General features: G+C 37.5%; 1 protein-coding gene and 1 non-coding gene across 3 annotated transcripts; one reads left to right on the forward strand and one right to left on the reverse strand.

The window, feature by feature from the left end:
* Positions 1-9,085: 9,085 nt before the first annotated feature.
* TLR4 (toll like receptor 4) lies at positions 9,086-25,479 on the reverse strand. Of its 2 annotated transcripts, XM_010358585.2 has the most exons (4): positions 25,087-25,479; positions 21,386-21,525; positions 20,967-21,133; positions 9,086-17,289 (listed from the first exon to the last, which is right to left on the reverse strand). In XM_010358585.2, the coding sequence occupies exons 3-4, from the start codon at positions 21,104-21,106 to the stop codon at positions 15,018-15,020; spliced, it is 2,412 nt and encodes an 803-aa protein (XP_010356887.2). In that variant the 5' UTR covers positions 21,107-21,133; positions 21,386-21,525; positions 25,087-25,479; the 3' UTR covers positions 9,086-15,017. The 2 variants fall into 2 exon arrangements, with proteins under 2 accessions (XP_010356887.2, XP_030775350.1); XM_030919490.1 differs by lacking the exon at positions 21,386-21,525 and having other exon boundaries at positions 25,087-25,469.
* LOC115894144 lies at positions 21,622-21,728 on the forward strand. Its single transcript, XR_004054179.1, has one exon. It is a non-coding gene; the product is annotated as a U6 spliceosomal RNA (small nuclear RNA).
* Positions 25,480-72,089: the final 46,610 nt, after the last annotated feature.

Genomic DNA, 72,089 nt, shown 5'->3' on the forward strand with positions numbered 1-72,089 from the left:
AATTTGGAAAACATATTTGGGGGACTAATCGAGCAAAATTTCCCCAGCCTAGCTAGAGACCTAGACATCCAAATACAAGAAGCACAAAGAACACCTGGGAAAATCATCACAAACAAATCGTTGCCTAGGCACATTGTTATCAGGTTATCCGAAGTTAACATGAAGGAAAGAATCTTAACTGCTGTGAGACAGAAGTACTAAGTAATCTATAAAGGAAAACCTGTCAGATTAACAGCAGATTTCTCAGCAGAAACCCTACGAGCTAGAAGGGTTTAGGACCCTACTTTCAGCCTCCTCAAACTAAGTAATTATCAGCCAATAATTTTGTAACCAGTGAAACTAAGCATCATATATGAAGGAAAGATAGTCATTTTCAGACAAACAAATGCTAAGAGAATTTGCCATTACCAAGCCAGCACTATAAGAACTGCTAAAAGGAGCTCTAAATCTTGAAACAAATTCTGGAAACACATCAAAACAGAACCTCCTTAAAGCATAAATCACACAGGACCTATAACACAAAAATACAAGCTAAAAAGCAAAAGCAAAAAAAAAAAAAAACAAAAACAAAAAACAAAAGTACACAGGCAACAAAGAGCATGATGAGTGCAGTGGTATCTCACATTTCAATACTAACATTTAATGTAAATGGCCTAAATGCTCCACTTAAAAGATACAGAACTGAAGAATGGATAAGAACTCATCACCTAACTATCTGCTGCCTTCAGGAGACTTACCTAACACATAAGGACTCACATAAACTTAAAGTAAAGGGGTGGAAAAAGGCATTTCATGCAAATGGACACCAAAATGGAGCAGGGGTAGCTATTCTTATATCAGGCAAAACAGATTTCAAAGCAACGATGGTTAAAAGAGACAAAGAGGCACATTATATTATGGTAAAAGGCCTTGTCCAACAGAAAAATATCACAATTCTAAACACATATGCACCTAACACTGGAGCTCCCAAATTTATAAAACAATTACTAATAGACCTAAGAAATGAGATACACAGCAACACAATAATAGTGGGGGACTTCAATACTTCACTGACAGCACTAAACAGGTACTCAAGACAGAAAATTAACAAAGAAATAATGGATTTAAACTATCCCTTGGAGGAAACAGACCTAACAGGTATATACAGAACATTTCATCCAACAACCACAGAATAGAGTGCATGGAACTTTCTCCAAGATAGACTATATGACAGGCCATAAAATGAACCTCAATAAATTTAAGAAAATTAAAATTATATCAAGCACTTTCTCAGACCACAGTGGGATAAAACTGGAATCAATTCTGATCCTTCAAAACCATGCAAATACAAGGAAATTAAATAACCTGCTCCTGAATGAGCATTGGGTCAAAAACAAAATCAAGATGGAAATTTAAAAATTCTTCAAATTGAATGACAGTAATGACACAACTTATCAAAACCTCTGGGATACAGCAAAGGCCGTACTAAGAAGAAAATTAATAGCCCTAAATGCCTACATCAAAAAGTCTGAAAGAGCACAAACAGACAACCGAGGTCACACCTCAAGGAACTAGAGAAACAAGAACAAACCAAATCCAACTCAACAGAAGAAAGGAAATAACCAAGATTAGAGCAGAACTAAATGAAACTGAAACCAACAACAACAACAAAAATACAAAAGATAAATGAAACAAAAAGCTGGTTCTTTGAAAAGATAAATAAAATTGATAGACCATTAGCAAAATTAACCAAGAAAAGAAGAGAGAAGATCCAAATAACCTCACTAAGAAATAAAACAGGAGATATTACAACTGACACTACTGAAATACAAAAGATAATTCAAGGCTACTATGAACACCTTTACACACATAAACTAGAAAACCTAGAGGAGATGGATAAATTCCTGGAAAAATACAACCCACCTAGCTTAAATCAGGAAGAATTCGATACCCTGATCAGACCAATAATAAGCAGCAGGATCGAAATGGTAATTTAAAAATTATCAACAAAAAAAAGTCCAGGACCAGGTTGATTCACAGCAGAATTCTACCAGACATTCAAAGAAGAATTGGTACCAATCCTTTCGACACTTTTCCACAAGACAGAGAAAGAAGGAACCCTCTCTAACTTGTTCTATGTAACGAGCATCACCCTAATAACAAAACCAGGAAAGGACACAACCAAAAAATAAGCTACAGACCAATATCCTTGATGAACATAGATGCTAAAATCCTTAAAAAAAAAAAAAAAGTAGCTAATGGAATCTAACAACATTTCAAAAAGATAATCCACCATGATCAAGTGGATTTCATACCAGGGGTGCAAGGATGGTTTAATACATAAGTCAATAAATGTGATACACCACATAAACAGAATTATAAAGAAAAACCACATGTCAATCTTAATAGATGCAGCAAAAGCATTAGACAAAATCCAGCATCCCTTTATGATTAAAAATCTCCACAAAATCAGCATACAAGGAACATACCTTAATGTAATAAAAGCCATCTATGATAAACTCACAGCCAACATAATACTGAATGAGGAAAAGTTGAAAGCATTCCCTCTGACAATTGGAACAAGACACGGATGCCCACTCTCACCACTCCTCTTCAACATAGTACTGGAAGTCCTAGCCAGAGCAATCAGACAAGAGAAAGAAATAAAGGGTATCCAAATAGGTAAAGAGGTAAATAGTCACTGTTTGCTGATGATATGACCATTTACTTTGAAAACCCTAAGGACTCCTCCAGAAAGCTCCTAGAAATGATAAAAAGAATTCAGCAAAGTTTCTGGATACAAGATTAATGTACACAAATCAGTAGCTTTTCCATATACCAACAGCAACCAAGCAAAGAATCAAATCAGAAACTCAACCCTTTTTACAATAGCTGCAAAAAAAAAAAAAAAAAAAACTTAGGAATATACCTAACCAAGGAGTCGAAAGACCTCTACAAAGAAAACTACAAAACACTGCTGAAAGAAATCATAGACGATACAAACAAATGGAAACACATACTATGCTCATGGATGGGTAGAACCAATATTGTGAAAATGGCCACACTGACAAAGGCAATGTACAAATTCAATGCAATCCCTATCAAAATATCACCACTATTCTTCACAGAATTAGAAAAAACAATTCTAAAATTTATATGGAACCAAAAAAGAGCTTGCATAGCCAAAGCAAGACTAAGCAAAAAGAACAAATCTGGAGGTATCACACTACCTGATTTCAAACTATACTATAAGGCCATAATCACCAAAACAGCATGGTACTCATGTAAAAACAGGTACATAGACCAATGGAACAGAACAGAGAACCCAAAAGTAAACCTAAATACTTAGAGTCAACTGATCTTTGACAAAGCAAGCAGAAACATAAAGTGGGGAAAGGACACCCTTTTCAACAAATGGCACTGGGATAATTGGTTAGCCACAGGTAGGAGAATGAAACTGGTTCCTCACCTCCTACCTTATACAAAATCAACTCAAGATGGATTAAAGACTTAAACCTAAGATCTGAAACTATAAAAATTCTAGAAGATCACATTGGAAAAAACTCTTCTAAATGAAGTAATCCAGGAATGGAAAACCAAATATCGTATGTTCTCACTGATATGTGGGAGCTAAGCTATGAGGAGGCAAAGGCATAAGAAGGACACAATGGACTTTGGAGAATTGGGGGGAAGAGTGGGAGGAGGGAGAGGGATAAAAGACTACAAATATGGTGCCGTGTGTAATGCTTGGGTGATGGGTACACCAAAATCTCACAAGTCACCATTAAAGAACTTACTCATGTAGTGAAATACCAATGCCTTATGGAAAAATAAAATAAAAAATAGGAGAAGAAGAAATTGCACAACTCTGTAATGCAATTTAACAATTTTGCAGTAACAAGATGATCACTTAACAACAGCTTCTTCAACCCTTATGTTGTAACATTCTAGGATGTTTGTCTATTTCTTGAAAGGGAGGGTAGGGTCACTCCAATTCTCGGAAAGCTCTTGAAGCTGAAGAACAAGTTGTATTATGTCAAGACTGAGTTATAACTTCCTAGTGTCACACAGCAAGTTTGTACCAACACCAGGATGAGGACCTGGGCCTTCTAAATGCAAGGCACCACAAACCAGTGGGCTGCATGCTAAGAAATTACCTAGGCTTCTGTCTGGCTGTATGCTCCCCATTTCATAATGAAAGCACACACACACGAAACAGTATTTTTGATGACTGTTAAATGCTTTGCACTGTTTTAAGCACTTTGTTTGTATATGCACTCATTTAATATATCATCCTTAACTGACAGATAAGCAAATTGAGACATAGTCCAGATAAATGTCTTTGCCAGGGTCAACTAATGCAAATTAACTATTAACTTCCATGTAATTCAGTATTTATACTATATTGTTTCTTTCCTCCACTCTGCTATAGATGGTCTTCTACTTACTACTTCCCAGATTTATCATTTACATTTTTGCTCTTCTTTTAGGTTAAGAATTTAAAGATCCATCTGCAGAGCTGTTCTTTTACAATTTCCAGCTCAAATGGGCCCTCCTCTGTAAAACCTTCTCTGATTGCTTCTAGGAAGAACAACCCTCTACCCCCCACCACCCTGCATGTTGGCATAACTCTGTGTGTGTGTGTGTGTGTGTGTGTGTGTGTGTGTGTGTGTGTGTGTTGACATGCCTCTCTTGCCAAAATGAATCTGAACTCCATAACTTTCAGGGCACTTCTTGGTCATTTACTTCTGCAGCTTTATGTGCCTTTTCAACCACAGAGTAGCCTCTTCATAAATATTAGATGGCCAGATGAGTAAAATAAAGAACACTCTCAAGGAGAAAAGAGAAAGTGAGAACTTTTTTTCCCTGAAACTAAACCACCAATAAAACTGAGAGGTAGATATTATCCCCATTTTAAGCTGAGACAAACAAGACGGGTACCATAAGACAGGATCAGAACACAGATCTGTCTGATTTCCAAAGCTTTTGTTCTCTCTAATACATGAGAAGAAAGACAGGCACATTAATGGTCACATGCAGAAGCAGTTAATGGAGTTCACAGATAAGAAAGGAAGAAAGTGAGAAAAGAGAAAATGAACATCAAAAAATAAGGAAGTTGGAATACTGACAGGTCAAAGCAGAGAGAAAGACAAGACTTACTAAGCAAGAACTAACTTAGTGCCCAATAAGAAAATGCAAAGGAAGGAAGATTGTGGTGACATTTAGAGAGCTTAGAATGGCAACAGAATTGGGCTTCAGATATTTGCAAGAGTTTCCTTCAAAACTGTGGCAAGAGCCAGAAAAAGTGAAGGGCAGAGGCAAGGGCCTGCAGCAGGCAAAGAGGAAGCATGATTTAGAGACAGATGCCACAGCTCAGGAAGGGAGCAGCTTGACCCTGCTGCTTGAAAAGGGGCACGCCTGGGAGTGCTGGCACTAAGGACACTGTTGGTTGCTATTTGCAGTGGCATATGGATGAAGGATGATAGCAGCCCTACAGTGATATAAGGGACCATCATGAATGGCATTTCAAGAGAGAAAACAGGAAGGGATGAGGAACCAGAGTTCTCTGTTTTTATCAATCCACAACTGTGAAATTTACGGAGAAAGTTTACTCTCAACTGACAAGAATTCGCATATGGTAAGAGGCACAAGGGGTCGAATGGTACCTCTGTGACTAACAGTGTAGGAGCCTGGGAGATATCACTTTAAATGTCAAGTATGGGAAAGAAGAAAGAATAATTGCAAGCATTAATCCACAAAAGTGCTTGAATTTAGAAAAACTGTATTCTTCTCCTTTAAGATAATTAAAACTGACCAAGAATACACATTGCTGAAGTAGAGGAGAGTCCTGTAAGAATGACATGTAGCTTAATTTAAAAGCTTTTGGAATATGTAGGCAAAATGGAGGATATTCTTGGGTTTATAACATGGGGCAAGAGAGAAACTCCTCCTTGGAGGAGTTTTCAATCTGTTATCATAATAACTCCTTGCATTTATATAGCACTTCCCTAAATTTCATTGGATCCTCTGTCTCATTTCATTCTCAAAGCCTGCACAGAAGACAGTGTAAAAATAAAGTTATCTCATCGATAAAGAAACAGAGACCAAAGAGCAAAGAGATCAAGAGATTTGTCTTTGTTCAACAGCTTGTTAGTGGTGGAGCCATTTCACTATCAATGTCTTGTTTCCACAGCCTTTCACCTGCAACTCAATGGGGTTGATAGCTTAATCCTTTTCAAAAATGAGGGAACATGGGAAATGTTAGAAATACATGGATACATTATGACTTGATAAATGAATCTCCCATTTTGATACAGCGTCATCAAGTTTAGAATGCTAAAACCACATGTTAAGGATACTGGAAAATCTGGATGACGGAGTCACACCTCTAATCATAGAATAGAATTCCTGGAATGGACATTTACTCCAATCCCTGCAATTTATAGGTAAGGAAACTGCCCTGGAGACATGAACATGCTAGAATGTCAGAGAGGGGAAACAGCCCTGGAGACGTGAACATGCTAGAATGTCAGAGAGCTGGCCTGACCCTCAGCAGCTGTTTCGTTCATTGTTTTCTGACTGCCAGTCTTTCTTGTGACACCTTCAAAATTTTTCCAAATCTGCATACTTTTTATATAATTCATTTCATCCCCTGTTTTTTCCCTAAGTTGGCCTACATTGTAAACTTAAATATATTTTAAAGAGATAAATGATTCTTAGCTCATAATTTATTATAAAGGTAACCATGAAAATAAACATATAACCATTAAAGTAACACACTCATCGGTCAACCACATAAAATCATCTTATTTACTAACATGTCACGCTTTTGAAAATGCTGATCTGACCTAAATGTCCCATTTTACAGATGAGAGACCTGAGTCCAGAGGTGGGCTTCCAGTGTCAGACCTGGATCCTAAACCACACTACCTCTGCTTCTGCTCACTTATCTGATCTCAGTTGTTAACATGACAGAAACTGGCAAAGGTATTCCCTGCCTTTAGTGGTGCCAGACTCTCAGGCTTGGACAAGGAACTAAAACCACAGCTAATTCAGCCAAAGATGATGTGTAGAGAGGACTCAGAAGGACCCAGCAATAACTCAGCTGAGCACAGCACTAGCTGGATATTCATCCCCTGCCGTTAATTTCAAAAGTCCTCGTTGCAAGCAGGAAAATTTTGACACCAGGTATTTCCCACTGCGGAGCAGTAGACTCCTCAGAAGACTCAGGGTCTCAGTTTAAAGACCAAAACTAGCGAATTTCAACCGTCAGTGATCACTTCCCCAGTTCCCCTCAAAGAAAAGGAAAAAGGAGTTTCTGGGAAGACTGGCAGTGGTCCAGCAAGTCTTTGCAAGGAAATCCTGTGTTTTTTAAGGAAAGTCATTTTTGGAATCTTAGTACTCACGGCAAGATGAATACTTAGCAAAAGTGAAGTTAAATTTTACTTTGATACATTTTGGACTGAAAACAAAAAATAACATCACACTGACAACAGATACCTCAGAGAATTTAGAGAAGAAGACCACAACATTTTCTGGTACACATTTATGTGGGGTATCAGCTACCCAGGAGGATAAACAAGGGAAACTGACAACATAATAGATAGAAACTAGGAGAACTAAAATGATTGCCTGGAAACAGCGTCTAAATGGATGTAGTGAGCTCACCATCAAATAGGCCAATCCTAGTATCCCAAAGAGTCTGATCTAGTGGGATTGAGAAGAATCAACTATACAGTGTAAAATAAAAAGACATTATCTGACCAATGAGATGCCTTTATTTTTTAACAAGAATGACTCCATATTCCATCCTTTTGACTTTGCCTTGCCTATTATGAATCTTAGCAATAAATCTCACAAACAAAACCAATAACCATATTAAATGTGGGTTGTTCTTCTCCATTTTCCATTATAACAGTAATTCCCAAAACTGTCTGTGCATGAAAATTACTGGGAGAATATTTTAAAATATAAATTCCTTAGGACTAGCCTCTGATATTGAACCAGAATTTCTAGCAATAAAGATCATAAAGGTAGATCATTAGTACGTAGATACACAGACACATAGTAGAATTAAAGTCCTTAAGTGATTCTTAAGCCAAGCATTTGTTTACAACTGAGAGTTTGGGACCTGGTCAACTTTGTCATCTTCATATATGATTTCCATTTTATTAGTTCTATTGAAATAAAATCAGCTGTAGACTGCCTGGAATTCTTTGTCAAAATGAAGCCTGAAAAGGAGGCTAGAAGAAGACAGAAAAAATGTAAGTGACAGAGCAAGTGATCTAGAGACACAAGATCTAAGAACTGATCTTGGAATAGAAAATACTTTTCTCCAGTTCCATCCATGCTCTCACTTACGGGTGGAAATTAAATAATTTGTAGATATGGACATGGAGAATGAAATAATAGACAATGAAGACTCAGAAAGGTGGAAAGGGATTAAGGGATGAGAAAGTACCTAATAGGTACAAAGTATACTGTTCAGATGATGGTTATGCTAACAGCTCAGACTAAAGCATCATGCAATATATTCATGTAACAACACTGCACTTTCACTGTCTAAATCTATAAAAATTAAAATAAATTTTCTCACCTTGAAGAGAGTCTTTGTTACCCATCTTTAAAAAAATGAAGTCAGAGTAGAAACAACATGAAGTTGTCTTTTTTTTTAATAGTTTTTTTTTTTACTCTATTTTTATATAGTGTCTCCCAGGGAATCCCATAAATAGAAAGAGTGCTTATTCCTTTCTGGGGAGGTGAAGACACCTTCCAGAAAGAGTCTGAAGGGAAAGACAAGGAGAGTCCCAGGAAGAAGAAGAGTCATGCACTAGCATCTCACGGCTGAGCCCTACGAAGACAGAGGGGCAAGGTCCTGGGGTGGCTGTGCATAAAGTCAAGCTGGGTTATTTCAGGTCAGTCCTGCCTTGCTTGGCCCACGGGAAATGGAGTGTTGTTAGTATGAGTCAAAAGCTCAAATTGGTAACTGGCTGGTTTTGATTTAATTACATAGTGAGATAGTTTCCTGGGAGCATACAACACAATCCTTTCTCCTAAACATGAGTTTAATTTTCAACAAAACACTTCTCTCATAAACATCACGTCGTTTCTAAACCCTTATTGCCATTCCCAGAACTGCTTGCAGCCTTTCAGAAACCCATTATTTTATAATTATAATCAAGACTATTAGGACAGGACAATTTGTGCCAAAAAGCACATTTACACTCAGAATTGTCACTTAGCACTGTCACAGGAGGGATCATCTTTATTTCTGTAGAAATCAAGGAGAGTTGCAGACTCTGCCTTTTAAACTTTTAATTTCTAGATGGCACGGGAGTTACTGACCTTGTCTAAATTATTCTCCATTCACTCCACTAACCACCCCTGGCAGAGTAGCCCAGGACATCACAGCAAGCAATTATGTTACGGAAAGAATGCAGCCCCAAGAACCAGGCCAACCCAAGTTCATATCCTGATTCTGCTCCTTCCGATTGAACAATTCAGTCCTTTCATCTCAGTTTCTTCATCTGTGGAACGGCAAAGCTACAAATACCTGCATCAGAAGGTCATTTTAACAATTAAATGAAGTAAGCTAAAATGGTACCAGGCATGCACTAAAGGCTTAGCAACTTAAAAAAAAAAATACAGAAGGTGTGGCAAATGTTATCGTGATTAATATAAGCTGTGTGACCTATGGCAAGTTACTCCTCCTCTCTGGGCATCTCTTTTCTCATTTCTAAAATGAGAAGAGTAGCCTTTAACTCACGAGGTAGCAGTAACAATCAGATGATCATGCATGGTGCTCAATATCGTTGGTTCCTTTTGATGAACCATTTACTCCACAGATTTTACTTTGAGTTGAAAAGTTCGGTGATCTCCATAGGGGCAGCCAGAGTGTGTGATCTTATTCCAACCATCTGGGGAAAGTCCTAAGCTTTTGGAACTTCCCCCATAACCTCTGTGTTTAATCACAAGTCTGTGATGCCCATCAGGAAGTCAGACCAACTATAGACATGATAGAGCAAGCCTAGTGTTGTTCAAAGAAAGGCCACCATCTAGTGGGCCTGATTTGTTCACTGTTAAAAAATCTTTAATCACATAGCTCTTTGATTTACTTTTCCTGGCTCTTACAGTTGTAATATAAATAAAAACAAGTAATAATAATAATACTTCTCTTTGTTTAATATCAGTCAAAATTATAATGGTGAGATAGGAAGTTTTATGCATTTTGTAAGAGTAGGGTGCTCTCGGCATAGAACAGTATTTAGAAGCCCTGCCTCTGCAGTGAAGTGGACTTAGAACCTAATCTCAGTGCTGCCACCAATGAGCAGGTGACAGTGGACACATGATAGAATGGCTCCCAGACACAAACTCCTCATTTGTAAATTGGAAATACTTTAGTATCTTTCGAATTCATTGATGTGACAAACTAAATGAGATAGCACAAATAAAGCCCCTGTGTAAAACAATCGATCAATTAAATGTGACTATTGTAACTATCAACATTATCATTTTAACCAAGTGAGGTCTACCGACAAGGTATTATTACCTCCATTTCGTGTATTAAGACCTGAGCCTCAAAGCACTTCAGTGACTTTCCCACAATCACACAAGTAAATGGAGAACTGGCTTAGACTTTGGTTTTCACTCTCCCAGGGAGTTCATTGTCACATACTGTGTGAGTTCATTTAAGCCTCTCCAGGAGCCTGCTGATACTTTCTGAAAAGTTTATAGAGTCCGGAAGAAGACTGGGGTCTGACAATCTCATGAGTCGAGACCGAATCAGAAAGAAATGCTTAATTTTACTTACAGTCTCTTCTGTGGTTCCACAGCCTGGAAAAGCAGCAATTACTTTAGTGCTGTTACTGAGAAGACCTCCCAGTGCTTCTCCTAGTGCCCTCTTTATAAAGTCTTAGAGGAGTACTCACCCATAAGGACAGTGTCCCTGTATTGAACATAATACATGATTTTCAATCCTTAGAGAAACGTTACAAAGTCATATTTCTATTCTCATTTTACATTTGAGCTAAGTAGACTCAGAGAAGTGGAGCCAAGGCACACAGTTGATAAGTAGTGAATCTGAGTTATGACTTTCTCCAAAAGCCACACTACCCAAAACACCAGAAAAGTGGAAAGCACTGTGTTAACGCTCATTCTCAGTGTCTTTCTCTTCTCTTTTTGTTCTATGTCCAGATTTTCTACTTATTATTGATTCGCCCTATTGTTCACGTATCCCTTGTTTGAAGCTCCTTCAAGTCCTTTATGGAAAGATAGGGTTATACACGAATCATTTGGTGTGTATAACATATATGCATAAGTATTGGCCTAATGATTCATGGCTTCAGTTGAGAAACCCTTGACTAGTGTCAACCACACAGAAAACTGCAGGAGTTTCACTTCCTGTTTTGCCAACTTTAAGCATGAAGCAATTGGGTGTGGAAGAAAGCAAGTGTCCTTGAGTGACCTGGAGGCCCAGGCTCAGATTTTGTCACTTTCCTACTCTGTGGCCTATTGACAAATTTACTTCATCGAACTTCAGCTTTCCCATCAACAAAATGGAAAAAGTAATTATTGATTTGCTACCTCACTCAGCTAATGAGATATTTAAATATGGTTATAGTTTTGTGAATACGTTTCAAGTTGTAAGAGATCACACAAATTTAAGGCATTATAATTGGCATTAATTTTTGCTTATTCTACCCTTCATCCCTCTTAAATCCAGAGGATTTAAAGAGCTACAAAAAGGCTGTCTGAGGCCTGACTTTACTCTTTCTTCTTCTTCTGTTCTATGCATATAATTTCTTTCCCTTCTTGTCCACCTCACCTGCCATTTCTAGAATTTCCATCTGGGAAAGGGAACTGACAGGAAGAAGGCCAATGTCGGCCTTGGATATTTCAGCCTTGAAATACTCCAAGTTGTATGTTGATCTTCCTTCTCAGAGCCTTGTACATTTGCTTGAATAAATACATTTATGCAGAATTCGTATTCAAATACAAATAGAACCACACTTACATGTAGCATGGATATACACAAAATCACACATTTTCAAGCATACTAAGAAATTGATGCATACATCTATAGACAAACAATCATGTATGTATGTTAGTTCCTCACTTATCCACAGTTTCACTTTCCCAGGTTTCGTGGTCAGTTATGGTCTGAAAATAGGTGAGTACACTACGGTAAGATATTTTGAGAGAGACAGCGAGAAAGAAACATATCACATTCACATAACTTTTATTACAATATATTATTGTAACTATTCAATTTTATTATTAGTTGTTGTTAATCTCTTACTGTGCCTAATTCAGAAAATGAACTTTATCTTAGATATTTATGTATAGGAAAACATATTGCATATATGAGGTTTGGTTCCATCTGGGGTCTCAGAGACCCACTTGGGGTCTAATAACATACCCACCAAGCATAAGAGATAAGAGGAGACTGCTGTACAAGCACAAGAGTAGAGAACCCATCTCAAACAGCCATAGACATCCACTTCAAATGGATGTATTCTTCAAGAAATACAATCACACTCTCTACTATACAGATATGATCATGCAGACACACACTTTCAAATACACACAGCCCTGATAGGGATACACAGGGAGATGTGCACAAAGGCACACATCTACTTTCACTAGTACATGAGACATAGAAACACACCCAGGGATGCTCAATCACTCTAGACCTGCTCAAACCAAACACACTCTGAAACACTCAGTAACAAACACTTCTGAGTGTGGTCATATTTCCAGTTTTGACAACTGAATTTTGTTGTTTTTGCTTTTTTATAGCTTCATTCACATATAATTGATATTATAAAACTGCGTATATTTAATGTATACAATTTGATGAGTTTAGACATAGTTTTACATACCTGTGAAACCATCACCACAATCAAGGTAATAAATATATCCATCACCTCCAAAAGCTTCTTTGTGTATATATATATATGGTAAGAACACTTAACATGAGATCTAACCTCTTAACAAAATGTTAAGTGCATAATACCGTATTGTTCATTATAGGAACTCTGCTATACAGCTGATCTTTAGGGCTAATTCATCTTGCATACTATAATTTTATACCAATTAGACAACTCCCTATTTCTTCATTTCTCCCTTCCTCCTTTTCCCTAGGAACCACTGTCCTATTCTCGCTTCTATGAGTTTGACTATTTTAGAACCTCATGTAAGTGAAATCAGGCAGTATTTGTCTTTCTGCTACTTGCTTATTTTACATAGCATAATGGCCTCCAGGTTTATTCATGTTGTCATAAATGGTAGGATTCCTCCTTTTTTAGGCTGAATAATATCCCATTGTATATGTATGCACGTTTTCTTTGTCCATTTATTTTTCAATGGAAATTTGGGTTGTTTCCATAACTTTGGAAACAGTGATTGTGAACAGTGCTGCAATGAACATGGGAGTGTAAATATTTTCTTGAAATTCTGATTTCAATTATTTTGGGTATATATATACAGAAGTGAGATTGCTGGATCATATAGTAGTTCTATTTTTAATTTTTGAGAAAACTCCATACTGTTTTTCACAATGGCTACACCATTTTCCACTCCCTCCAACAGTGTAGAAGGGTTCCAATTTCTCCATATCCTTGATGACACTTCATTTTTTTTTTATAGTAGCCACTCTACCTGGTATAAGGTGATATCTCATTGTGGTTTTTATTTTCATTTCCCTGATGACATCCTCATTGTCCTTTTCTTGAATGTTCTGTTTCTGGGGAGGCTGGATGAACATTATTTTCTGGGAACCTTCTTTATACGAATCCCATTAATTCCAGACATATTGTTTTCTCAATGATAACATCCACTCTTCCCAAAATGTAGTCAGGGAGCATTGCCCAACAGGAAATAGCAATGTATACTCCCTGCCTTGAATCCCTTCACAAGTAGTTCTCCTGGCAGTGAAGAGGGTACACAGGAGGGATCCCAGCCCTCTATGTCTCTCTGCAGAGATTCAGAGATCCATCAAACATCACTTGTTCTGAAAAAACAAAATAGACTTCTGCTGCAACTCATTTCATGAGGTCACCCCAGGTTTATCAGTCCATGTTTCTGGAATCAAGAAAAAGTGACCTCCTGAGGTCATTCCACTTCCTTCCTGCCTCTAGCCCAAATTGTCCATGATAAGAACAGGAAACAGAAAATTTCTTCCCCTGTTTAAAAAAGTGCCCCCTTTAAACAAATTATTTCAATGCTGCTTTCAGACAGTCATAACTTAGTAGGCAATAACTTTGCAACGACATCGAGTGACAAAGTGACAGAATGTACTTTACATACTTCCTTGAAAAATAGTGGTTAAATAAATGTGGATATTTGAAGCAGGTCTCGAACAACCTTATTTATGATATTGGCTTATAGGCAAGACATAAAAAAATGAAAACTTGATATATAAAAATAAAAATATATCAGGGGTGATTAGTGAAAAAATAGAACATGCTCGAGAATGACCAGGATGGTTGTGGGCATGTGTTAACCAGGTTTCCTTAGGAATTAGCCACTAGACCTTAACCTCTGTAAGGAAACTGACTTAAAATTGAAGGGGCATCTTGCCTCAGGAGCCCACTGAAGTCATCAAGTAGAATTTAAATTGTATTCAATCAAAAAGGAAAAAGTGAATACCCAGTTCAGTCAAAACTACCAAAATGGTTTTATGATGGCTATAATATAATACATAATATAATTTCCATTCAAAAGACTCAGGAGAAGAACAATGTCTCTTTCTGCTTTCTCTGTCTTTATTCAACGTGATGAGGTAAGAGTTGAAATGACTTTCTCTGTCATAGGTTCCTTGGCTGAGTTGGTTGAAATACCCACCTGGAAGGCTCTGTATTTTAATCTAGCATGTATTCCCTCTGCACTGGAAGCTCCTTGAGATTAGCAACCCTGCATATCTTGTGCACCATGGAATGACTCACCCTTAGCATAAGGCCTGGCATGTGGCAGCATTTAATACTTATTAACTGAATGAATGTTGGGCCCAGCTGGGCAAGAAATGCCTCAGGAGTTTTTTATTTTTCCTCTTCAGATAGTTGTGGCTTCTTGCTAATTGCATCTTGTACCCACTGTTCTTCTGGATTCCACGATCTGCCATCCAGCAGGGCTTTTCTGAGTCGTCTCCAGAAGATGTGCTGCCCCAGGACACTGTCCTCCCACTCCAGGTAAGTGTTCCTGCTGAGAAGGCGGTACAGCTCCACCTGCTGCCTGAGCAGGGTCTTCTCCACCTTCTGCAGGACAATGAAGATTATGCCTGCACGACTGCTCAGAAACTGCCAGGTCTGAGCAATCTCATATTCAAAGATACACCAGCGGCTCTGGATGAAGTGCTGGGACACCACAACAATCACCTTTCGGCTTTTATGGAAACCTTCATGGATGATGTTTGCAGCAATGGCCACACCGGGAATAAAGTCTCTGTAGTGAAGGCAGAGCTTAAAGGGAGGCACCCCTTCTTCTAAATTCTTTACTAGCTCATTCCTTACCCAGTCCTCATCCTGGCTTGAGTAGATAACAAAGGCATCATAGATGTTTTCACCTCTACCATACTTTATGCAGCCAGCAAGAAGCATCAGGTGAAAATAGAACTTATAGACCAGAACTGCTACAACAGATACCACAAGCACACTGAACACAGACACACCAATGATGGTCTTATTCATCTGACAGGTAATATTCAAACTCAGCACCGGCATGCCCTGTTTATCTGAAGGTGTTGCACATTCCATTCGTTCAACGTCCACCAAGAGCTGCCTCTGGTCCTTGATCCACTTCAGGAAACTCTGGTGTTCACAAGTACAAGCAAAGCCATTCTGAGTAAGATTTAAGTAAGCTAGACTACTTGGAAAATGCTGTAGTTCCTGGTTTTTGGAAGTCATTATGTGATTGAGACTGTAATCAAGAACCTGGAGGGAGCGCAGACACTTATAAGGAAACGTATCCAATGAAAAGAAGTTGTTGTGGCTCATATTTAGTACCCGAAGCTTGTTGAGTGTGTCAAATGCTGTTGGAGACAACTGCTCCAGTTGACACTGAGAGAGGTCCAGGAAGGTCAAGTTTTTCAGATCTGTGAAGATATCTGGAAGGAAGTTTTCCTGGAAAGAATTGCCAGCCATTTTCAAGATTTTGAGACTGAGCAAGCCATCGAAGATGCCATTGAAAGCAACTCTGGTGTGAGTATGAGAAATGTCAAGGTAAATGAGGTTTCTGAGTGATAGGAATACCGAAAACTCACTCATCTGTTTCAAATTGGAATGCTGGAAATCCAGATGTTCTAGTTGTTCTAAGCCCAAAAAGTTTGAACCCATGGTAATAACATCATTGAAGCTCAGATCTAAATACTTTAGGCTGGTTGTCCCAAAATCATTTTGAGAACAGCAACCTTTGAAACTCAAGCCATTTCTACTGAGATCTAGAAACTCAAGGCTTGGTAGATCAACTTCTGAAAAAGCATTCCCACCTTTGTTGGCAGTGAAAGTAAGCCTTTTGAGAGATTCGAGTTCCAATGTGGGAAACTGTTCAAATTTACAGTTAACTAATTCTAAATGTTGCCATCTGAAATTATGAGAAAAGTCTTCTACCCTTTTAATAGTCACACTCACCAGGGAAAATGAAGAAACATTTGCCAAACAATTAAATAAGTCAATAATATTATTGAGGTAGTAGTCTAAGTATGCTAATCGGAATTCTTCAATGGTCAAATTGCACAATCCCTCCAGAGCAGATTTGTCAAACTCTTCCAAGTTTCTTTCATTTCTAAATTCTCCCAGAACCAAACGATGGACTTCTAAACCAGCCAGACCTTGAATACAAGTTTTCATTACATTTAAACCATCAAAATTACTTCTCAAAGTCAGCTTATGAAGCCTAATTTCTTTAAATGCACCTGGTTGGATAAAGTTTATAGGGTTCAGGGACAGGTCTAAAGAGAGATTGGGTAGGGGCATTTGATGTAGAACCTGCAAGTCTTTGCAATAAATACTTTGAATCTTGTTACTGGAAAGGTCCAAGTGCTCTAGATTGGTCAGATTAGAAAAATACTCAGGTAATTTGAAAGACTGGATAAGATTGTGAGCCACATTAAGTTCTTTCAAAGTTTTGAGATGTCCAATGGGGAAGTTCTCTAGAGATGCTAGATTTGTCTCCACAGCCACCAGCTTCTGTAAACTTGATAGTCCAGAAAAGGCTCCCAGGGCTAAACTCTGGATGGGGTTTCCTGTCAATATTAAGGTGGAGAGGTGGCTTAGACTCTGATATGCCCCATCTTCAATTGTCTGGATTTCACACCTACAGGAATAAAAATACATTGATTATATAACATTTCTGCTGAATAAGAACCTAAAATAGAATATTAATCCTAGTCATCCAGTTCTTCATACGGAATGTGATGGGTAATATGATTGTGCATAGGCAAAGACATCAAGCAGGACAGATGATGATGGCATGAGCAAATAAGAAGCCCCACAGATTGAGTATTATCATACTGGCTGTAATGATAGGCTCTTTTTTGTCATGTTAGGCATACATGATAAGCAGAGGAGAAAATCCATAAGAAGGAAATCATTTAAACATGAATAATTGACATATATAAAGATTGTGCAGTTGATAAAGCATGTAATCGCCTTGGATCAAGTTTAGCCATTTTCTGTCACACAAAATTGTGATTATACATCTGATTGGTACAGATAATATGGATAGTTGTTAGTTGTTAGCCAAGATAAATGACTGGTAAATGTCAATTTGAGAGATATGAAAAATTACACATAAGTGTCACAGATACTCTTAATGTTTATGAAAAGTGCATACATGATAGCTCGATACTTGAAAGTTGTTGTTATCAGAGGTAAATGCTTGTAACCTGTGATAGGAGTGAGTTTTGTGAAAAACAGTGAAAATCATGTGCTATAAGAGTTCACATCCAGAGAACTGTTGTGAACCAAGAGAATCAAAGTAGGCTTCTCTGAGAACACTTAAGTTGAAAATTGAAAGATGAGTAGAAGTTAACGATAAAAGGAGGTGAAGTGAACAGCAAACACAAAAGCCCCAAGGTTGACAGCAAAAAATGACACACAGAGTAATCATGACAAATAGCTTCCATGGTTGGAGTACAGAGATGAAATTGGAGTGTACAATATGGAGTTGTGGAGAAAGAAGATTTCCAATTAGGCAGAGGTTTACCACTCGGAGGAAGGGTTTTGAATTTTATCCCAAGAGAAATGAAAGCCATCCTACATACAATGTTCAGAGACATGTTCTAGAGATAGGGCTTTGATGCAGCCAGCAAACAGCGAGCCATCATGATAAATGATAAATTCCTTTATCATTGCAGGTGCTTGTCAGTTACAACGTACAAATAAGTTCTTTCTTAATCCAGTATGAATTATATTTACAATATTCCCCACCCATTTTAGCTTCTTCAGGAGTTTCCTAGATAATAAAAGCATTGTGGTCCAATCTTTTGTTATTTATTGGTAACTAGATAAAGGATAGGCAGTATACTAGAAAGAACACTGGAAGAGTGGACAGAAGAGCTTGGGTTTGGTGTTTCTGCAGTTCTCTCCTACTGGGTGATCTTGAATACCTCTTTTCCTCTCTAGGTTTTAGTTACCACATTTATAAATCAAACAGCTGAACTTGATTATTTTTGAAGTTCTCTCTTTCAATTATATGATTTTTACAGCCCATCATTCTATCTCTGCATTGCTGTATACACCAGGCAAGAATTAAAGGGTCTTGCTGTATCTCTATATCATTACATTGGTGATAGTCACTTTAGAGAAGTAGAGTATTAAGACAAAGAGAACAATTAAGTTGGATTCTGGAGATGTGAACTTAAATCTTTGGTCTGTGGCTAACAAGCAATGATAATGTATATAAGTCACTTAAATTATTCAAGCTTCAGCTTCTTCATCTATAAAAAGAAACATACATATATATTATGGATTTCTATAGGGGGAAGAAGGCTGCCTGGTCTATCACAAAGCATTCTTGCAAGACTAGTTGAGTTACTGTATGTGAACACTGTATGAAAAGGCAAAGGATGTCTATTGTGCTATTATTTGTGCTTGCCCTAATTCAGAATCTCCTATGGGCTAGCCAGAAGGGAAGCTGGCCTCTCTATAAGCACAGATTTAAGGTTTCTGGGGCAAGTTTCTTGGGTATCGAGTGGATTGAAGATGAATTACATAATAGACATTGTTTGGTGAAAAACTACTTGTTTGGAAAAAAAAAAAAGCGGGGGGAGAGGTGGTCTACCTTAATAGAGTATGTGACAAAATTTTCACGCAGAAAACTGAAATTTAGAACATAATGGCATAGATTCAGCTGGTAGCCATTATCCTAAGCAAATAAACAAAGGAACAGAAGGCCAAATACCATGGGTTCTCACTTTATAAGTAGGAGCTAAACATGGGGTACACACGGACTTAAAGATGGCAAAAATAGACCCTGGGGATTACTAGAGAGGGGATAGAGAGAAAGCAGCAAGGGTTGAAAAACTAACTATTGGGTACTATGCTCAGTACCTGAGCGATGGTATCAATTGTACCCTACACCTCAGTATTACACAATATAACCATGTAAACCCCTGATTCAAAAATAAAAGTTGAAATTATTTAAAAAAACGAATGAAATTCTGTAATAATAATACTTTATGCTTACAAAATATACTTTATAAAAATTTAAATATATACAGCGTATTAATATTTATTATCACATTTAATCCAGCAAGATAAGTTGCATCATTTCCATTGATCAGACATGAAAACTAAGACTAAGGGAGATGAAGTAATATGCCTAAGGTTACATGGTTATAAATGCTGGGGGTAAACTTGGCTCCAGTCTTCTGACCCCAACAGGGCTCTATGCACTATACCACTGCCTTTGAATTGTTCCATTACCGCTTTGTTTTATCCTACCTCTATCCAAGTTAGGGCATAATAGGTCATATGCTCACTCTTCTACAGAAATGTCTGCTCTAAAAAGGATTTTCATATTGTGACCTTAGTCTTTATCAATAATTTCTACAACAAAAAATATGTAAAATGTTTTGAAATGTTTTACAAACCACTGCAGAGAACATTATCCATTATCTAGTCTGATTTGCAAATAAGGCCCCGATGATGAAAACCCTTTTAGAATTTGGTTCCCTTAAAATATCATGATGACAGTTTCACCTGCCACAACAAACGATATACTTCCCTGCATCAGAAAAGAAAATCTTAGCCACTATTCCCTGCCCACAGCAGATGTCTTCCTTTAATCTTGACATCTTTCTCCTTGGATTACTTGACTTTTCCTAATTCCCTATCCTCTGCCCTACTTTTAATATTCTAGACATTGTTTGAATCTTATGCAGTTCATGAAATCTTTCTTGACTACCCGCCACAGAGAAGTCCCTCTTCTGAAAAATACAATTTGGTACCTTTAGTTTAGACACAGTTTATCACCTACTACTATATATTGTTTATTTATATCAGCTTCAAGATCCAAAGAATCATAATTAAAATGTGTTGAATATATGCTATGTACCCAGGACCATACCCAGGACTTTAAGGTATTAACTCTTTCAAGAAGATATGCCTCCTTAACAACAGGGGCTGTGTGTTATATATCAATATATACCTGTCTTCTTGCAGAGTGTACAACATATAGCAAATAGTCAATAAATAGCCACTTATGAAAGAATTTAAGCTAATTTTCTCTCCTGTCTTAAAAGAAAACCTAAAAATTAGAATTTCCTTTAGAAGCTGTCTCAGCCAACTGTCTATTTCACAGATGAGAAAATTGAGACCTGAAGAATAGAGGTAGCATGGTCAAGGTTATACAGTTAATAAGACATCTGTTGTATGAATGAATAAGTGAGTGCAGATGAGACTCCACCAAGCAAGCTTTCCACTCCAATAATGAAATGATAGGACAATGAACATCTCACCTTGTGCAGTATGTAAAAGTGCGTTCATTACCTGGATAAATCCAGCACCTGCAGTTCTGGAAAACGGAAGAAGCTATAGCTGCCTAAATGCCTCAGGGGATTAAAGCTCAGGTCCAGGTTCTTGGTTGAGAAGGGGATGTTGTCGGGGATTTTGTAGAAATTCAGCTCCATGCATTGATAAGTAATGTTAGGAACCACCTGCAATGATTACACATGAAATGAAGGGTCTTGACTGCATGGTCTCCCAACTCCCCTCTCCTAGACAAGAGATGGTGCGGGGGCGGGGAGGCTCTTTTTGTGCAAGCACAAAATTCAGTCGACCTTTTATCATCCATCTGTCCTTTCTTCCATCCATCTATCCATCCATCCATTCGCTCAATTCATACTTATAAAATGTCTTAATCTAAATTAGAAAGTAAAGAGCAAATACTATGTGCTCAGCATTCTAACCTCTGTGATAAAATGGCAGCATTTAGCAAGAAGCAATGGAATCAGGGGGTGAAGGGCTGAGGCTCCGGAGTCTGAAAGCTCTGGGTTTTCTGAAAGCTCTGGGTTTCATGCCAGCAATTCCGTGTGGTTTAGGGCAAAGTCTTTTAAAATAAAACAAAACAAAACAAACAAAAGAAAAACTTCAGTGAGCCTCATTTTATCAGATGTAAAATGTAGGTATTAAAATATCCAATATCGTGCTTGCTGCAGTAGCACATATACTAAAATTGGAAGGATACAAAAAAGATTAGCATGGCCCCTGCACAAGGATCACACACAAATCCATGACACATTCCTTATTTTCATGATCTATGCAGCAAATCACCATGGCACACATTTACCTATGTAACAAACCTGAATGCTCTGCACATGTACCACTGAACTTAAAATAAAAGTTGGAAATACAAAAACTAAATAAAATATCCAGTATCATTCTAAATACCCCCCATCATCAGGGAGACTGTCTGGCAGTCAAGATGTCCAGAACTTCCTTAGTCATGGCCTGGATTTTGACAGCTGCATTATTTTTCTTGGCTCATTGACCCTTGTTGTAGAAATAGGGGGAAATCTTTAGAGTGCATGGATTCCCATGGTGGAACCTAGTAAATAAGGTCAAGTGCTTTATGCTGTCTTCGTTCTTACGCTGCTTTCTAGCCTACTTTCCCACATTTTTTGTAAGCCTAATTCTCTAACGTTCCCATCTAATTTCTGAACGTTCTCATTTTCTCTGACAAAATTCCTTGCAGAAGCCAGCTAATTGTAGTTTTCTGTTGTTTGAAACCAATAGAATCTGTTTGAAGGATTAAATGAGATAAGGTGTTTGAAGAGCTTATTTAAAAGCCCACTGCAGTATAAGTGATCAATAGATGTTAACATTAATTATTATTATCTATTATTAATCCCTTACCATATGCCAGCATAGCTCTTGTTTGTTGTATACTTTCACTTAATCTTTAAATAAGCATTTTAAAGATGAGGAAAATGGAAAATCATAGAGATGAAGTAATATGCGCAAATTCAGAGTTCAAACACGCAGATCTTCATTTGTATTCTGCTTAAATGTTACAAGCCATGGAGCCTCAAAGACAGTACTGCCTAATAGAAACAGAGCCAGGCACTCTTTCTTTGCCCTCTTTTATTCCCTTTCACAGGATGCACCACCATCTAACATTATGTTGTCTATGTGATTGTTCCCATCGGATTGTTCATCTCCTGTACTCCATTGCAAGTTTCAATGGGTTTGCCCACTGCTTTGTCTCCAGCACTCAGAATGGTGTCTGGCAAATGGTTGATGCTCAATAAATATTTGCTGAATCAATAACTGATTGAATAACTGATTAAATGAAGGTTTACTTAAGTCCACATTGTAGACATTTTCTGTCAAGCGCTGTGGGCATTACAAAGAAAAATACGATGTGGCTCCAGACTTCAATGGACTCACAGTCTAGAGAAAGAGTTTAGATAGGAGCAAAGCTAATACTGTCTCAAGGGGCCATAAAATAGGCTTAGAAAATTTGTCCTGTGGTTCAGAGAAAGCAGAGATCAAGTCCGTATTCAAGAAAGGCTTCCCAGAAAAGGAAGATTTTAAAGTGGGTCTCGGAAGATGAGTAAGGTTTAGATACGTGGAAAGGGGAAGAAAAAACATGTCGTAAGGAGAGGACAACATGAGCATGGAAAGAGTGGAAAACAAACTTAGATTAGCTGGTGAGTGGTAGGAGTAGTGAAACCTAAGTAAGAGGGCAAGCCAGATCAGGAGGGCCTCAGACTTTGTCCTGCAGCAATTATTTCAATCATTTATCACATATAAATTTAGCGGCTACTGTGTGCTGGCCACTGGAAATATAGTGGTCCTTACCAATTCCATTACAAAGGAAGAGAGAGAAAATAAACAAACAAAAATATAAAATGTTGTGCTCCGGAAAAAAAAATTAAGCAATAAAAGGAAATTTGAGGCAAATAAGTGACGCTGGAGAGCTCTACATGGGGCAATCAAGGAAGACTGCCCTGAGGAGGGGACATTTAAGCAGAAATCTGAATGGAGTGATTAAACCATGAAAATGACCAGGGCTGCACTGACCAATATGGTAGTCACTTGCCATACACAGTTATTAAACATAAGAAACGTGAATAGTCTAAATTGAGATGCATGGTAAATGTAAAATATATACTAAATTCCAGATTTAGTACCAAACAAGGAATGTAAAATATCAGTAATAGGTAAATATATATTAAAAATTTAAACATTATTTTAAATATGCTAAGTTAAATAAAAATATTAAATTCACTTGTTTCTTTTTTTAATGAGGCTACTAAAAACTTTAAAAGTACATATGTGGTTCACATAATATTGCCATTGGATAGCACTGATCTAGCATTCTAGGTAGAAGAAATAGCCAGTGCAAAGGCCCTGTGGTAGAAACCTGTCCTAATGGCAATGGAGAGTTATCAAAAGTTTTTAAGGAGATAATTTGTTAGATCAAAGCTTAAGGAAAAATAATAACAACAAATGCAAATACATAACAAACAAGAACGTGTAGAATGAATTAAAGGAAGAAGACTGGAATCAGGAAAGCAGTCACTGTGTAAGAGTCAATGCCAGGGGAAATGAGGGCCTGCCGTACAGTGGCAAGAAGGGGATGGGCAGGTATGGACAGGCTTCAGGGACTTACAGGAAATCGTACATGGGGAAAAGAAGAAGTCAAGGTTGGCTGTGGTTTTATCTCACAGTGAGCCTAATTAGAAAATCTAGCTCCACTAACCTAACAGCAGAGGGATACAGAGAAGAAGATAAGGAGGAGGACTACGGGCAGGGAATTGAGGGAAGGGATGGCTTTGAGATAATGAATTACTCTTTGCTAAATATTACTTGATTTTCTCCCATATCTTCAACTTCAGGACTGCAGCTGGCTTTGCCTCTCTTGAGTTTCTGACCCTACCTCACTGTAAATCATTTTCTTTTTCTAAAGCAACTCTGAAGTCTGTGCAGGGGAAAAACAAAAGAGATCCATCATGAATAAGATTACCAACCAGTTGATTGGTATTTCACCAAGAAACAAACTGTTGCAATAGCTTATATTACACATATTTCCCTCTTGCTTTTTTCTTCTCTCTCTCCTTTCCTTTTTCATTCTCTTATTTTTTTCATCCTCTGGACAAAACTATATGACTGCATACAGAAGTCTGACACCCACTTAGAAAGTTCTTTCTGTAGAGACACACACAAAAAAGCCATCTTCTTCCTGAGATTGAAAGGAGCAGGGTAACTGCTTGAAGCTGAGTGTAAAGACCACCGGTGGAAAGAAATGACACTGAAGCAATCTGTTTATTCTCTGGTGAAGAAGGTATTATAATCCTCTTATAGATGCGAAAACTAGTCTCAGACAGGTTTGATAATTTTTTCACACAGCCACAAGGTAGCAGAGCAGGGACCTTACGCAGATCTATGTAATCTAATGCCCCTGTTGGCACTCAAAATCTCCAAATGGAACAAACCCCCATTGGCTGCCTTTAGTGCCCTTTAACAATGAATTATTTGATCTCTGTGGCTTCTTGAGTCTTTAAGGTAATTTAACTCTTTTTTGCAAAAATAAACCGGGGCACACAGTGAGGAGTTCTGGGCAGAAGTGAGGGAGAGTTCAGAGGCGCTGACTCCAGCCACATACCTCCACGCAGGGCTCCCAGCTTTCTGGTCTCACGCAGGAGAGGAAGGCCATGGCTGGGATCAGGGTCCCAGCCAGGCGCAAGGCAGATGTCATCCTGGCATCATCCTCACTGCTTCTGTGAGCGACAGTGGCCCTGTAAACGCGTGGCTCGCTATCACCGTTTCACCGGGCAGTTTCTGAGGCACTGGTGTCTTCTCTTCCTCAAGCCGGTGCCCCACAGCAATTGGTATATTCAAAGCAGTTCTGGGCTAAAGGGTGAGAGGAAGTGAAAGTTGCAACCTTAGCATTCTGGACTTCTGTTTGTCTAATAGTTATCTCTTTTGTCACAGGAGAGGAAGTTAGAAGGAGAAGAAGAAAACGCCTGCAGACCAGTGGCTAAAGAAACAGCAAGAGGAAGCTAGTTGGCTTTTATCCCAGGAAGTCATCTGACCTCTGTCTGGGCTTGGCAAATTTAGGAAAACCATCAGATGCTGTTAAAATAGCCCTTGTAACTCTCTAGAATGATGGTGATTTTCCAATTTTGTTTCAGCTGTGGAAACACTATTTGTATTAGTTTGCTGGGGCTGCCATAATGAATTACCACAGACTGGGTGGCTTAAACCACAGAGATTTATTTTCTCACAATTCTAGAGGCTTCCAGTCTGAACTCAAGATGTCAACAACTGTGTCTAAATTCTAATCTCCCTTTCTTATAAGGACACCAGTTATATTGGATGAGGGCCCACCATAATGACCTCATTCTATCTACATACCTCTTTCAAGGTTCTCTCTCCATATACGGTCATAATCTGAGGTAGGGGGTTTAGGACCTCGATATATAAGCTTTTGCAAGGATGCAATTTGGTCCACCTCTTCTTGTGAAGAAACTCACATACAAAACTGAAAATAAAGCTCCAGTGAAACACAGTTTGAAAAGTACAAGAAGATTGGTAAAAATCTGGGACTTCAGAATTGAATATACTGAAGTTCAGATCTCAGCTGGGTGACTCATGGCCTCAAGGCATTGGTCAAGTCATGTAAACTACTAAGTTTTACTTTCTTTCTTTTTTTTCCCCCATTTTCCTTATTATGGTAAAATCACGTAACATAACATGACATGACATAACATAACATAACATGTATTACCTTGACCATTTGTATGCGTACAATTCTGTGGCATTAATTACGTTCATATTTTTGTACAATCAACACTATTCATTAAGCAATAACTCCCCATTTCTCCTTTCCCTAGCCCCTGGAAACTATGCACTGCTTTTTGTCTCTATAATTTTGACTACTCTAGGTATCTCTTAGAAGTGGAATCATACAGTATGTGTCTTTTTGTAACTGGTTTATTTCACTTTGCATAATGTCTTCAAGGTTCATTTCCGTGTAGTATAGATCAAAGCATCCTTCTTTTTAAAGCTGAACAATATTCCATTCTATGTACATACCACATTTTGCTTATCCATTTGTCTGTTCATGGACACTTGCATTGTTGCCACACATTAGCTATTATGAATAATGCTGCCATGAACATGGTTGTACATGAACATGGTTTAACATGGTTAAAATATCTCTTAAAGTCCCTGCTTTCAGTTCTTCTGAATATGTACTCAGAAGTTAGATTGCTGGATCATATGGTAAATCTATTTTTAATTTTTTGCACAACCACTATACGATTCTCCACAGCATCTGTACCATTTTACATTCCCACAAATGGTGTACAAGTGTTCTCATTTTTTCACATCTTCACCAACACTTATTATTACTTTCTGATCTGTAAAATGTGGTAATCATTTTTAATCACAGCAGAAGCTCGCATTTATAAAATGTATTAAAATGAAGATATGCGATGGTAGTCAAATTATACAAACCTACCAACCTTTAGTTTTCTGATCTTTAAAATGGAGATAATCACATGTGTCTTGAATTACTGAATGAAACTAACTTACATAAAATGCCTAGTCTAGAGCATCGTCATTACATTCCATAAATGAGAGCTATGATGAGGACTGAAAATGTGGATAGAAAGAGGATGATAATATGTATCTCAAAGGATTGTCATGGGATTAAATGAGCTGGCATTTGTAAAGCTTTTAGGACAGTGTCTGGAAAGTAGCAAGTGCAATGTAAGTTTCTGTTCAATAAGAACATGATTTAAAATGGAAATATTATGGGTACTTTTGTCCTAGATAGTTCTACTGTAACATCCTCCAAGCACTTGCAATCCAACATGTCAAAAACCAAGCTGTGAGGGACCCTTCTGTGGTGGACTCAGCACAAACTCTTGTAGACTCCATCAACATACCAGTAGAGGTAAGATAAAAACAACCTCCATGTCAAAGCTTTGCTCTAAGGATTGAGACTATTTATGTAAAGATTTTAGAGCAGTGCCTGACACAGAATAAAGTTTATTTCCCTGGAAAGTTAATGGTGTTTCACTTTGACATAGTCATTCAAGGTGGAAATCTCTTTAACTTTATTTCCCTTACTTCCTCATTTCTCATGCTAGACATGTATTAACTCAGTTTTCTTCTTTTCTGTGTTCTTGATGTTCTGGCATCTGGGAAGAGACTGCACCTACCAGGGCTAGTTAGTTCTTAAAAAATAGCAAAATATTTGCCCTGGAGCATGCCTTTCTTATGTACGCTAACCAATCTAGAGCCCTTACTCTGAACCACCTCCTCTACCTGGCTCTTACATCCAAGTAGACACCATTATTCAGCCCTAACCATCAAGGTCCAGGTACCAGACAACTAGAGACAGACCCTATACCCCAGAGCCCACTGAGGTTGTTCAAACTAGCCAGTCCTACCCCTGCTTACCCTGCCTTGCCTTGCCTTTTCTGCAGTAACAACAATAAAAGCTTGTGCCTATAATTTCCTCTTGCTCCCTCTGCCTCCTGGCGGTCTCTGGTGCTACTCATGTGGCCCTGCATGGTATGGCATGCCCCCACTTCTTAGGAACTGTAAACAACAAACTATATTTCCAGTGGCATCATCTTCTGATCTGTTATTTTCACCATAGCTGAATAATGAAACCTACGTTTTAAAAAATGTTCCGACATGTTCTAGAAATTGTAAAACAATTCCAAAATGTCAGTCGCCATTTCTACTAGCATTACTATTGAACGTATCCCACAGCCAGGACTAGCGCAATATACTGTTAAGAAGCCTCCCCAAGTCTAGATTCACCTCTTTCAATGTATCAGCTCTTCCAATTGATTTCCCATCCTGCAGTTAAAAACATCTTTCTAAAATAGAAATACGATTACCTCATGTCATGCTAATAATTATTTCAGGCTGGGTATGGCCTAGATAAAATTTCCTGACCTACCCCATCACATATACATGTACAGAAACACTCCACTCCCATTCTTAAATGGGAAACAAATATGTGTGTCATTTCAAGGCATACATAACTAGACCCCATTACTAGGACACAGTGCTTAAGTGAATAGAGTAATACAAGTGTGTAATAGACAAATGCTCTTTCTTCCCATCATTTGGAGAGGAAACTGTTTGATAGTCAAGATTAGGAACTAAGGAAAAGGGCCCAGAGAAGTCCTTACAACTATGTTTTCTGAGATGTTAATACATGTATTTTATAGAAGTCTTCCTGGAAATTTTTCCTATGTGTGACTGGAGAATCCCTGGTAGTGACTTGTAAAGAGGTTTCCTTTTCATGGGAAATGAATGGGATTAACACCTAATCATTTACCGACCTTAATCAAAGATATCTAGGTTCTGTGTTGCTCCTCCAGAAGGCAGACTATGTGTCAAATACAAATTAGAAACTGTAAGCCTCTTGGTTATCAGATCTTACTTGCTTATGCTGATGGACTTACCGATGCAGTATTATAATGAGGTAAGACCGTGGTGTTTAGTTACCATTATGGGCCTATTTTTCTTTTTTTTACTTTTATTTTCCATTCAGAAGTACATGTGGAGGATGAGCAGGTTTGTTACATAGGTAAACATGTGTCATGGGGATTTGTTGTACGTAATTAATCACATCTTAAGCACAGTGGTAGAGTTTTGGCCAGAGGCACAAGAAGCCACTTGATCACCTACATCCTTCATGCAGAGCCAGTTCAACTCACAACCCATAATCAGTCAGTCAACGGAGGAATCTCATGTTTGCCAGGGACCTAGAAGAAGTGTTTGCTATTATTTGGCAGGTAATGCATATGATGTAAGAAATATGCACAAAACTGACAACTGTTAGACTAAGCTACTTGCTGTATAAACTTCCAAATTTTATTGTGACTTAACACAATAAAAGTTTTCCTTGCTCATGAAACACTCAATGAGGATATTTCTGATTGGAGTACCCCAGGTACGATTCCTGGTTCTAGGTTTCTTTTACTTCATTATACTTTCATATTCAACATGCAGCCTCCAAGTTTACTATAGAATGTGAAGAGAGTAGGGGATATCAGGTATTTAACTACCTCTGCTCAGAAGTGACATGCATTGTCTCTGCTCTCATTGCATTTGACCAAAACTAGACCCAACACAATATCAAGTTGCAAGGGATCTCTATCTTCTAAGCTTCAAGGCTCTTCCCCCTACCCAAAACTTACAGACACACAGACACACACGCACACACACTTAATGGTGAGTACCACTTCACAGCACCAATCCTATACTGTGGAAGAGGAACACAAAATTTTGTTGGTCAGCAGGCTGTATTTATGCCACAACCTTAGCATCTTATAACGTCCATTGCATAGTGATTAAAAAAAAAAGAAACAAGGGTGAGCAATTACAGTATAGCCTAGCTCAGAGAAGAAAGGTCCCATTAACTTGACATATCTAAAAACCAAACCTCATTCCATCCAACCATCTCAAGTTTTTAAGTTTCACATTTTTTCATGTCAACACCTCTCAAATCAGAATGTTTCTCATATAATTGACAATATAGTACAATTATAATTGGCAGAGATTGTTTTTCTTTCTTAGTAGCAAATAAAGTAACGGTACACCTTAAAATCAGTGGTAGCTTATATACAACAAAAATTTGTTACTTGGAAGAAAAAAAAAAGCTCTGTTCAGGTAAGTAAAAGAAACAAATAGTTAAACAGAGAAAAACAGATTTATTTTCTAAGGACTCCTTAGAACATGTATTAGACTAATGTTTATTTTGCATCTATGAAAGGAGATAGAGTACTCAATATTTCCCAGCTTTTTGACCCATTCAACCCTCTTTTATCTTTGGACACCCATTACCAGTCCAGAATCCATTAATGTGCCATGGCCCAATGCTCTTGTGGTATATAGTATAGAAAATGGTGCTTTTAAGCAAAGGCATAAAGGGTATTCTCTTGGCTCCAGGTGACTTAATTCCTGTCTCTATGGTGAGGTCTTCACATTAAGTACTGCCCTGTGAATCTCATTATTTTCCTCCCAAATGCCCTGTACATTTCAGTATGTTCTTCACAAGTACAAGAGGTGAGTGAGTGCACCCTCACAGGTAATCAGCCTACATAGTGCCATCTCCTCCCCAGACCAAAATGTCTATGACCTTTCCTGTGTTATTTTTAAAATTACTTTGAATTTCTCATCTCTTTATTATCTGCCTCTACCAGTAGAATATAAACTCCATGAGCATGGAGGCCTTGTATGATGCTCACAGTTATTAAATGCATGGGTAGATACATAGTAAGTAGTTGATGAATACATCCCCAAACAATATATCTAAATTTATTTTTAACATATAGTGAGTATCTTAGAGTATATGTCACCTCTGCATACTGAGTAATGTGACTATCTTACTAGAGGCTAATGATTATTCTGGGGCTTCTCTTACGCTTTTGTACATTCCTATATTCCTTGGGGATTCATGTACCCTAGTTCAAGCAAGAGAGAGAAGGACAGAGTTATAGCAAGTGGATTTGAAAGGAAGTTCTTTTGCAGTAAACACTATGTTTTTTCCTGAGGTAGAAAAATCCTCTTTGTCTATTTAGTCATGAATAAATACGCAAAGGACAGTTCATTGCAGGCAAGAGGGTTTTCCGTCTTTGTTCTGACTCCCAGTTTAGCCAGGGAATCCAAGTTTATTCCATTCATTCACACCCTGGAAGAGCATGGTGTCATATAGAAAAGGTGTATTGGCTCATTCTCACACTGCAATGAAGAAATACCCAAGACTTGGTAGTTTATTTAAAAACAAAACAAAACAACAGCAAAAAAAGAGGTTTAATTGACTTACTATTCCACAAGGCTGGGGAGACCTCAGGAAACTTACAATAATGGTGGAAGGGGAAGCAGACATGTCCTTCTTCACGTGGTAGCAGGAAGGAGAAGTTCAAGCAGAGGAAATGCCTGGCACTTATAAAACCATCAGATCTCATGAGAATTCACTCACAATAATGAGAACAGCAGCATGGGGGTAACTGCCCCCATGATTCAATTACCTCCCACCAGGTGCCTCCCATGATATACATGGGATTATGGCAACTACAATTCAAGATGAGATTTGGGTGGGGACACAGCCAAATCAAATCTGAAGACTATACTTTAAAACATTTAATTATCCTTTTTACTTTCTGGCATCATCATTTTTTGTGGGTGTGATTAATTTGTAACATCATTGAGTTTCCTTAAACTATACAACAAAAATAACACTATGGCCTAATTAACAATATTATCTGAGGGGTAAGTGAGATCTTGTATGTGGATGTACTTGTAAATGTTACAACTTTACCCAAATGTTGACCATAATTCATTCATTTATTTATACACCAAATATGTACGGATGGTTAACATTTTGCCAGGCACTGTTCTGGGCAGGAAGACTACAACAATGAACAAAGCAGTCCCTCTTGCTCAAGTTGAATGCATATTCTAATTAGTAGAGAGATGATAATAATTATAAATAAGTGCATTATATACTAGGTCAGAAGATGTTAGGATCTATAGACAAAAATTTAAGAGAGTGAGGGGAATGAAGAATGGTGTGCGGCATGGAAGTTTTATTTATTTATTTATTTTCTCTTTATTTATCCCTTTATTTCTGTGGGTTCATAGTAGGTGTACATACTTATGGGGCATATGAGATGTTTGATACAGGCATTCAGTGTGAAATAAACACATGATGAAGAATGGGGTATCTATCCCCTCAAGTCCTATCTCTGAGTTACAAACAATCTAGTTACACTCAAATTATTTCAACATGTACAATTAAGCTATTACTGACTTTAACCATTGTGCTATCAAATACGGGACAATCAGTGTAGGTCTTGTTGAGAAAGTGGTATTTTGAGCCAATTCTGGAAGGAGTCCCTAGCTATGCAGATACTTTGGAGAAAAACACCCCAGTTAGAATAGTAGTTCTCAACTGGAAATGATTTTTCCCCAGGGGACATGTTGCAATCTCTTGAAACAGTTGTGTTTGTCATAACTTACGGGTTGGAGGTGTTGCTGCTGGTTCCACTGAGTAGAGGCCAGGGATGCTGCTAAGCATCTCACCATGTGCTAGATCCAGGACAGTCCCCCAGCCTAAAATATCAATAGTGCCAAGGTTGAGAAGCCCTGAGTCAGAAGGATAAGCCAGTGCAAAGATCCAGAGACAGCGAAGTGCTAGAACCAACCAGTGTAGAGAGGCACAGGTTGCCAGGTAGATTACTTAGGGCATTGTAGAACATTGTTAAGACTTTGCATCTTATTAATACATGCCCAACTTCCCCAAGTAGGCATTTGTTACTTTTTCTTCTGTCCTCCCAAAGCAACTGTCTCTCATGTTCAAGAGGGCTTATCTTCCTTTCCCACTAGGCTTTTAGCCCCCTTGTGACAGAAGCCAAATCTAGTGCATCTCTGTGCACCCTATGCCTATCATAGTGCTCAATAATACCTAGGAGAAGTTTGATGCGTGTTAGTTGTATGAGTAATTGTGAAAATCACTCCTGGTAATAGTATCAGTTGACTTGGGTCTTATTTTATATAAAGGCTAATAAGATCCAAGTGAGGACAGATTGAATCTGTTACATTCAGAGTTGTAGCCCTAGTGTTTATTTGTCATCAGTACACGATAAGTGCTTAATTAACACTAAATGGAAGCAGGAATGAGTAGATTACATATAATCAGACATTTTTTTAATGACTGGTCAATCACATTTCTCCTCTTTTTAACAACTTCCACTGAGAAAAAGAAGGAAAAATGTAAAAGGAATTTATTCTGTCTTTTACTAGAAAACAACCTGTGACAAAATATTTTGAGCTGGTATCTGATGCAATCCTAAGCTAGACTTGCAAGTCACCTTACAATACATCACTGTGGACAGCACATGCTTGCATAACCCAGGGGTGTATGACATGTGTTTTTGGAAAGAATGGGGTAAAGACATGAGTTACTTACATTATTTGTCAAGTAACTTGTTTATTCCACAATTACTCTTCTTTTCTTCTACCTTCCACTCTGAGAAGTCTATGAATTTGGAAGTAATCAGACTGGGAAATGATGGACAAATATGCAAATTGGGCAAATACACATGAAGCACAGAAAAGTATCTAGTGTGTGATTTCCTTGAGGTTCAAAAGATATATTCCAATCTATACATAGTCCAAAGAATGGTGCAGGATTCAGAGCACCATCCCTAATGAAATTAACTTTTTTTTTTCATTGATCCTCGGGATGTCCTCAGCTTTATCCTTAGCTTTTGTGAGAGACCTAATATGAGCTATTTCTTCTGCTACAGAATTGTGTTCCTCTCCGACTCTGCTCCTTACTTGCTGTCTCCCACCCTGACAGACTTTTGGTCCTTAGCTCTTCTTTTCCTTCTAAAGAACAAGCGTTCTATTAGCTACAAACTTCAAAATGAATTGTTAGTTATTCCCTGCTTGGCTTGGTGTTGTTAATGGGTAGAAAGACAGAGAATCTACAAATTCTAAGGAGTAGAGGGTGATGTTAAGAGGCTGCTTTGGGGAGTTTGCAGTGAGCCAAGATTGCACCACTGCACTCCAGCCTGGGTGACTTCGTCTCAAAAAAAAAAAAAAAAAAAAAAAAGAGGCCACCTTGATAGAATAACTACCAGGTGAGTAGAAAAATTAAAGTAAACTAAAAGGTGAGGTGCTTACTGAAGGTAAAACGCTTCCACTAAATTTTTGGTATTTTATGCTGTATAAGTACCTGTCTCCTCTCTTTCTTTGAGTCAACATTTAAATTAAAAAAAGAAAAAGAAAAAACCCTCTTAGTGCCTTGGTATTAGGTTGAAGCTCTAGTGAGAAGGAAGATACAGAGATAAAGATAGAAAATAAAAGGTTAGATGTGACATTATGGGAAGGAATTGCATTCAGGGTAACATAAAAATATGTTGAGAGTACTAAACATAAATATGCTTCAATTTTGACTCTGCCCTTTTGATTTATGCCAAAGCAACCATATCTTTTTCCTTTAGCTCCTCTAGATCTCAGCACAGGGAACTGCTCAGACTAAATGTCCATTGAATGCTTCAATAAACTAATAATCTCAATGACATGGCATGGAGCAATATCTGAAATTCATGGACTCTGCATTAGATTGGAAATCCTGGCTTCCAGTACTTGCTCCATCACTTCCTGGCTGTGTGACTTCAAACAAATCACTTAACTTTATAAGCTTTATACTTGTTGCAAGGAGAAAATGAGATAATATAGGCTAAGATTATGGTAATTTTAAGATGTGTTTAGTCTATGTTAATGCTTAATATAGACTTCTCATTACTAATGTAAAAGTAACATCCACTGTATCTTTCTGATTACAAACTGTTTATTCTAGGTTGGTTTCTTAACATCCTACATCGTTTCGTCAGTCGGAGGTTTCCATGACAAGAAAACACAAAGCAAACAGCTGATACAACTCCTGCTCCTTTGTATGCTGGAGTTTACTTTCAACACAACATAAATACACTTTCCAACTGAAGGAAACAGCCCTGTTTCCTTTGCTAAATAAATACATATCACCTTAAGCAGGACTCCTGATATAGAGTACGGAAGGAGGTGGTGTGGAAAGAGGTGGTGACCTAGGGCAGCAATCCCCAAACTTTTGGGCATCAGGGACCAGTTTCATGGAAGACAAATTTTTTTCCGTGATGGTTTCAGGATGAAATGTTCCACCTCAGATCATCAGACATTAGATTCTCATAAGGAGTCCAACACCTAGATCCCTCACATGTGCAGTTCACAATGGGGCTCATGCTTCTATGAGAATCTAATGTCACTGCTGATTTGACAGGAGGTGTAGCTCAGGCAGTAATGCTCTCTTGCCCACCACTCACCTCCTGCTGTGTGGCTTGGTTACTGACAGGCCACAGACTGGTACCAGCCTGCGGTCTGGGTGTTGGGGACCTCTGATCAAGGGTGTTTGGAGAAAACAAAACACAAAACTTGTCCTCCATGACTTCAGGCTGACCTCAAAGTCAATATCCTCTACAGAGTCTTCTCTGGTTCCTTCTAAAAAGCATCACCTACTCCCAGTCTCACACACTCACACATACCAATTAAAAGTTATCTTGCTTTTTTTTAGAAATATAGTCCTGGGTCTTATGCATTCTTTTCTGTATTGAAGGGCATTTTATTACAGCTCATATTCCCCCCAAATCCGGAATTTCCTCAGGATATGAACTTTGCCTTGAACATATATGTAATCTATATAGCATGTCACCTTGTAGTAAAAATAGACTAAAGGAAGAAAGAACGAAAGGAAGGAAAGAACAAAGAATGGAAGGAAAGAAGAGAAAGAGAGAAAGGAAAGGAGAAAGAGACTGAAATGAATGAACGAACTTGATAGCAGGATACATTTTGAAAAGTAAATATTGGGAAACTATATATAACACAACTTCCCCAAACAAAATAAAATGATTTGACCCTATAATAAAGTACAATGGGAAGCGCAAGCATGATGCAACTAGAAGAAAAATACATCCTCATTCTCCAGGAGCTTACATGACCACTCTCCCCACTTCCTTCTTCTGAGGTGATCTGTACGCCACTATCATGGCCTCACAGTGAAGCCCATAGGCCCAGCTGCCTTGGAACTTCTCAACCGTCATTTGCGCCATTTCCACCAATCACAAGCATTTGCTTCTACCTCTGTCCCAGCCCAACTGAGGAATGCATGCCAGGGGACTAGCCATTCTAAAATCTCCCTTCTGTTCTTGAAAAGTGGTTTCCACAGAGGTAGTTTATTCGTATCCAAATCCCTCACCTTTAAATGTGCTGAAGAGTGAGTTTGAAATTAGACTCAGAGCCATATGGCAAAGCTGAGGGCAACATATGGTTGCAGAATGCTCAATGCTGATCTATAGAATCTTTAAGTGCGCCTTCCATCTCTCTTTACACAGGAGGCAATGGTAAGATTGGAACACTGTATTTTGAACTGCCCTTTCATGTGGGAAAATGAAATTCATAATTCAGCATTCCTGATCAACTTATTTTAGGTTTTTTGGTCATGGTGGGTGTGGGGTGAAGAATATCTATACTCCTACTTATGATCAATGGGATGTAAACTGTTAGGAGATTCAGTCTGTAAACCGGAAGTATAATGTGTCCAATAAAAATGCGAGTTTAGGTCAGCTGTACTAAGTCTCACCTACAGATTTCAGTCATGCTCCTGTGAACTGCAGGTGGGGACAAATCTGTCCCATGCAAACAGGGAGCATACTGTGCTGCAAGTAATACAATGGGATGATAAGGAGAGAGACAGATTCTGTGGTCAAAACATGAAAATTGAATTTATTAACAAGCTGAAAAGTCTGAAGAGAAGGGCATTATAAAAGAAAAGTGGTAAATCATGTATAAGAAATCAAAGAGAAAGAAAACACATGCACAGGAAAGTAGATAATTGGGAACATATCTCTGAAAATGCTAGTCCACAGCATGTCCTGCCCACCTCACTCCACTATCAATATCACCATTACTGCAAAGACAAAGAATATTACCACTATTTAGTCAGAGGCCAGAAAACTTGGCTGGGCCAATTGGTATGGGTTTGACCATGTTCTACCATTATATGGAATCAAATTGCCGAGAAGGGAAGCTCTTCTTGCCGTGAGGCTAAAGAAATCACTTTTTAAAAAATTGTGAAAACTAAAACTTGGATATACACATGCACTTTTTCATATAGCTAAATCCCGCAAAGCTGGGATTCAAACTTAGTTTTAAAAAAAATCCAGTTTTATCATTACACTGTACCATCAGACAAATCAACAAACAATTAAGCAATGGGGAAACCTTTAGTGGAGAAAGTCATCACAAAATACCCTGGGAAAGAAGGACACACACGGAAAGAAAAGGGTCTAAGACATCTGAAATACAGCGAATCTGTGTGATTCTTATCATTTTAACTATTGCCATCACTGAGGTCCAGTGAGTATATAAGTCAGGGAGTCACTTTGATAATGATACAACACTAAACTGTCACTGATGTCCTAAACAGCTATTGAAATTTACAACTCACTAAAGTGTACAATTCAGTGGTGTTAATTATATTCATTCATATGTTCAACTACAACCACAGCCACCTTTAAAGCATTTTCATCACCACAAACAGATACCCCTAACCCTTTAACTCTCACTCACTTCCACTGTGATAATGGAAGGATTTCATTATCCCAGCCCCAAGGAAACATTAATCTACTTTCTCTATATATAAATTTGCCTATTCTGTATATTTTATATAGATAGAATTATATAATGTGTGGCATTTTCTGACTGGCTTCTTCATGTGGCATAATGATTTTAAGGTTCATCTGTGTTATATTAACAGTATGCATAAGTTACTTCATCCTTTTTTATAACTGAATAATATTTCGCTATATGCATATACTAGAGTTTATCCTTTCACTAATTGATGAATATTTGATTTCTTTTCACTTTTGGCTATTATGAACAATACTGATACAACATTTGTGAATAAGTTTTTGTGTGGGCATGTTTTCATTTCTCTGGGATATACACCTAGGAGTGGAACTGCAGAGTAATATTGTAACTCTGTTTAACCATTTGAGAAACTTTTAGACTGTCTTCCAAAGTGACTGCCCTATTTTACACTACTACTAGCAATGTATCAAGATTCCAACTTCTGCAACCTCACCAACGCTTGCTATTGTCTGTTTATATCTATTGTACTGGATATAAAGTGGTATATCATTGTTTTGATTTTCATTTTCCTCATGACTAATGATGCCAGGCATCTTTGCAAGATTTTATTGGCCTTTTGTATATTTTCTTTGGAGAAATGTCCATTCAATTTCACTGTCCATTTTCTAATTATTTGTTGTTTTATTATCAAGTTAGAAGTATTCGATATATATTCTGGATACTCATTTCTTATGATATACATGATTTGTGAATATTTTATCCCATTCTGTGTTGTCTTCACTTTTTTGATTGTGTCCTTTGAAAAAAATGCTTTTAACTTTTGATTTCCAAATTACCTGTTGTTTCTCTTGTTGTTCTTGATATAATGCTTTTGGAATTATATCTAAGAATCCATCACTAAATCTGAGGCAACAAGGATTTATCACTATGTTTTCTTATAAAAGTTTTCTAGCCATAGCTCCTACATTTAGATCTTTGATTCATTTTGAGTTCATTTTTGTATATACTGTGATGTAAGAAATCATTTGTTTGCATGTGACTATCCAGTTTCCCAGCATCATTTGTTAAAAGACTATTGCTTTCACACTGAATGATATTGGCACCCTGGGTGAAAATCAGTTGACCATAGATTTATCTCTGAACTCTCAATTTTGTAATGTTTATCTACTTGTCTACCCTTATGCCGGTACCACACTGTCTTGATTATTGTTGCTTTGCAGTAAGTTTTGAATTCTAGAAATGTAAGCTATTCAAATATATTCTTCTCTTTCAGATTGTTTTGGGTCTCCTAAGTCTCTTGAAATTCCATGTGAATTTTAGAATTAGTTTGTTAATTTCTACAAAGAAGCCAGCTAGAATTTTGATAGGTATTGCATTGAACCTGTGGATTGATTTGGGAAATCTTATGGTTTTAACAATTTTAGGTCTTACAATCTGTGAACATAAGGTATTTTCTATTCATTCAGGTGTTCTTTAATTTCTTTCAGTGATATTTTACAGTTTTCAGAGTACAAGTTTTGTACTTATACTTTTAAGATGTACATTTATTGATATATACTTATATTTTATTAAATTTATTATTTTTATAAAATTATAAATTGTTTTCTTAATTTCATTTTCAGACTGTTCATTTTAAGTATATAGAAATGCAATTGATTTTTATGTATAATCATAAATTTTGCAACTCTGCTGACTCATTTACTAGTTTTAGTGCATTCCTTAGGATTTTCTATATATGAGACGGTATCAATTATAAATAGATATATCTTGACTTCATTTTTTTTTAACCTGGATGTTTTTATTTCTTTTTATTTCCTAATTATTCTGGCTGGAACTGCCAGTACAATGTTGGGCAGAAGTTGCAAGAACAGACATCTTTGTGCTGTTCTTGCTTATAGGGGAAAAATACTCTGTCTTTCATTATTCAATACGTTGTTGGATGTGAGTTTCTTATAGATGACCTTTGTCAGCCAAGATAATAAAGGAGAACAAGTATGTAACTACTGTTTTTGTTATACTAACCTTCTCTTGTAATATTTCTAGTTCTCGTCACTTGTATCTGTGCTTTAGAGTTCTCATCTGGAGTCCTACACCACATTTCCTTAGCCCCATACCACTTTCCTCCCATCTTCTTCCTTCATGCTCTTATTGTCACATATATTAAATTTCTGCATATTATAGGCCCAAATGCGTTATATGCATGTTATTTTATAAAATTCCTTAAATCACTTGATAAAAAAAGAAAAAAGTTATGCATTTTTACTAGTTTTTATATTTACATAATTACCTTTTGGTGCTTTTACGTGAACTCAAATTACTGTCTGCAGCCACTTTTCAGTAGAAGAACATCCTTTACTTACTTTCTTTCTTGTAAGTTAGCTCTGCTAATAACAAATAAATTCTTTTAGTTTTTGTTTACTGGAAATGTCTGTATTTCCCTTTCATTTCTGAAAGATGGCTCTGTTGAATATAGGGTTCCTTTTTAAAGTATTTAATTTGGGCATTTTAATTTTTTAAGTCTTATTTTTAATTGACAGTAATTGTTAAATATTTGTGGGGTATGATATGATGTTTCAATACATGTATACCTTATGACATGATCAAATCAGGTTAATGAACATATCCATTACTTCAAATTTTTATTGTTTTTTGTGGTAAGAACATTTAAAATCCTCTCTTTCAGCCATTTTGAAATATGCCATACATTAGCTATAGTCATCATGCTGTGCAATAGATCACCAGAACATATTTCTCTTGTTTAACTGAAATTTTGTATCCTTTGACCTTTTTTTGTCTACTCCCACTCAGCCTCTAGTACCCACTATTCTACTCTCTAATTCTATAAATTTGGCTTTTTTAGATCCTGCCTATAAGTGAGATTGTACAGTATTTGTTGCTCTTTGTCTTATTGCACTTAGCATAATGTCCTCTAGGTTCATCAATGTTGCAGGCCATGACATAATTTTCTTCATTTTTTAGGCTACATGGTATTCCATTATTTTTATAGATCACATTTTCTTAATCCCTTTGTAAACGGACACTTGAGTTGTTCCCAAATCTTGGCGATTGCAAACAATGAATGCAGACATCTCTTTAGTACAATTTCATCTCCTTTGGATATATACCCAGAAATGGGGCTGCTCCATCATACAGTAATTGTCTTTTCAGTTTTCTAAGAATCCTTCATACAGTTTTCTAAAATGGCTATACTAATTTACAATACCACCAACAGTGTACAAATGTTCCCTTTTCTCTGCATAGGATTCTTGATTAACAGGTCTTTTCCTTTGAGCACTTTAAATAGTTGTTCCACTGTCTTCTGGCCTCCATTGTTTCTGATGAGAGGTACACTGTTAATCTTATGTGTGAGGGGTGGGGGGCGATCCATTGTAAATGACAAATCATCTTTTTCTTGCTCCTTTCAAACTATTTTTCTTATCTTTAGCTTACAACATTTTTACTATAATGTGTCTATTTCTGGATCTCTGCATTTATCGTACTTGAAATTTATTGAGTTTCCTAAATGTGTAGTTTTGGGGTCTTTTTCCCAAAAAAATTGGGAAATTTTGAGTCATTTTTAAAAAATATTTTTTGTCTGATCCTTTCCTTTTCTCCTTCCCTTTATGTGCTCCTGTTGTGTACATGTTGGTAGGCTTAATGGTATCCTACATATGTATAAAACTCTTTCATTTCTCTTCAATTCTTTTTCTCTCTGTTCTTTGGAAGAAATCTTTCCTATTGATCTCTCTTCAAGTTTCTTAACTGTTTTTTCTATCTATTAAAAGTTACCCTCATGCCCCTCTAGTGAATATTCTATTTCAGTTAAACCTTTCAACTCCAGAATTTGTATTTGGTTCATTTTAATAATTTATCTTTATATTGGTATTATTTATTTAATATCAACTTTACATCTTTAATCATAGTTTCCTTTAGTTCTTTGAACATATTTATAATGGCCACTTTGAACACTTTATTTTATCTAACATCTACTCTCCTAGGCAGCTTCAGTTGCTTTTTCTTTTTACAGTGTATGGGCCATACTTTTTTTTCTTCTTCTTCTTCTTTTTTTGCACTGTTCATTGTTTTTTGTTGAAAACAGAATATTTCAGATAATATATTGTAGCAACTCTAGTTCTGTCACCTTTCTCATTGAAACTGATTGTGATTTGCTTGTATATTTCTTTTGTAACTGGTTGCTTTTTTTTTTTTTTTTTAGTAAAATCTATTCATTTACTCCCACCTACACTGTTAAGCCTCTGATGTTGTTTCTTAGTGGGTACAGTCTTAGGTGTGCCAGCATTCATTCGAGAAAGATAGTGGCGCTAGCACGGCTCTCTTTGCCTGTCTCTCTCCTGACCACACCCAGCTGTAAAACTCCACTAATTGCTGGCCGCCTGTTCTATTGTTTTCAACAATGCCCTGGGGCATAAATTCCTATATAGGCTAATCCAATAAAGTTCAGCCTCCTTTAAAGGAATAGTGCTAAAGTCATTGTTAAAGATCCCTTCTGACCACAGAAAGGTCCTTCTCAGCTGTTTCTTTCTCAATTTATCTCCGGAAAACTAGCTGACCTACAGTTTAGCCAGTATTTCCAATATATCTTCTACTATCCTCTCAATTACATTTTATCACAATGTCTACTGTCTTTGACAGAGATCTTGATTCTTTTGCAAATCAAGTCACAGATTAGGAACAGTCTGTTTGGGGAAGAGATTAAGAACTATGTGTTTTAAGGCCTTTTCCCCCACCTAGGTAAAATTTCTAAACCAGCTCTGGACAGTGAATGGTATGGTATACTTCACTATGAGTGACACCCCCCACTTTAGAAACTGAGTGCTCAGTGGATGAGGATAGCCTCAGGTCTTCTAGGCTTGCATCTCGCAGAATGAAACCACTCACTGACTTAACAAATGGGATATGGGTGATTGGAATTTTAATACTTAGTGATGAATGTCCAAGGTAGAGCCCTTATTCTATTTAGTGGGGACTGAGCAGAAAAAAAAGGAACATCCACTTTGGCCTTCACTTGCCCAGAACTTAGCCTCAGAAACAGGTAGGTGGAAGCAATATGAGAAATGATGACATCTTGCCCTAGGTAGCTCCTCAGCTGGGAGTTGTGGAGTAATAGAGGTCCATGTTCTGGAGAGCATCAGCCTAGAGTCCAGTTTCTGTCTCACTGAGCTGGGAGTGGGGAGTAAGTGAGTCTGGGTTCAGATACTATAGACAACCACTATTTCCACCAAGTCTTAGTACATTTTCTTAAATCAACGTTTCATCATTTGCCCTTTGAACCATTTTCACAGACTTTGAATGGCTGTGTGTTTGTGTGTGTATTACTAATTTTCACTGGTTTCTGAGAGGAACATGTCCACGGAGCTCCTCATGCTGCCGTATCAAAAGTGGAACTCAAACATAGGAGCTCAAACGTGGAACTTTTTGCACAAAACTTAATATCCAAAGAGTAGGGACAGTAATCACAACATAAGTGATGGGAAAGAGAAAGCAATAAAGAGGAGATAAATGGGATATAGAAAAGAAAAGAACAGCAGCAGCAAGAAAGACACTTGATGGAGGAAGAAAGGAGAGAAAGAAGATAGAAAAAAAGATGGAAGTGCAAAACAGTCATAATTGACCCAAATTAAGTCAAAGGAAACTTGATGTTTGGTCAGTGTGGAGCCACTGACATTTGTTGATACCCTCACACTGGCCTTTCATCAAATTGTGACTTACCTTCCAACATCACCCAACTATTTCATTGTTCATGTGTTGAGTTTCCCAAAGGTCATCTTGAGTTCTTGCAAAAAAAAAAAAAAAAAAAAAATATATATATATATACACACACACACACACACACACACACACAGGCTTTTCCCCTTTTTCCTCAATATATAAAAATCCTCCATATCCTTGAAGGATTAGCTGAAATGCTACCACCTCCAGAAATCATCCTTTTGTTTACTCAGAGCTGCTTTGATTGTTGCTCTATTTTCTAATTTTTCCTAATAATTTACCTCTATGTCAATTGTAAATTTATCTTTTCTTTCTCCCCTCCAGAGTGTTTTGGCTCCTGTTTATTCCTACATCTGATTGTCTGAGATACCCTCAAAGATCCTTTCACTGTATTTCTGTTTTTTTATGTTAGCCAAAGAATACTTACATTCAATAATCCTATTTTGTGGAGATATATAAATGTTAAAAACAACTGCAGAGGGAGATTTGCACAATGACATGCTCATATTCTTCCTTCCATCATATGAATGAGTAAGATTGATGAATGAATTGAATAAACGAATGTCAGAAATAATGAAATGTGCATATTATCATATTGGGAAACTAAGAAAAACAACTCAATAATCTTGAAGGAGAATGGAGTAAAGATAGGACAAAATTATTTCTATGGGCTTCAGAAAAAGAGAGGAGAGGAGGGAGGAGATAAGGGACTGATGGTGCTGGTTCCCTGATGCCCAGAGAATGGGTGCCTAGGTCTGCTAGAAATAGAACTTCTAGAAGGCAAATAGGTCTAGAAGGCTATGGTTACAAGGCCAATTTTGCTGGCTATATTCAGAGGCTTCAGAAACAAAGGGAGCGGCCAGGCGCGGTGGCTCAAGCCTATAATCCCAGCACTTTGGGAGGCCGAGACAGGCGGATCACGAGGTCAGGAGATCGAGACCATCCTGGCGAACACGGTGAAACCCCGTCTCTACTAAAAAATACAAAAAAAACTAGCTGGGCAAGGTGGTGGGCGCCTGTAGTCCCAGCTACTCAGGAGGCTGAGGTAGGAGAATGGTGTGAACCCGGGAGGCGGAGCTTGCAGTGAGCTGAGATCCAGCCACTGCACTCCAGCCTGGGCGACAGAGCAAGACTCCGTCTCAAAAAAGAAAAAAAGAAACAAAGGGAGCACATAGCTCTTCTTAAAATTGTAGCTATTTATGCCTGAGATGAAATTGAACTCTGTTTTGGCAAGAGGTGTTCTAATGTATACAAAGCAAAGAACAGCGCAGTGACTCTTGGTGGCAAATCGTACAAAACCAGAGTAATCTGTTTAAAGGTAACTCATGCCCATGGAAACAGTGGCAGGATTCGTGCCAAATTCTTAAGCAACTTTCCTGCTAAGGCCATTGGATGGAGAATTCATGTGATACTGTACCCCTCAAGGATTTTAACTAATAACAAGTAAATAAATAAAAGTAGATGTGTAAAACAATACAAAAAAAAAAAAAGACATAACAGGAAAACGATTCTATTTTTCATGTCTCTGTCACTAACATTTGCTATGTGATCTTGAGTGCAAAACAGCATCTACATCCCCACTTCAATGACTTCACCTGTAAAGGAAGGAGCTACACTAAATTTTAATTTTTTCCTCCTCAGAGTTTCTGGCATGCTATGTAAAGAAGAATGTGATAAAACAATATCAAAGGGGTAACAAATCCCCAGAAAATTTGAAAATTAGGTACAAGACTTTTTTTTTTTTAATTAAAGGAAAAAATATGAAGAGAAAATAGCTATAGCTATAAGGTGCTACACTCCATTTCGGCTTCCTAAAGGACATTCCCCTTCTCCCCTGTCAATTACATAACCAACTCGAGCAAAGAGCGTATAACTTAGAAATGTTTATTTTTAACAAAGAGAGAAGCCTGGACATAACGTCACAGCTTGGAAAATCTTTTCTCTCCAGAGTTTTCCGCCTGGATAATTGGATCAGCCTCATCTAACAAATGCTGCTAGCTTCTAAGTCTATGGAGAAATCTGGTTTAAAATTGCCACTCAGAACTGTGAGGGACCTTAACATCTCAATTAAATGGTTGACATAAGAACAAGATAAAAAGAAAATGAGAAAGTAGACTGAATCATTCTAAGAGAAAGGGAATTTCTTCATTGCACAAAACATAATCTTCATTTAGGCAGAGATTGTCAGAAGTTATCAGCTCCAAATGCAAACACATAAAAGTTCAATAACAAATAATTCAACAACAATAGGCATCACATTTCTACATGGAGGATTGAAAATTCAATGTCTAACTATACAAAGGAAACTGGAGCACTTTGGACTTCTCCCAGATCTCAGAATGCGTCTCTCCTGGGTTTACAGTAAGGAATCTCCCAAATTAAGTCTGACTTCTAAACAATAATTTGCCAAAAGCAATATCTGTCAAATGCCAATAAAATTTCAGAATCCCACTGACATCAAGAAGGGAAGATACCTTATAAGAATATTCAAGGGATATGGATTCATCGAATCCAAATTCTAACCTTAGAAAACATTTTCACCTAGAGTTTCTTCTCTGTTCAAAAGTCACATGACATCACCTACTGAAGGAAGAATGTATTTCTAAGGAGAAAGGGAGGAAGTTACAATGTTCTCCTGAGTATAATTCCTCCCCAAACTAGTGAGGAAAGATTCTATAATCCTTGGTCAAATGGTTAAATGTGGGAGAAATAAATAGTGAGGACTAGACAGCAATTCATATAGCATTCATATAGAAGTGCAATGTCATATTCCACTTGAGCGAAGGTATCACGGCAGAATGGAAATGGAACAGGTTTTAGAAATAGACAGATTTGAGTTTGAATTGCTGCTTCAGATTTTGCCAGCTGTATAACTTTGTCCCACCACTCTATTTCCATGTATAGAATTGGGATGAAAGTGCTGTCTTCATGAGGTTGTCCCAAGGATGACATAAAATATATTAAGAAAATATCCAGTATAGAGCCTGGTATGCACTAGGTGTGTGCTAGATATGCAAAATATTATTATCCTTATTTTTCTTTTCCTCAAATTACAACTTAGAGTTGTCTATAACCCTATTTTTATTTGTTGAGCACTAGTGGTGGGGTTAGAGCAAATAATGATGCTAAACCATGACTAAAATTATATGATCCACCCCACCATACCCTGTTTGGCATTCCCTTTAGCTTGGATGTGTACTTGGCTAGTGGCACTGAGGTTAGAAGAAAGGGCCCTAGCTCCAGTGTCAGGAGATTTGAGTGGGCACATCACTAGATCTTTCAGGAACTTTATTACCCCATCTTTAAATAGAGACTTATAATCTAATATCTGTACTCTACTATCTGATTTTTAAAAGGACTTTACTAATTTGGATTTGCATCCTGAACTACCCACCTATCCTACAGGAAATTCCCATTACATCCCTTAAGTTCATACGGTAACTTGCAATTGATAAAAATGCCCATTTATTGACTCATAGTAAGCTCCACCAACCAACTCATATTGAGGAAGTTCTTTCACATTCATTGACTCATAATAAGCCCTGCCAACCATTCATTCTCACTTTCTGTCTTTTTGTCCTCAATTGTGGTCTGAGAATCAGACTTCTATTGTACTCACATGTACATTTTTTATTTTCTATTTTAGCTCTCAGCTTACCTTACACAGCTCAGTTACTTTAGAAAGAGATCACCTTCCCTTTTCCTTTCACACTGTTTTATTTATTAAATTAACTAACTGCCCCTCTCCCATGCCAACAGATAGATGCATGGAGAAACAGACTAAGTAAGAAAATGAACCCTGGGACAGAGAACTCAGATAAATAAAATATATATATATATACACACACACACAGAAGCAAAGACAAAAACCACATGATTATCTCAATATATGCAAAAAAGGCCTTTGACAAAATTCAACAGCCTTTCATGCTAGAAAATCTCAATATATTTGGTATTGATGGAACGTATCTAAAAATAATAAGAGCTATTTATGACAAACCCACAGTCAATATCATGCTGAATGGGCAAACACTGGAAGCATTCCCTTTGAAAACTGGCACAAGACAGGGATGCCCTCTCTCACCACTCCTATTCAACATAGTGTTGGAAGTTCTGGCCAGGGCACTCAGGCAAGAGAAAGAAATAAAGGATATTCAATTAGGAAAAGATGAAGTCAAATTGTCCCTGTTTGCAGATGACATGACTGTATATTTAGAAAATCCCATCGTCTCAGTCCAAAGTCTCCTTAAGTTGATAAGCAACTTAAGCGAAGTCTCAGGATACAAAATCAATGTGCAAAAATCACAAGCATTCTTATACACCAATAACAGACAAACAGAGAGCCAAATCATGAGTGAACTCCCATTCACAATTGCATCAAAGAGAATAAAATACCTAGGAATCCAACTTACAAGGGATGTGAAGGACCTCTTCAAGGAGAACTACAAACTACTGCTCAAGGAAGTAAAAGAGGACACAAACAAATGGTAGAACGTTCCATGCTCATGGATAGGAAGAATCAATATCATGAAAATGGCCATACTGCCCAAGGTAATTTATAGATTCAATGCCATTCCCATTAAGCTACCAATGACCTTCTTCACCGAATTGGAAAACACTACTTTAAAGTTCATATGGAAGCAAAAAACAGCCCTCATTGTCAAGACAATCCTAAGCCAAAAGAACAAAGCTGGAGGCATCACACTACCTGACTTCAAACTATACTGCAAGGCTACAGTAACCAAAACAGCATGGTACTGGTACCAAAACAGAGATATAGACCAATGGAACAGAACAGAGCCCTCAGAAAAAATACCACACATCTACAACCGTCTGATCTTTTATTTTTTTTTTTTCCAAAGACGGAGTCTCGCTCTGTTCCCCAGGCTGGACTGCAGTGGCCCAGTCTCAGCTCACTGCAAGCTCTACCTCCCGGGTTTATGCCATTCTCCTGCCCCAGTCTCCTGAGTAGCTGGGACTACAGGCACCCACCACCTTGTCCAACTACTTTTTCTTTTTTCTTTTCTTTTTTTTTTTTTTTTTTGTATTTTTTAGTAGATATGGGGTTTCACCGTGTTAGCCAGGATGGTCTCAATCTCCTGACCTAGTGATCTGCCCGTCTTGGCCTCCCAAAGTGCTGGAATTATAGGCTTGAGCCACTGAGCCCGGCCAAACCATCTGATCTTTGACAAACTGGACAAAAACAATAAATGGGGAAAGGATAACCTATTTAATAAATGGTGCTGGGAAAACTGGCTAGTCATAAGTAGAAAGCTGAAACTGGATCCCTTCCTTACACCTTATACAAAAATTAATTCAAGATGGATTAGAGACTTAAATGTTAGACCTAAAACCATAAAAACCCTAGAAGAAAACCTAGGTAATACCATTCAGGACATAGGCATGGGCAAGGACTTCATGTCTAAAACACCAAAAGCAATGGCAACAAAAGCCAAAATAGACAAATGGGATCTAATTAAACTAAAGAGCTTCTGCACAGCAAAAGAAAGTACAATCAGAGTGAACAGGCAACCTACAGAATGGGAGAAAATTTTTCCAATCTACTCATCTGACAAAGGGCTAATATCCAGAACCTACAAAGAACTCAAATTTGAAAGAAAAAAACAAACAACCCCATCAAAAAGTGGGCAATGGATATGAACAGACACATCTCAAAAGAAGACATTCATACAGCCAACAGACATACCAAAAAAGGCTTATCATCGCTCGCCATCAGAGAAATGCAAATCAAAAACACGATGAGATACCATCTCACACCAGTTAGAACGGTGATCATTAAAAAGTCAGGAAACAACAGGTGCTGGAGAGGATGTGGAGAAATAGGAACACTTTTACACTGTTGGTGGGACTGTAAACTAGTTCAACCATTGTGGAAGACAGTGTGATGATTCCTCAAGGATCTAGAACTGGAAATACCACTTGACCCAGCCATCCCATTACTGGGTATATACCCAAAGGATTATAAATCATGCTACTATAAAGACACATGTACATGTACGTTTATTGCAGCACTATCCACAATAGCAGACTTGGAACCAACCCAAATGTCCATCAGTGACAGACTGGATTAAGAAAATGTGGCACATATACACCATGGAATACTATGCAGCCATAAAAAAGGATGAGTTCATGTCCTTTGTAGGGACATGGATGCAGCTGGAAACCATCATTCTCAGCAAACTATTGCAAGAACAGAAAACGAAACACCACATGTTCTCACTCATAGGTAGGGACTGAACAATGAGAACACTTGGACAACAGGAAGGGGAACATCACACACCGGGGCCTGTTGTGGGGTGGGGGGAGGGGGGACGGATAGTATTAGGAGAGATGCCTAATGTAAATGATGAGTTAATGATTGCAGCACACCAACATGGCACATGTATACATATGTAACAAACTGCAGGTTGTGCACATGTACCCTAGAACTTAAAGTATAATTTAAAAAAAAAAGAACCGGCCGGGCGCGGTGGCTCAAGCCTGTAATCCCAGCACTTTGGGAGGCCGAGACGGGCGGATCACGAGGTCAGGAGATCGAGACCATCCTGGCTAACATGGTGAAACCCGTCTCTACTAAAAAAATACAAAAAAAACTAGCTGGGCGAGGTGGTGGGCGCCTGTAGTCCCAGCTACTCGGGAGGCTGAGGCAGGAGAATGGCGTAAACTCGGGAGGCGGAGCTTGCAGTGAGCTGAGATCCGGCCACTGCACTCCAGCCCGGGTGACAGAGCGAGACTCCATCTCAAAAAAAAAAAAAAGAAAAAAAACTTTATTTTGTAGAATACTAGCTCAAAAGTAAAACAGAAAGCCCAAAGTATATGACCAACCCTCAAGTGTTTCCCAAATGAAGTCCTATTCATATGTGCTGCCTCTGCAAAAGTGAAAGTATTGTAGTACTGGACTAAACAGATAAATATTCATCAGATTTGCATTGATGTTGTTTTCACGGGAATTGAATAGGTACTTACCACCTAAAATCCCAGCTTAAGGAAAGTCCACAGTGTTTATATCATGACACAGGTAAAAAACCAAATTCAGGGAAATAGATCTTTGAATGGTCCACTGATGAATAATGAGAAAAAAATAAATTTGAACATAAAGGACTAAGTTTCAATGTTGTATTTAACCTCAATGATAGAAATAAAGGTACCTACCCCACCACTCCTAAGCCCACTCATAATATATCTCTCATCTCCTCTGAAATGGATAAGTATAGGCTTTTGGTCAGAGATTTTTGAGATATTTTCTATTTGCACAGAACTTCTTAATTCTACCACTGGTTAGCAAATCATATCATAGCTTGTGAAGTGCTACAATCGGTCAACTGTACAAAACAAGTTCTTAAATCTTGGTTCTAGTTCAGGCTCTGCCACTATTTACTGCATCAGTGAGGATAACGGGCTTCCACTTCCTCATCCTGAATTGATCTTTTAATCTCCTTCATCTGTATTCTTCTGATTCTGTTTTGTAATGTTCATTATCTTGCAGCAGGACTAAATAATTCTATCAACTTCTCTCACTTGGGCAATTTGGATTACCACTTTTCCGCTTCTAACCAAGTGGCTTCAGTGATGTTAGTAAGCCTCTCCATGCCTGACTTTCCTCTGTAGGGTGAACAGTAGTTTCATCATAGAGTGTGAGATTAAATGAGATAACAGATCTGAAACTCTGCTTAGAATTGTTCTGGACACATAGCAAAATCAATTAATATAAGCTGCAGTTGTTATAACTCAGAGTAAATTATAAGATCTTTGATAAATGGGAACGTGCCTATTATTTCCCATAGTGCATTTCTGCAAATCCCAGAGTAGACAGGACAGTGCTAGGTATGGAAGGATGCACTCAATAAATCAATACTGACTAAATGGATAAATTAGTAGTAGAAATATCTTGGAAACTAAACATCTTTGAAATATTCAATAGTAGAGGTCTTCAGCAAACAAAAGAAAAAACATCCTCCTAGAATAACAAGTAGGTTAAATAACTGTATGCATGCATTAACAGTACTTATTCCAGGCAATATCTCAGTAACAAGAAGACAACACATCTTCACAGAAGCCTATGCTCCTTGTTCCTAAGCAATTAACACTAAAATAAACCAGAGACATCAGAAACTCCAATGGAAAACTGAAGCCTAGAGAATTTTCAGAAAATTCCAATGCATGTGTACACAAGAGCACAAACTAGAGTTACTTAGATCTTTTCATTCTACATGTTATCCAGTTTCAAGGTCATTCTATAAAGCTTTTTCTAAATAACCCACCTAGAAGTATCAAAACTCCTTTTCTGAGTACTAGAACATTCTCTATGTTTCTTTTAATTTTTACATGTATACATTTTCTATACACAGTACCCTATTTTGAGACAGTAGACTCTGAATTCAAGCCGACCTACATTAGATTCCAATTCTATTACTTATCATCTGAGTATCCTTGAGCAAATTCTCCGAATTATTGAAACCTACACATAAGAGCTATTGTTGGAAAGATTAAATAAAATAGTATATGTAGACATGCAACAAATGTGTCTTTCTTTTCATCCCTTTTTTTCCTCCTAACCATATCTCTGAAAGTTCTTTGATAATAGGCCCTCTTTCTCTATAGTGAAATATCCTCCTCAGAGAAGAATGAGCATTTATTTCATTTGTTCTTCTATGCTTGGTACACTTCAGGCACCTTTTATGAGTAAAACACCTTTAAGACTAAGAAATTATATTTCTACTCCAACCCAACCAAAAGCGAGAGTATACAGCCTTCTGTTGTGTAGTTACCCTTAGAAGAATAGAGAGTGAACAAGTTATCTCTAGTGTCTAAAGAGTGAAAAAAGAAAAGAAAAGAAAAGCAGACTAAAAAAGTAATGATTACATATTTTGGTGTCTTTTATTTCTGATTTCCCCCAGTATCAAATAAATTAAAATAAAACAAAACAAACTCCACGGTGTATACTCTTCTTCTTTCTGGAGGAATAAAATCAATGAGCTTAAGGAAGACTTCAAAAGATTGTTGCAGTAAATATAACATGAAATGAAGGGGAATCATAGATTGTAACTGACTTTCTGCCTTCATATGCAACAGGAAGAATGCACTTTCATGGGTAACAAAGTGTTAGTAATCCTTGATTGAAATATAGCTTTAGCTCATGCAATGGTAATTGGACTCTAAAAGAAAAATTTTTAAATGTAAGAATATTAGGTTGGTGCAAAAGTAATTGCAGTTTTTGCCATTACTTTTAATATATAATTAAATTTACCATATAAATTAAAATGTAATGTATATTACATTTAATAATATAAACATACACACAAACACATACACATAAAACAGAGTCATGGACCTGAAACAATCTATTCTTCTGGGGGAAAAAAGTAATAAAACGAACAGGTAACAAACATTCAGAGATAATTGCCAGTAATACTCAGACATGTGTTTGATGATTAATAGCAATAGATTTCACAGAGGTGGTTAATAAAGAGGCAGGTGGTGTAGAGACAATATATAAAATGATTAAAAGGGAAACTGTCTTTGGTCCTTAAAGGAAGAAGAAAGGACTAAAGAGTTCGTCTTTCCCAATACCTGTCAGTAAGAGGGCTTTGTGGCATTGAGAAAACCAGGAAGAAGTCAAAGTTAAAAACTTGCAAACGGAGAAAGTATTCATATGGAAGTCTTGAGCAGTTATTTAACCACTCTTAAAAGTGAAACCAGACAATATTTCAGGCCTTTTTCAGCTTTATGGAAAGACTGATTATCAATAATTTCTTTAAGTGTCTGTTTTTAGATAATGAAAACAGTAGCTGAAAGAAGGAAGATTGAGTCAAAAAAAGTTTAATACTGAAGTTCAAGAGAGGCAAATGTTGAATATTTGGCAACAACTGAAACTACGAATCCCTGAGATTCAAACCTGAAAGTGCTGATTTATGTACCAGAAAGCATGTGTTAAAAAGTTGTCTATTAGCCACATTTATCTAAATGCAACAGGCTGGACATGACTCCATCTTCCTAAACAGAATGCCTTCCAAAGCTCAGCTCTCTGAGAAATTTCAGAACAAATTTTTTCTTTCAGAAAAATCATCATTCTTGAATGCAAAAAGGACCAGTAGGAAATACATCTGATTATTGTTGAAACTGCTATATGTGGAACCCTCAAAAGTTTTCCTATCCAGTACCTTCCTTGATTTCTTTGATTGGTAAGTCTTTGAACTTGCTGCACAAAATAATCAAAAATAGAGAAGAAACATCATTTTCCTATGAGGAATAATTCAAAAGAAGTGGATCTCAGTAACCAAATGGAAGCGAAAATCTTGGCAAAGCTACTGATCTAGTCCAATGCTTCCATTCTGCTGACAATGAAAACAACAACATAAACTAATTATTCTCAAAGATAAGCAGTTGAAAGACAAAACCATATAAACTGAACCCTGGACTTAGCATAAAAAGATCGGAATCATTTGTCCCTGCCAGGTTACCCACTAACGGTGAACTTGAGAAAGTAACATAAACTCTCTTACCTCATTGTCTCAGGTTGGTCATCAAGGGCTTCTAGTGCAAACATTCTCAGATTCTGGGATACTTTTATGATTAGATACATTCATAAAGAACAGATCATACCGGCTTTAATCCCAAACTATGATAATAGGGAGTTGGAAGGGTGTTCTTTCTCCAAACAAATTCTCCTTTAGTATTCCAAATAGAAAGGGAATATCATGATGAATAGATCCCTTACTATCCCAAGAATTCTTTCTTTTTCCTCTAGTGCTATTAGGTACTTGATATTTAGTTATTTATTTTTTTTTTAGAAAAGTATTTTTTTTTCTTGCTGTGTGTGTATCTCTCAGGAACAAAAATATTTGGCTAAATATTTTTGACATTGACTACTTAATTCAAATATTTTTAAGATTTGCACAATTTTTTAAGACATTGCCTTGCTTGAATAAATTAATTAGAAGATTATCTGTTATGTAGCTGTACATAATGAACCCTTCCCAGATTGGGTCATTCCTAGCCATATTTTTTGCCAATATTGTAAGAACCAATTTCTCTCCTAAACTTTGTTCCTTTATGTAGAAAGTATTCCCAACCACAATATATTCTTGGCAGTTAAAACTGAATGTGGGCGGAAAAGAAACAAATCTTTCTTGCACATTTCTCATTAAATCCCCAAAACCTCTTTGTAGCTTATTTTTAATTCTTTAGAGAAAAATCCTGTTACTAAAAATGTCTGATACTACCGGAAAATATTACTTTTTGTCTTTTGATCTGGGGACCTGCAACCTGAAAAAAGGTATTGTGCCTTCACTAGGGTATAAGGATTCTGGGTTGTCTTACATAACCTGTTGCTTAGTTAATTGAGGAGAAATGAAATATACAAAGAGCAATATGCCCTACAACTTTGACATCATCATCATCACCATCATTATCCATCATTGTAGCAAACACTCATAGCATTATTTAGTTTGAGGCACTGTTTTAATTACTTTACACATTTTAACATAATGAAGTAGAAATGAAAATGTATTCACAGCTTGTGCTATAAAAATTCAACTTGTAAATGTTGTATTGAAAATTTATTCTTCTGACCATCCTAATACAGATCTAGTCTTCACAAAGCTGTCCTGGAATAAGAGTACCACCCAGTGGTGATGTGTTTATCCATTAAGTTTAATATTTTCTCCTATCAAAATTTTTCTTACCTCCTCCAGTAATGATAGTTACATTGCCTTTCACTAAGTAGGATTTAGGTATTTAAACTTCACATGAACTTCCTGAGTGTATTATTGAAACATGGTTTTCCTTCCCACTTAATATTCGCATTGTTCACTGAGGATGGATTATAGTTTTTCACTCTGACAACTTGGGGTTTGGCCATGTGACTTGCTTGGCCAATAAAATGTATGTGAGTAAAAATTAAACCACGGCAACCATAAGCTTTGCACTGGCTTGTGTTGTTTAGCTTTGCCTCTTGCACTTCTGCCCTGTATCATAAGAATACACCCTTATAGGCACTGTTCCTTAAACCCAAGTTCTGTAATAAAAGATAGATGGAGCCAATCTAAATAAACCCACTAACGCCTCCTAATTGACCTGGATAACTGTGAGGGAGAAATAAATATTCACCATAGACCATTGAGATTTGGGGAGAGGGGAGGGGTTACGCATCATTTTAGAAACAGTAGCTAGCTAATAAATTCTCATATATTCATAAGCACGTTAATTATCTCCATTGGCCCCTACCCCTTCCTCTTCCAAATCTTGTTTACCTTTGGTAAATATATGTTCCTCCTTCAATTTTCTCTCCCTAGCTTTTATTTATAAGTCTCCAAAGTCTTCAACGATGGTCAATGAACATAAAGCAGTTTATGGATAAATGAACTGATAAATCTTTAACAAAGAAATATTTGAAGTATGGTATACTTAATTAAAATTTTTAAAGTAGCTTTAAAATGACTTTGTTTTAATGTTATTTCCATATTTTCTTTCAATGTTAGTCTTGTAGCACTAGATTCAGATTGCCTGGGTTCGAATCCTGATTCTGTATTCATCTCTAACTGGGTATGAGGTCTTGGACAAATTTCTCATTAATGCTTCTACTTTCTCACCTACAAAGATTACAAGAGTGGTATCACCAATACAAGGTTCTCTGCAACATAAAGGTAGTTCATACACATAAAGGAATTAGAATGGTCCTGGAAAATGGTAAAAACTCCAAAGTTGGCTATTAACTTCATCATCATCATCTATCACAATCAAATCTAGAGAAGGGTGTTTGACCTATAATATGGCTTAATTCGTTGTTTGCGAATGTGCTTGAAAGAAACAGTCACCTCTAATTCCTTTTAATCGGAAGATATAATCATTACCTGTAATTCTAGATAACATATTTCTATTTTAAAAGTGTTTTAGTAGTCTTCAAATAATATAGCCTTCAGAAGAGCTATCTAAGGGAAAAGAGGAACAAGTAGCAATGCTTACATTTTAATGTTAAAAAATAACTAAGGATGAAAGAAGTTAAAGGATTTGCCCTAAACTCTCATGAGTAGTTGTATCAGAGCCTGGGTGGAAAAGAACTGGCTTACACACAGATTCTGTTTTTTAAGGGTGGTTTACTTCTGGTTGATTCCAAGCTCTTTTGGAATTTAAGTATCACTGGAAAATATATTGTTAAAAAATGAATATAGAAGTCCTCAATAGGCTCCTAGTGTATGCTTTTGTAGGAAAGGATAGATCCTCCTCCTCTTCTCCCCTGTGAAATATTTGATCATCTTTCATTTTCAGTGCCTTTGATGACATTAAATAAATAAAGTAGAGACTGAACTTAGGTATTAGGTATTTGGTCTCCAGGAATTCAACTGTTTCTACTGTATTGATCATTCCTGATCTATAAATGCTTCATTAGGTGATTTTTCTGTATTCTGTAATTTTATAACCCACCCTTCTGATTAATCATGTTCAGAGCCTATCTGTATATATTAATCTGTTCTCACACTGCTATAAAGATACCACCCGAGACTGAGTAACTTATGAACAAAAAAAGTTTAATTAACTCACAGTTCCACATGGCTGAGGAGGCCTCAGGAAGCTTACAATCATGGCAGAAAGCAAAGAGGAAGCAAGCACCTTCTTCACAAGGCAGCAGGAGAGAGAGAGAGATTGAAGGGGGAAGTGCTATACATTTATCAAACAACTAGATCTCCAGAGAACTCACTCACTATCACGAGAACAGCATGGGGGAAACCACCCCCATGATCCAATCACCTCCCACCAGGTCCCTGGCTTGACACGTGGGGATTACAATTTGGATTACAATAGAAGATGAGATTTGGGTGGGGACACAGACAAACTTTATCACTGTATATATGTTGATTACTTCTATCTGAACGATTTTATTCCTTACCATATGCAGATGTTTTTGAAGATCCTGTTTGAATCTCACTGCTTTCAAAATGTTCCCTCTGACTTGCCTTAATACATTCTGTCCTACCCTCTTTATTTGTGAGTTCTCAATACTTCCACACAATACATGTCAAAAGAGAGGTATGGCTTTGGGAGGCCGAGATGGGCGGATCACGAGGTCAGGAGATCGAGAACACCCTGGCTAACATGGTGAAACCCAGTCTCTACTAAAAAAAAAATGCAAAAAACTAGCCAGGCGAGGTGGCGGGCGCCTGTAGTCCCAGCTACTCGGGAGGCTGAGGCAGGAGAATGGCGTAAACCCAGGAGGCGGAGCTTGCAGTGAGCTGAGATCCGGCCACTGCACTCCAGCCTGGGCGACAGAGTGAGACTCAAAAAAAAAAAAAAAGGAGAGGTATGGGAAAGTGGTTTTTATAATTTAGATGATAAAGTTTCACATATATGTGCTATATGTGTGATTATGAATTAACAAAATAATTAAAATATAATGTTAAGTATTTTGAATTAAAATTAATCTTTGATAAGTCACAGTGTATTTCAATATTTTTCATGATTAAAGTTTACTAAGAGGAGAATCATATCAGTATCAATAACTTACACTTATGTGATATCTATCACATTTTTTCAAGTACACTTAAAACAATCATATGAGTAAAGCTGAGCAGGAAGTATTTTTTATAAATTTTTTTATATTTTATATAAAAATATTATATTTTTATATAATATTTATAATTATTTTATATATTTATAATTATAATATAATAATTATAATTGTATTATGTTATATGTAAATATATAATTATATATAATATAATATAATTAAATATAAATATATATTTATAATTATAATTTTATATAACATTATAATTATAAACATTATAATTGTAATGTTAAGTAAAAACATATGACCACCCTAGGCAATTTGGAAAATATTGAAGAAAAACCAAGATGGAAATACAACCTCATCTCATTGATGCAAACCTGCCACATATGCTACAATACTTCGAAAAATTTTGCTAGTGTTTCTTTCATTTTACATATTGCATTTTACTTTATTTTTCTGGCTGCGTAAAATTTGATATATGTAACAATTATAGGCACAGGTGTCATTATATTTAAAAACATCCATTTTAAATATAAAGAAATTTCAACTTACAAAGATAAGTCATCCCAGAAGTTTTCTAGCAAGAACAAGCCAGAAAGATCGGTCTCTTAACTGTCCTGTAAGTGCCATGCTCATATCTTCACTGTCCTGTAAGTACCATGCTCATATCTTCCTTGTTTTTGTGTTTCAACCACAGCCTCCCTCCTCCATCCCTGGAGAATTTCCTCTGCCTTCTTTGCCTAAGAAATTATATTAGTCCTTAAACCCACCTCAATGTAGTACATAACATTTACATTTTGGAGTTACAGCTGTATGATGTTGGACAAGTTGCCTATGCCCTCTGAACCTAAGGTCCCCCACCTGTAAAATGGGAGTAATATAATTAACTTAACAGGTAATTGTGAAAATTTACTCAAACAATGCAAATATGGTCTAGGACTAGAAACTGATGGAGTCAGAATTGAAACCAGGTCTGCATGACTTAATACATCACATTGCCTCACAAAGATTAGAAGCTCCATAAAAGTGGCACTAACCATCCCCAACTGGCCCCGCAAGCAAATCTTGGGCCAATTCTAATCCCCTGAGCCTAGATTTTCATTATGCAAAGCTGGTATACAAATTGTGTCTAATTCATAGGAATATCATGGAAATTAAATGAAATGATGCATGTGTCTGGCATATAGAGAAAACGTCAATACATGATAGATTGTTATTTTTCATAATAACAATGATAAAATGACAATAGTGATTAAATTTAGGCTTTCTTTTTGTTATTTGTGTCTTTTTTCATCCTTTGTGATGTTCATTGCTAGGCTGGAAAATACCTTGTGCCCATTATCTTTCCTCTTGAGGAATGTCAGCAAAATCTTTTTGAAGAAAGCAAAAAAGTTTCAAATGTAGGTATTTTAATTAAAAAGAAAAAAATGAAGAAGAAAAAAGACAAGGAGGAGAGGTTGGATTGAGCTGTTTCTTTATATTGAGAGTTTTTCTGAGGTTGGGCTGCTCATCATCTGTCTTCCTGCTGTTTTGCACCTTTGCTTACACAATACGTCCACTCCTACAGGCATCTTAGCAGAAGAAAGATGAAAGGGAAGCACTGGTGTTCCTTCTAGACACAAGAAACAGAATAGATGAGACAAGAAATGAGGAGGACGTAAGTGAGGATGGTGAAATAGGCTGGGCCAGGAGAGGAGGAAAAATATGGAAACATGAAAGAAGAGAAAGAAAAAAATGTAGGACAAATAAGAGAAAGAGGAAGTGAAGGAGAGAAAAGGAAAGGAAAAAATGAGGAAGAGAGAAGACTGATGAAGAAGGAATTAAATCACAGGAAAGACAAACATGAAGGGAAATGAGAATGATAAAAAGAAATGTGGGAAAAAAGGAAACAAATGTGAATATGATGAACTCACAAGAAAAAAAGTAAAAAGAATGAAAGTATAAATGAGTGAAGAAAAACAAAAGTGGATTCCTAGGTATTTTATTCTCTTTGAAGCAATTGTGAATGGAATTTCATTCCTGATTTGGCTCTCTGCTTGTCTGTTACTGGTGTATAAGAATGCTTGTGATTTTTGCACATTAATTTTGTATCCTGAGACTTTGCTGAAGTTGCTTATCAGCTTAAGGAGATTTTGGGCTGAGACTTACAAGGGATGCAAAGGACCTCTTCAAGGAGAACTACAAACCACTGCTCAGTGAAATCAAAGAGGACACAAACAAATGGAAGAACATACCATGCTCATGGATAGGAAGAATCAATATCGTGAAAATGGCCATACTGCCCAAGGTTATTTATAGATTCAATGCCATCCCCATAAAGCTACCAATGACTTTCTTCACAGAATTGGAAAAAACTGCTTTAAAGTTCATATGGAACCAAAAAAGAGCCCGCATTGCCAAGACAATCCTAAGTCAAAAGGACAAAGCCGGAGGCGTCACGCTACCTGACTTCAAACTATACTACAAGGCTACAGTAACCAAAACAGCATGGTACTGGTACCAAAACAGACATATAGACCAATGGAACAGAACAGAGTCCTCAGAAATAATACCACACATCTACAGCTGTCTGATCTTTGACAAACCTGAGAGAAACAAGAAATGGGGAAAGGATTCGCTATTTAATAAATGGTGCTGGGAAAATTGGCTAGCCATAAGTAGAAAGCTGAAACTGGATCCTTTCCTTACTCCTTATATGAAGATTAATTCAAGATGGATTAGAGACTTAAATGTTAGACCTAATACCATAAAAACCCTAGAAGAAAATCTAGGTAGTACCATTCAGGACGTAGGCATGGGCAAGGACTTCATGTCTAAAACACCAAAAGCAACGGCAGCAAAAGCAAAAATTGACAAATGGGATCTCATTAAACTAAAGAGCTTCTGCACAGCAAAAGAAACTACCAGCAGAGTGAACAGGCAACCTACAGAATGGGAGAAAATTTTTGCAATCTACTCATCTGACAAAGGGCTAATATCCAGAACCTATAAATAACTCAAACAAACATACAAGAAAAAAACAAAGAACCCCATCAAAAAGTGGGGAAAGGATATGAATAGACATTTCTCAAAAGAAGACATTCACACAGCCAACAGACACATGAAAAAATGCTCATCATCACTCGCCATCAGAGAAATGCAAATCAAAACCACAATGAGATACCATGTCACACCAGTTAGAATGGCAATCATTAAAAAGTCAGGAAACAACAGGTGTTGGAGAGGATGTGAAGAAATAGGAACACTTTTACACTGTTGGTGGGATTGTAAACTAGTTCAACCATTATGGAAAACAGTATGGCAATTCCTCAAGGATCTAGAACTAGATGTACCATATGACCCAGCCATCCCACTACTGGGTATATACCCAAAGGATTATAAATTATTCTACTACAAAGACACATGTACACGTATGTTTATTGCGGCACTATTCACAATAGCAAAGACTTGGAATCAACCCAAATGTCCATCTGTGACAGACTGGATTAAGAAAATGTGGCACATATACACCATGGAATACTATGCAGCCATAAAAAAGGATGAGTTTGCGTCCTTTGTAGGGACATGGATGCAGCTGGAAACCATCATTCTTAGCAAACTATCACAAGAAGAGAAAACCAAACACCGCATGTTCTCACTCATAGGTGGGAACTGAACAATGAGATCACTTGGACTCGGGAAGGGGAACATCACACACTGGGGCATATCATGGGGAGGGGGGAGGGGGGAGGAATTGCATCGGGGAGTTATACATGATATAAGTGATGAATTGATGGGTGCAGCACACCAACATGGCACAAATATACATATGTAACAAACCTGCACGTTATGCACATGTACCCTAGAACTTAAAGTATAATAAAAATAAATAAAAAAAAAAAGAAAAACAAAAGTGATGAGAACTAAAAACGGCCATTAAAGTGAAATAAAAGGAGAAAAGCAAGAGAGAGGTAACAAACAAGAAGAAGAAGGAGGAGGAAGAAGAGGAGGAGGAAGAAGCAGCAGAGGAGGAAAGAATGAAAAGTGATGAAGCAGACGCTGGAAATTAAGATACTACTTCTACTGTCTTAATCAGCTCGAGCTCACACGAAAAATATCATAAATTGGGTGTCTTAAATAACAGAAATTTATTTTCTCACAGTTTTTTCCAAGCCCAAGGTGCTATTATAATTGATTTCTGGGGAGGGCACTGTGCTTGCATTTTGGGCAACCACCTTCTCACTGTATCCTCACATAGAGGGGAGAGAGAGAGAATCAGAGAGCAAGCTCTGGGGTGACTTCTTAACCAGGGCAGTCATCCCATTGTGAAAGTCCCACACTCATGACCTTGTCTAAACCTAATCATCTCCCAAAGGTCTTACCTCCAAATACCATCACATAGGGGTTAGGGATTGAACATATAGATCTGGGGGGGTGGACACAATTCAAGTCACAGAACTGCTATTAATGATCATAAACACACTATCAATGGAAAGTGGGTAGAATGGAGTTAATGTAGCTTATATACTTTGAGCTTCAAATGAATGATTTTCTTATAGTCATTCTAACAATGCTTCTAAGCTACCCACAGTGACTTTAAAAATAAAGAAATATGTCTATAATTTCTTTCTTCCCTCTAATAGCAAATCAGAAGTTATTTTGTCCTGAATGTATTTCTATTGATGCCAGTGTACACCAGACCTTTTTCTTTTGTATTGCAATTTTAAATATATAAGGGCTTTTTATTTCCTAGGGGTCATGAGTCATTTCAGGGCATTCCTTGAATACCTTATCTTCCTAGGTCACAATAGATATTTCTAGGCAGAAATGTGGAGGAGGAAAGAGAAGATGGGGCTCAGCTCAAGGACGTAACACATCCTTGTTTGACCTGAATCATCTTGATCAATGTTTTGACCTGAATCATTTAATAAACACAAAAGGGAGATTATGTAAGAGGAAGTCTTTGAATGAGGCCTGATGTAAATCTGGGTGATTCAAGAATAAACCACAGGAAGGATGGGGCCTAAAATCATGGATTGCATAAGTTTATAAACCTTGCCTTCACTACTTAATCAAAATTGTCCGTGTAAAGGAGCCATCTCTTTCCCTAATTCCAAGTAATAATTGCTAAATCTCTCTGAAAATAAATGGAGTAAGTTGAGATCTGCAAAATTTTATGTTTACTTTAAGAAAAATGTAAGAAACATCAACTTCATGAAAATTAAAAATTTGTTTACATTAATTTAATTTCAACTAATGGCACTGCAAATATTTGGTTAATTTTGATGTAAAGAAAAGCAATCATAAAATTTAATTCATGAAAACCACAGTAACAAATGATGAAGTTGAATATATCTCAAACAAGTCAAATTGTATGTTATCACCAGTGCTGGGTTTAGACTGTCCTTTCCTTAGGGGGGGAAAAAAAACATAAAGATAGAAAAAGTATTATTTCAAAAAGAAGAGAAAATAAAAACAGAGCAAACTTTCTCCTACAAATTAATCCTGTGATGACTCATAGCCAAGTTCCAAAGATATCTATACAATAATATTCATCATAACATTCTTTAGAAAATTAAAACATGCATTCACAAACATGCATACACACGTATATAGACACACATGAATATCTGAAAACAATTTAGATATCCATCCTATAGCATATATTAATTAAAGCACAATCTTTGCTCATACAGGGAGAAAGTCAGCGCTCATTAAAAGGATACTAGGATTCTATATTTATTGACATAGAGAACATCTTGTCAAGTATAAAAAGCAGACCACAGGAAGCATGGACAGTATGATCTCATTTATACAAAGTGTTCTCTGTGTGTGTGTGTGTGTGCACGTGCGTGTATGTGTGTGTGTGTGTGCGTGTATGTGTGTGTGTGTGCACGTGCGTGTATGTGTGTGTGTGTGTGTATGTGTGTGTGTGTGCACGTGCGTGTATGTGTGTGTGTGCGCGTGTATGTGTGTGTGTGCGTGTGCGTGTATGTGTGTGTGTGTGCACGTGCGTGTGTGTGTGTGTATGTGTGTGTGCACGTGCGTGTATGTGTGTGTGTGTGCGTGTATGTGTGTGTGTGCGTGTATGTGTGTGTGTGTGTGCGTGTATGTGTGTGTGTGCACGTGCGTGTATGTGTGTGTGTGCGTGTGCGTGTATGTGTGTGTGTGCACGTGCGTGTGTGTGTATGTGTGTGTGTGTGTGCACGTGCGTGTATGTGTGTGTGTGTGCGTGTATGTGTGTGTGTGTGCGTGTATGTGTGTGTGTGTGTGCGTGTATGTGTGTGTGTGTGCGCGTGTATGTGTGTGTGTGCACGTGCGTGTATGTGTGTGTGTGTGCGTGTATGTGTTTAGATGCAGTGAAAGAAATGGAGGAGTACAAGACTACCTATAAGAAACAATGGATTTTCAGAGGATTTTCAACATAGTAGTAGCAATTGGCATTTAGGTGATTGACAGAATTTCTTCCCTATACTTTTCTAAATTGTTTGAATTATTTTTCTAAAACTTCAAAAATTAAATACATCATAATACAATGTGTGTATATCATCTAGCAGTATAATTTTGAAATAATAAAGAAAAATTGTGGTAGGTACATGTGGACCCATCACATAGTTTAAGATATATTGTTTAAATTATTTACAGTGGGTTAATATGATTTTATAATCAGAAAACATGCATACCCTTTTGGAGTAAATGAGAGTCAAATGAAACATCCATGCTCCTCATGGCTATGGCTAATGCATCGGTTTTGTCTTGTTTACCTACATCAAGCTATTAGTGTATATGACACCTCCTCATTCTCATTAAAGCCAGATCTTGGGAGGCCGAAGCCGGTGGATCACCTGAGGTTAGAAGTTTGAGACTAGCCTGGCCAACATGGTGAAGCCCCGCATCTACCAAAAATCCAAAAATTAGCCAGGCGCCATGGGTCACACCTGTAGTCCCAGCTCCTCAGGAGGCTGAGGCATGACAATCACTTGAACTTGGGAGGAGGATGTTGCTGTAAGCCAAGATCATGCCACTGCACAATAGAGTGGGCAATAGAGTGAGACTCAGTCTTACAAAAAAAGAAGCCAGACCAAGCCTTAACTACTGTTTTCTTCCCATAAATCCCATAAACCTACCCCTAGCAGCCAGTACAGTGCCTAGTACATGGTAGATATTTGGCAAATATGAGTTGACACAAAAGATAAAAATTATAGACAGATTGATAAATGTTTGTAAAAAAAGTTATCTCTTTAATTCACAAAGCCTTCCTCGTTTTCACACCTAAATCAGTAGTGACCATAGACATTCTATTTCCTGCCTCATAAGCTGCTGCATACTTATAAAAACCCTCTCTGTATAATCTAGCTATAATTTCCCATCAGTATTTACTAAGCATCTGCTATGTGCCAAGCACTGCATTAAATTTTGGACATAATTTGGGGGATTTTGTGAAAAGGGCCGCATGATTGCCCCTAAGAGAATAATTAAAAGACTATATGCTGGAAAATGAGGTGGAAAAATCAGGCTTCAAATAGAAAATACATTGTATAAATAAAAGCCCCATTGTATTACATGCATTTGAAATCGAAACCACCCTATTCTTTCTTACACTTTATTTCAAGCGCTGTAATTAATTCCCCAAATATTTTTCTCTTAATAAGAGCAAGTAATTTTTCTCTTGGGTCTTTGCTACCATTTCCAAGTCCTTTTCACATGAAGATCCCTCCTTCATGGATCGTTAGGGTCTGTATAAAGAATATTCTATTTGTTTTTTTTTTTCTTACAGTTTGAATAGACAAAAAAGGAAAATGTCATATATTGTTCATTATCTATGTTTCAATCCCTGTGATAGATGCTCCACATACATGATGTCCTTTAATTCTCAAAATCACACTAGGAGCTCTGCATAATTATGATGATATAACCAACACCCTACTCACCCTCCTCCCCTTCCAAAGGTTGAAGTTGCTCTAGAAAGCAAAGTGGATAAAAGAGGTCAATCTGGCACTAACAATTCTCTCCCTGTCATTCTTACTTTACTCCTCTAAAATACAGTGGGTATTTTTAAGGCCATTAAAACCAATTTAGAAGAATTACTTCAGGACCCTCTTTAATGGCTATTGTAACTGGCTCTGATTTAGCATATTTGCAGTAGGTAAATGAGGGTATAAATTGGGTGAAAACAGTCGTGGGAGGTGATGCCATTTTAATTCACTTCAGGTGTTCTTTACTATACTTTGATGGTTTAAAGGTCAACTTTTCCATATTCCCATATAAATTATTTTGAATTTCTATTTTTGTGATATGTAAATAGCTCTGCTCTCTAGAGACAGCATGGTAAGGGGTCCTATATGCCTAAGACTTAAGGATGGAGTCATCCTGCTCTTGCCAGTGATGAGGCTCATGGTTTGGGAAGCTGGTGTCCTCTGTTCTCATCAAGCCTGGCTATTTGTATCACTCTATTCTTTTCACCTGCAAGTTTTCAAACATTTTTGCACACAGCTACTGAGTACACTTTTATCTAAACCATCTTTTGCCATTATATTTCTTGGAGCAATTTCTTCTTTGTTTTTTTTTCTTCCTTCTGTCATAAAATTGTTTCTGCTCTTAAACTTCCCAAGACTTTGAGCATTCAGAGCCTCTCCTTTCAATTGCTGAAGCGCTTAGGGATGAAAGGTATGATGTGTGTAACTTTCACATGGTTCCAAAAGATAGTATGTAATATACAGAATGATGAAGCAAATGTGATAAAATGTTAATAACTGTTTAAGTTCTTTATATTCTTGTATCTTATTTGTGAGTTTAACTTTTTTTAAAATAAAGTATTTTAAAACAGCAACGACAAGACACAAACCCTTCTTTCAGTGTTTTCTTCATTAAACCTGGATCCTGCCTAATCCCGGCCTAAATAAAAAGTAGCAAGCACTTAGCGATTTCTTAATCTTCCATGGATGAATCCCACAGTTTAATAAATCCCACAGTTACCTTCCTCTCCCACTTTATGCCCATCTGTATTCCAGCCTAATTAGAAAGATCAGGATATAAGTACCGAAGGTATTGTTCTATTAAGAAACTAGTGATGGAAGACAAGTGTCTGTGCTTTATTCCTCTCTGTGTCTCTCACACAAGCCTGGCACTACAAGGGTACACAATGTCTGTTTAGTGACTAAATAACCAATGAATGAATGCCATTTGCCATCTCTTAAATATCAGACTTAAAGCTTCCTAACTGCCCCACCCACTGCCATATTCTGAGTCCTCACCTACTTTCTGAAATACATATGAATTCCATCTACCCACATGGAGAGTCACAGATGTAAAATTCACAAGATCTTTAGGGACATAGTTAACACAGGGGAGTAATGGACTCTATCTGATATTTTGATATTCTTTTTTTTTGAGACGGAGTCTCACTCTGTGTCTCCCAGGTTGGAGTGCAGTGGCACGATCTCAGCTCACTACAATCTCTACCTTCTAGGGTCAAGCAATTCTCCTGCCTCAAGCCTCCCGAATAGCTGGGACTACAGGTGCCTGCCAACACATCTGGCTAATTTTTGTGTTTTTAGTAAATACGGCATTTCATCATGTTGGCTAGGCTGGTCTCAAATTCCTGACCTCAGATGATCTGCCCACCTCGGCCTCCCAAGGTGTTTGGGATTACAGGTGTGAACCACTGCACCCGGCCTCAATTTGATATTCTTGCTGAAAGTGTACTACTAGGCAGATTCTGGAACTAAGGAGAGCCTGTAAATCTGCTTTTCATTAATGCTCCCAGGTGATTCTAATATGTACTTAGGATTTTGAAACAACTGGGCTTTGATTTTTACAAACTATGGTACCTTATGAGATACTCCATAAGCCCCTGACACATACTTTCTGTTGGTCTTCCCAAGAAAGACCATGGGGGCCAGGCATGGTGGCTCATGCCTGTAATCCTAGCACTTTGGGAGGCCCAGGCAGGAGGATCACTTGAGGTCAGGAGCTGGAGACCAGCCTGGCTAATACGGCAAAACCCTGTCTCTACTAAAAATAAAAAAAATTAGCTGGTCATGGTGGTGCACTTGTGTAATTCCAACTACTAGGGGGGCTGAGGCACAAGAACTGTTTGAACCCAGGAGATGGAGGTTGCAGTAAGCCGAGATGTGCCACTGCACTCCAGCCCGGGAAACAGTGAGACTCTGTTTCAAAAAAAAAAAAAAAAAAGAAAGAAAGAAAGAAAGAAAAAGAATGTAAAGAAAAAGAAAAAGAAAGAATGACCCCATGGGGGTTGCTACCATTTTTCAGGGTGGGCAGGGCTACATTCAGCAATCACAAGCACAAAGGGATTTGTGCATTTCTGATGCTCTTGGCAGTGACTGAACAAAGCATAAATCACTTTTATCCTTGTTTCCACGACTTGTTTTTGATGTCATTGCTACTAACATTGTGCTTCTTGTATTTTCTCCTTTAACTTTTAGAAAACCTTTTCCAGGAAAGTATCATTCATGTTTTACAAACGAGGAAGCGAAATCTCTAAGAGGCTAGATGTTCTTCAGAAGATATCATAGGTGAGCTGGGCTTTGATCCCAGGTCAGTGGAGCCCAACAGCACACTTTTTCTTTTAGGTTCTCAGAACCCATTGCCTCTCTTGAGTCTGGTCTGTGTCTCTTCATCTTCTTAATATGGCTCTTTGGAGAAGGGATCTTTAGTTTATTTTATCTCATTACTATCGTAGGACCGACAATTTCAGAACAGTTCCTTGGATGTGGGTGAAGTCCTTAGTGAGAGGCACACTCTTTTGACTCAATTTATTCATTCAGCATTGAGTACTACATTGGCAACCACTGTGCTAGACTCTCGTTCTGTCTCCCAGGCTGGAGTGCAGTGGTGTGATCTTGGCTCACTGCAACCTCCACCTACCAGGTTCAAGTGATTCTCCTGCCTCAGCCTCCCAAGTAGCTGGGATTACAGGCACACCCCACCAAGGCCAGCTAATGTTTGTATTTTTTAGTAGAGACGGGGTTTTAACATGTTGGCCAGGATGGTCTCGATCTCCTGACCTTGTGACCTGCCTTCCTTGGCCTCCCAAAGTGCTGGGATTACAGGCGTGAGCCACCGCACCCAGTCAGCACTGTGGATTCTTAACATGTATCCCTAAAGTGTATACGGATGGAGGAGGTATGCCCTGTGAATTCTTAAAATTGTGTGTAATAATTATATGTATACACATGCATTTTTCTGGGGAAAGAGCACAGGCATACATTGGAGACATTGTGGTTTCAGTTCTAGACAATGACAATAAAGCAAATATTGCAATAAAGCAAGTCACACAAACTTTTTGGTTACCCAGTGCATATACAACTTATGTTGACACTACACTATAGTCTATCAACTGTGCAAGAGCATCATGTCTGAAAAACCAATGTACATACCTTAATTTAAAAATCCTTTATTGCTAAAACATGACTACACTGAGATAGGAAGTAAGCACATCATGCTGTTGGAAAAATGGTGCTCATAGGCTTATTCAATGCAGGATTGCCACAAACCTTGAACTTGTAGAAAAAAAAAAAAAAAAAAAACGCAAAATCTGTGGTGAAGCACAATAAAATGAAGTGCAATAAAATGAGGTGTGCCTGTACACAGCCTTCACTGGATGTTCAAGGAATTTGTGACCTTCAGCACTTAAGCAGCAATAAAGTCTTTGTCCATTCTTAGGGTCTATGATTCCATATAAGGAGTATTTCTTCTCTTGAGAACTTTTAATAGGCAGAACACCATTCTCCACTCCAACATTTGCAAGCATGTATTCATAAAGATAATACTATCAGTTAATATTTACTGAACATTTACTATATGTCAAGCACTGTTCTAAGACCCTTAAATGTATTAATGTGTTTATTCCTCACAATAATCAAAATGAGAGAACAGATGTGAGGAACAGAGAGGTTAAGTCACTTGCCTGAATTTGCACAGTAAGTATCAGGGCTAGAATTTCAGCCAGGAAGTCTAGTTCTACAAGCAACACCCAGTACAATTCACTACCTCTATAGAAACAAAGAAATCAGTCTATACTAATTTCTTGTGTACTTTTGGAGGTTCAGACCAATGTAATGCACTTGCAATGAACACTCTGGAAATGCACATCTGTAGCCCATAGAAACTTGCCTGTGATCTGAGTAAGAAGCCCGTACATACACAGTTTAGATCAAAACAAGGCCAACTAGGGAAAATACTACATTGGCTGTACGTACAAACAGTAGTAGGGAAAACAATAAAGGAAATATGTTTTAATTGGACAATCTAGAAATATCTTATGGCAGTGGAAATGTCCAGGCCCGAAGTGTGGATGTTCACATGATGGTTAATTTTATATGTCCTGTCAACTTGGCTCAGCTATGGTACCCAAATTATTGGTAAAACACTAATCTACATGTTACTAGAAAGATAATTTTAGGTGAGATTAACATTTAAATCAGTAGATATTGAGTAAAGCAGATTACCCTCCATAATGTGGATGGACCTCATCCAATCAGCTGAAGGCCTCAAGAGAAAAAGGCAGATGGCCCCTAAGTAAAAGGAAATTCTGCTTCCAGATTTTCCAAGTAGACTTTCCAAGTAGGGCTACAATATCAACTCTTCCTTGAGTCTCCCACCTATTATCCTGCCCTCCAGATTTCAAACTCACCAGACCCACAGTAATTCAATTTCTTAAAATAAATCTTTCTCTGTACACACACACACACACATACACATTTTATCAGTTCTGCTTCCCTGGAGACCTCTAACTAATACAGTTTATGTTGTATTCTCCAGTGGCAAATATGCTGGTATGGCTGAAATGTAACTGTGTAATGATTGTTCAAAACACAAGGCAGAAGACACTGGCTGAGGCCAGGTCATAGAGGACATTAAATACCAGGTGAGTGAACTTGTATTTCATTTTGTATGTAATGGAGAGTAATTGAAGGAGTCTCAGGAAAAGAGTGACACAAAGATCTTTGGAAAATATTATTTAATAATAGCACGCAGGATGAATTTGTGGTGGCCAAGACAGGAGGCATGGTCCCAGTTAGCTGAATACTGAAACCACTTAAGTGACAGAGTTGAAGGATCCCTAGGATGCAAAAACTAATTGGATGGAATTGGTGATGAAAAGAGACGAGTGAATGATGAAAGTTTCAAAAGGTTGATTTTTGCTGAGTCATTCTAGGAGACTGTTTTCCAAAAATACTCTTACAAAAGACAGAGCCTATTTGCATTATTGGATGGAAAGGAAGCAGAATAATGATGTCTTTGAGCCTCTGGAAGCAGGTTTGCTCTTTCTTTCCCTTTTGCCTTCCACTATCTGATGACACAGTAAGAAGGTCCTCATCAGACACCAGCACCTTGACCTTGAATTTCCCTGCCTCCAGAACTATGAGGATTAAATTCTGTTCTTTATAACTTACCCAAGTGGTGGTGTTAGTTATAGCAGCACAAAGTCAACTGAGCCATTTCTATAGCTTAAGCTGTATCACTTCAGTTTCCTTAAACAGGACATGGCTCTTGTACATGGACCTACGAAATGTAAAATATTAGATGTGATATTGTATGGTGAGTGTCTACTATGGTGTCTGTCATATAGTGATTCCCACCCCCCCCCTCCCGCCATCCCACCCAATTTCAGTTACAAAAAGGAAGAAATCCAAGTGGTTGGTATCAAGGTATTCCCCCCTGTACCCAGTTCTGCTGACCTGGTGGTAGGTAGAATAGGGAAAGACTCATACCAGGCAATGTAGTGTGAAGAAACAGTAGCAACTCCAGGTTTTCTACATAGGATCCACAATTAGATTAGCAATGGGATAAAGAGGAATTTGTCTTGAGGTTGTGTTTTTGTATCAAACACATTACATTTACCTAGGCCCTCTTGACTCAAAGGGTGGTCCACACACTAGCAGCATTATCATCATCACAGAGCTTGTTAGAAACTCAGAATCTCAGGTTTCATTCCAACCTATTGAATCAGAGTTTCATTTTAATAAAATAACCCATCATGCACACATTAAAATCTATGAAGCCCTTGATTAGGCTGTGTATGACAGGGGTGGCTTAGAAGGGCATTGATGGAGAATATGAGGTAGGGAATACTGCTTTTCCACCCCTAACAAGCCAACCCACCACATCAACTCTACGTTAGGAGAAATAAAACAAATAGCTATTGTGTCCCCCCGCAAATCTCATCTTGGATTGTAATC

Source organism: Rhinopithecus roxellana, chromosome 16 (genome assembly GCF_007565055.1).
Source record: "Rhinopithecus roxellana isolate Shanxi Qingling chromosome 16, ASM756505v1, whole genome shotgun sequence".
NCBI lineage: Eukaryota > Metazoa > Chordata > Mammalia > Primates > Cercopithecidae > Rhinopithecus > Rhinopithecus roxellana.

Excerpts from the sequence above, each read along its gene's own strand:
- TLR4 (XM_030919490.1), bottom strand. The coding sequence starts at position 25,179 with ATGACATCTGCCTTGCGCCTGGCTGGGACCCTGATCCCAGCCATGGCC. Across the intron at positions 21,134-25,086 it reads GCTGGGAGCCCTGCGTGGAG|GTGGTTCCTAACATTACTTA; the intron begins GTATGTGGCTGG and ends TAATCATTGCAG. Across the intron at positions 17,290-20,966 it reads CAGGTGCTGGATTTATCCAG|GTGTGAAATCCAGACAATTG; the intron begins GTAATGAACGCA and ends TTATTCCTGTAG.